Source organism: Papaver somniferum, unplaced genomic scaffold, assembly GCF_003573695.1.
Source record: "Papaver somniferum cultivar HN1 unplaced genomic scaffold, ASM357369v1 unplaced-scaffold_132, whole genome shotgun sequence".
NCBI lineage: Eukaryota > Viridiplantae > Streptophyta > Magnoliopsida > Ranunculales > Papaveraceae > Papaver > Papaver somniferum.
The window spans coordinates 13,393,616-13,465,704 of record NW_020622381.1 but is presented as its reverse complement, the minus strand read 5'-3'; the positions used below and the strand labels follow the sequence as shown (position 1 = coordinate 13,465,704).

Genomic DNA, 72,089 nt, shown 5'->3' with positions numbered 1-72,089 from the left:
AGATACTTAATAGTCGCAAAAGATTATTTCACGAAATGGACAGAAGTGAAGGCAGTACAGCATATCCGCGACAAAGATATCTTTACATTCATATTCGAAAATATCATTTGCAGATTCGGAATTCCTGCACAGTTGGTATCTGATAATGGGAAACAATTTGAAGGACAAAATATAGAAATGCTACTTAATGCATTCAAGATAAAATGTGGAAAGTCTACTCCTTTGTATCCACAAGCTAATGGGCAAGTAGAAGCAACAAACAAAACAATTGCAGATATATTAAAGAAGAAATTGGAAGGACATCACAGAGCATGGTGCGAACAAGTACATAATGCAGTATGGGATTCTAATACAACTAGAAGAGAAGCTACTGGAATGTCACCTTTTTGTTTAACATACGGAGTTGAAGCGGTGTTACCAACAGAAGTTGTTATTCCGACAACAAAAAGAGAAGCTTGGGAGAAAAATCTTAGTGCGGGCTTGATTTTAAATAAACTTGATGAATTAGAAGAAAGAAGAGAAAAATCTTTACAACATATGGAGAATTATCATCGAAGATTAGCCAGAGAATATAACAAACGTGTCAAAATACGCGAATTTCAACCAGGAGATTTAGTTCTGCGATAAATACCAATATATCAGCGAGAAAATGGTGGAAAATTAGCGAAAAAATGGGTTGGACCTTACATCATTAAGGAGATAGTTGGAATAGAAGCTTATAGATTAATGGATCCAGAAGGAAGAGATGTTGGTCATAGATTAGACAGACCATGGAACAGGTTGTACTTAAAAAGATATTATCCGTAAGAAGCTTTGAAAAGTTATGAATTCTGAAAGAATAATTGCATGATTACTCATATCAAAACAAGATCATGATGTGCGAAATTTTCGCAGAGATAATCACAGAACAATGACATAAAAGAAAGGGGCGAACCTTTATGGCGTACACCCTAGTTCGCGAATAAAATTTCGCAAGAGGCAAATGTAAGACCTAAAGTACGTCATATTAGGGGGTACCTGTTACATGGATCAGGGAAAGGCTACACCGCCACCGGAACCTGAGTCATGGAGATTTGGGGTCAATAAAGCCTATCCGGGAGAGGCACCTTGGATTCTCAGCTTAAGCATATGACTTGGGTTGGGCGACTAAGGTAATAAGGACTCTCCCAAGGAGTGCAGATCTGATCAAGGCGCCGAGGTACACGGTTGAGTCAAGAGTTCCAGGGAAGTTTGAAGCGTACCTTGCCATTCTTGACAAGTCTTGGCTTATACTTCACTCGGCCTGAAGAAAACCCCACTTAGGGTGCAGTCTCGTAACCATAATCCCTATAGGTAAAAGGGATAAGAGGCTGCGAAAACAACTGGTTGTCGTTAAGACTGGATGGGAGGAGCTAACCTTGTATGGTAGAAGTACGCCTCCTTGAAGGGGCAACCAGGGGGAGATAAGGGCGACACCCTCCATTAGGGAGCTGATAAGTGTCTTAAGACGCAAATGTCAGGAGGCTTTCTATTCACAAGGATATTAAGGCTTGTCATATTTTTGCAACAATCCTGAAGAGGCAATAATACAAAAGAAAAGGATAAGACGAGATCAATGGGTTTTCGCATGAAAGTGCGAAGACGTCTTGCGATTTCGTCGCAAGACGGCAATGTCATGGGACTTTATTTTCGCAAGAATATTTAGGCCTGTCATATTATCGCAACATTCCTGAAGAGGCCATAATACAAAAGAAAAAGTTAAGGCAAGATCAATGGGTTTTTGCATGAAAGTGCAAGGACGTCCTGCGATTTTGTCGCAATGACAAGAGGTGGCATAATAAGACCTTTAATTAGGAAGGAAAAATAAGACCATATGATCAAACAAAATATTTATAAGTATTCGTAACAGATTATTTTTTGCAAGAAAGATAATGAGAGGCAAGTATGGGAATCAGTACACAAGAAGCATTATCTTTCTCATCAACAAAATATTAAAAGAAAAAGTTGACTCCAAAGTTGGTTGAAAAATGTAACTCGCAAAAGTGATAAAAATAAGATAGTTCAAGAAGACAAAGCTAAATAAGAAGCTCAAGCTTCAGTATTAATTTCAGTAGCAGGAGATAACAGAAATTCTTCGCCAATATTCTCGCAAGCCTCTCCTTCATTTCGGTTTTGATCTTCGCCTTGACTAGCATCTTGATTATCTCCAGCAATTACTTCTTCAGGAGAAATTTCTTTCTCATTTTGATTAACACCAGCAGATGCTTCTTTAGAAGGAACCTCTTCTTCATCTTCTAAGAAATCATCCTATGCACCGCTTTCGTAATCATAATCACTATCAGCAGGACGAGGAACTTCATCATCATCTACTTCTAAAGGATCAATTGATGTAGGAGGAAGAGAGTTGGAAAATAAAATGTCATTTACAAGGACTTCAGCCCGGAGATGAACTTGGCGAAGAAGTGCTCTCTGATGATTCCTATCTTGAATATCCTTAAAATAAGCAAGATAATCAAGTCTTCTTTTTGCTCGGTCTCGAGAACCAGTAAGGGTAGAGACGAGCAATGCATTTTCTTTGCGAATTTTGGCATATTTAGCCTCCAAAACAGAAATGGAAGAATGAAGATTCTTCTCAGACTCTGCGAAAGATAGAATACAAAATTTTATTAAGATAAGGAATTCAGAGAGATATGACAAAGAAATATAATTAAGGCAGTCAAACTATTATGACTACCTTCCTTTTGCGAAATAAGGTGTTGAATCAAGGATAGACAACTATTCTCCCAACGGTCCATTGCGTCATCAAATTTATCTCCAACTAAACCTTTAAGTCGAGACTGAAGATTTTTCTCTTTAGAAATAAGAAAGGCATTTTTCTTCGCAAGAGAAGAATAAGATTCTTCTAATTTGGAATATTGTTCTTTAAGCTGATTCGCCTTTACACTTAAAGTTATTCTACCTTGAATGAGTGTATCTCTTTCAGCGATAGATGACTCTGTTACTTCTTTAAGTTCATTTATCAAAGAGCGAAGAGATTTCTCTTGGTCATCACATACTTTTTGAAGAATACTAAGTTGTTGCGAAGATATCGCTATCTTGTTTAAATAAGTTCTCTTCTCTTGGGACAAGGTTTTATTTTGATCTGATAAAGTTTCCATCCCTAAATTAGCTTTAGTTAAAGAATAAGAAAGACGAGATACTTCATTACTTAATAAATCTTGTCTTTGAATTAATTGGGTATTTTCATTGGTAAGATTATTTATATGATCAAGAGAATATGAATAGAGGTTATCTAATTGGTTATATTGATCCATCAAGATTTCTTTATCAACACGAGCTTCTTCAACAGCAGATTCAAATTGATATCTCTCCATTATTCGTTTCTGGTTTAAAGCTTAACATGCGAAAGAGGGGATTTCAAGGATAATTAAATATGGGAAGGATAAAACCATTAGGAAGGCAAATTAAAGACACATATAAGAAAATTATACCTTTCAATTCATCATTATTCTTGCGAAGATTATCACGATCCAGTAAAACATTCTGAAGCTTCTGATTTTCGAGACGAAGAGCATTACATTCTTTTTCCAAAGCTGTCTGCGAAGCAGCTCTGTCAGAACCCAAATGCTTGCTCAGAATTTTGCAAATATTAGACTTGATAGGATCAATAGAAGACTTCTTGACATCATCCAGAACTTCAGATAAAACTTGAAGGCAATATCTATCCCTTCCACTGTTTCTTTCGAAAGAGGAAGAGACTTAGGTAAAGAACTGGTAGAGATAGAAGGTTGAGAAACATTCTCAATGGGAAGAGAAGAGGTTTCATTCACAGCATGATCAACAAGAGGAGTTTCAATTATTGAGAGGTCAGCTGAAGAAATGAAGTCTGAGGAATCTTTTCCGCGAATTGGAGATAAAGGTTTATCTTGCGAAGATGTCGCAGAAGATTTAGAAGAGATGAGTAAATGGAAGGGAATAGAAGTTGGAACAGTTTTAAGGTGGAGAGATTTCTTGTTTGGTTTATTAACATCTTTATCACCCTGCTAACTACAATCCAGATAAGAAACAGAGGCAACAATATTGTTATTATAAAAGGATAGTGTTTCTTACTACCTTCTCATTCACAGACTTTCTTTTATGCGCAACAACCTTATGCTGCGACTTGGGAATGTTAGGGTTCTGAACTGTAAATCTAGTGTTGGAAGCGATTTTGCTCAAATAACAAGAGTATGGGAATCACATAAACAACATCAAATAAGGCAATAAACAAGATCAATTTCAGCAAAACTCATAAAGAAGAAAAAAGAAACTAACCTTGATGAATCCATGAAAGATAATAGCAGGGAGATTGTTTCGAAGAAAATTATGAACTATGAAGATTTGCAGAAGAAATAGTATGAAGATGAAGAAGAAATTAAAAAGATTGAAGAAGAAAGAAGAAAAGTTGCAATAATGGAATTTGCAGAAGAACGATGAAGTTGCAGAGAAGATAAAAATAAAGAAGAAGAGAGTGAAAAGGAATATATATAGAGGGAATTTATCCTCGAGAGAATAAACACGATTAATACGAAAAGATATAAGCGGTTAAAAAGTAACGGTTACAAAAGACGTGTCGAGAAATAAATGGAAGAAAGAATACGTGTGATAAATACAGAATATGAAAAGATAAGCAGTTGCGGCATTTCTCACATCATTCTCTACTTTGCAGAGAAGATATGAGAAGAGGCAAGATGTAGGATCAGAATCTCGCAACGACAATGTTTCAGCGAAATTATCAATGACACAGCACAACAGCGTCGCAGAACAATTTCAGAAATGATAAAATAAATGACGTCAGCAAAGATCACGAGAAAGATATGATAGTTTTGCGAAAATTAGAGAGTTTGCGAAATTAACATTTGTAAGGTTGCGAGAATGTCGCAAACCATACCCGAAAATAAAGGACAGATTAATTGTCATCCACTATGTATTTCTTTATAAATAGTCGTTCGAGTTGTAAAGAAAGGGAGAGATCTTTTTTGAGTAAGAAACAAGTAAATAGGAGAGAGAAATTTCAGAGCAGAGATTATTTTTGATTTCTTTATCTTTTCTTGTAAGAACATTCAAAGATTTGTCAGTAAAATTAAGAGTGTAAACCTAAAACTGAGTTGATTAACAATGAAATCATATGAGGGGTGTAGTGTAGGATTTCCTGCAACTACAGGAAGTTCACTCAAACAACCATCTACTGGTCCCACGACCACCAAGAGCTGGTCTCATGACCTCTTGGTCGGTCCCTCATATTTTCTACATCAGGTTTTATGATTTGTCGCTCACACGAGCATTATTTCAGTAAATGATTAAATCAACATTTAATCATTCTTTCACCAACCGGTCCTCAAGAGACTTTGGTATTTTTGCTCATTCGAGCATTTGAGCGTTATATGGTGAACCCGTCATCCCATGTAGCTGGTCCTATGTGATTTGTAGTAAATCATCATCTCGGTAAAATTAGGGTTTTGAATCCAGAACTCTGCAGAAACGTGATTCTGAGCAAATTCGAACACTCTGATAATTTTATGTTGATTCCATGTTTAAAATTCGTATTTATTTTGCTCGACTCAGCAGTCAGTAACTTAAATTAATATTTTATTTGGTCCAGCCACCAACAATTCATTAAAAGAACGATATTTTTTCAAACTAGCAATATTTGCTCGAACTAGCAATATTCGCTCGAACCGGCAATATTTACTCAGTTAACAATATTCGCTCGGACTAGCAATATTTTCTCAAACCAGAGAATGTTGGTTCAACTATCAATATTCAACAATTAGAAACACAGTTTTGCTCGTCTTAGGTTATGATGATACCTCGTCTCAGCAGACACGTTAAATTCATGAGTTTCGAAGCATTTACTCACACATGTTCCACTCAGCGCTACATGGACTCATCGTCCCATAAAGTCAGCAACTGACTCCAAAATCACGAGATTTCAATCGTGTCACATGGGGGGATATTAACTTGGGTTTTGGTCTGGCGGTCTACGACACGTGTGTTCACCCACGATGAGAATGTGAGCAAGTCGTGCAATCAGTTGGAAGAGTCAGCAAAGTAGTGGGTGGAAAGTTAACCAAGTCTTCGCACGATGAGTAATTGGTTTTAACATGATTTCCCCATTTCCCATTCTGTGATTCCAGCAACTGTCACACTTCATGGGATCATGGTGTTTTCAACTCCGGCATTATAAAATGTCCCTGAATCCTGATTGAGAAGATAGAAGTTTTCGAACACTCGAACAACATTCGCCGAAACGAGCAATTTCTCATCAAAAGTTCATACATACAATCTTTCGTCTACACGAACTCACAGAAATTACTCTCAATTGAGAAAAATTCAATCATTCGGAGCATTTTCACGCTGAATTCACAACACACCTACAATCTCAGATCACCATTGATCTCACGCATTTCTCAGCTTCCCTCCTACAGATCAACCAATCCTCTCTTGTGACCGAATTGACTCTGGAACGACCATTGTTCTTGGTGTAGGCCGGGGTCTTACAGATTGATCTCTTGAACTTAAAGCACTCCCTTCTTGCAGTGCATCTGTGTGAGGTTCAACATTTCGCTCGGTTCAAGGAGTCTCCACACGGTCGAATCTTCAATTCCGTAAAAACCAGCAAATCATTTTTCCCCACTCACAGATTGGCGACCACAGTGGGAGATTAATCTCTCGGTTGCAATCTCACGATTTCACAAGATGGCTGGTCTTAGGTCTGGGTTAGTTACAGGTTCCAACACAAACGACGCTAGTACTACCAACAACAACAATGACAATCAAAATATCCCGGAAACGATTCCGTCCACCAACACTGACGGTGGTGACATTACTCCTCCTCACGCTGAAGGTCATCCCCTGTTCGGTCGACACCCTGAAGAAGTAAAAGGAAATCCACCACCTACCATTGATGATCTTATCAAAGTGCATGAGACTCTCGCAAAGAATCAGACTGACATGGCTGCTACACAGAAGGAGCTGTGTAATTATCTCAAAACTCTTACTGATAAGATGACAGAGAAGACTCAAGAAAAGGGAAAATAGAAGGAGAAATCCTCAGATGTTGTTGATCCTAAAGTAATCCCAATCCATACAGTGGATGATGATGAAACTGGAAAAGCTGCAGATTCATCAGCAAAGGAGCCATCAAATTTCATTACCCGGGAAGACGTGGAGCGCCTTCTGGAGAACCGTGGAAAAGACAAGACATCACATGTCCATCGTCACCAACCTCCTTATCCTGCTTCTACGCAGAGGATTCCCCTTCCGAAAGGTTACATTTGTCCAACTTTCACTCTGTATGACGGATCTGGCAATGCTCAAGAACATGTCTCTCGTTTTCTCGAAGCCTTGGGAGAGCATGAACATAACCATGTTGTTCGTCTCAAAGAGTTTTCAAAATCCTTGAAAGGCAGAGCATACACCTGGTACAACAACATCGCACCGGGGACTATCAACAATTGGGGAGAAATGATCAACGCCTTCTACAGGAAGTACTTTTTCGTGTCAGAGCAAGTCACTCTCTCTGATCTTGGAAGAATGTTCCATAGGATCAGTGAGAATCCCAATGATTACGTGAAAAGATTCAGAGTCCAAGCCCTGGACTGTCATGACCCAAATGTCATAGAGCAACAGCTGGTAGATTTGTGTATCAACGACATGCTCCCGGTCTACAGAGCTCTACTGGAGAATCTTCGATTCCAGGCTTTCTCAGAACTTCACGAAGCCGCGAAGAGATCAGCAACCACTGCACCTTCTCTGTTAGAAAGAGCAAAGTCCACAAAGACTGAGGAATCACGTGACACTCGAGGAAGCAGACGCCTGATCAACAAGCAGTACAACCTGTAGTCCTCTACAAATGCTGTTGCAGAAGGGAGCAAGCGCAGGGCTGAATCCCCGAACAAGCATGTTGCAGCTCCTCCAAAGACGCAAAAGAAGGACAAACCAGAGACACATGCTCCTGGCCAACGCACAGATGCTCCTGAGGATGCACCTGATTTTCCTCTCCCCATTGGAGAAGTGCTTGAACTATTAGACGCCTGGATCCAAGATGGTGCAATCAAATTGCCATACGTCAGGAGAGACCCAACTGAGGAAGACATGGAAAATCCTCGTTACTGCCGATTCCACATGTTCGTCAATCACCCCACAAGTAGCTGCAAAGTTTTGAAACGCATATTCAGAGAAAAGGTTGATTCAGGAGAACTTAACCTTGGAGCCGAAGGAGTACACAGAGATCCTCTTCCTGTCAGGACTTTCTCTATTTCTGAAGCACCAGTCAAGGAAGCAGTTCAGTCATTAATAGAGCATGTTTGCGAATTTCTATATCTATCAAAAGCACAAAGAGGAGACATGTTCACAGCTTTGAACCACATAGTGTCTGGGAAACGCCTACTGATTCCAGAAGTACCTCCTGAACCATCAGCCACCGACAAAGAAATGTATGACTGGGGACTGCTCACCACCGTGCATATTAAAGGAAATGAATTCAAAAGAGCATTTATTGATGTCGGCACCGCCTTCAACATTATCCCTTTGAAAACTCTCAGAGCTGCTGGCATTACTCGACAAGAGGCTACTCATGCTCCCATAGCAATCAGAGACCACGAAGGAATCTCCAGAGATGCATACGGCTTCATCATTCTCAAAGTCACGGAGAATTTGGTCTGCACTGAGACCAAGTTTTACATAATTCGAGAAGATCCTGGATATGACATGATCCTTGGAAGAACTTGGATTCATGCTGGAAGGGTAACTTCAAAGCTTTCAACACACTCTGTCGCCGACAAAGACTTCAAGTCAGAAGAAGAATTAGAGGACGTCCCACCGTTTGAGCATCTGGAGGAAGTAAAAACCTTAATGGGACTTACGCAAGAACCTGGGGAAAATACACATACCTTTGTCAAAAGGTTTCAAGTTCAGGCAAGTATTATTCCTCTTCACGCTCCAATATTATGAATGATCAAATATGATACTTTGATTCAAGGACTTCTCCCTACAAACGATTTATCAGTTACCAAAACTTATGAATGGATAACTTCACCTCGCCAATATTATACCCAATGGTTGGGTTCAGAGCTTCTCCAAGTCGGTCATTCTATCAAGAGGTTTATTGCTGAGGACCTGGCTAAGCACGACAGACAGTATGTTGGGTACTCTCCTCTACATGAATGTCCATACGTGCCACAACCATAGAATCAGCAAAAAATATTCAAGGCGCGAACTACTAAACCAAACAAATTCAAGGAAGGGGATTTGGTTTTCAAGGCGGCTAAACGAGATCTCCATTCTGCAAGGAGCTCCAATTGGGAAGGATCATTTATGGTTGCTAAGTCCATAATTGGAGGATACTACAAATTGATCAACACAGATGGTAAAACCCTGCCAGTAATTCACGAGAATTGGCTTTAGGCGTTTATCTGAAATTATTAGGCATTTGAGGCACTGTGCGTTTGAGCACTCATGGTGTCTGGATTTGGCATTTAGGATTTTCTTTCATCGTATTTCAATCTATCCAAAACGTTTGCAATACTTGCAATCAGTATTTGAATTCGGCAATTTATCAGAAATTCAATTCACTTTACTTAAAGAAAATCTCTATCAAATCCAAAATCGAAGAAAATTCTCGGTCATAGACTCGACACCTATCAAAGAATCAAAACCCAAATAAAATCTCACATCTCTCACAGAGTTCAATGTTCTTGATATTATGGAAAGGAAACTAAAGAAAGCCATCAAAGAAAGATTTTTGCCTCCTCCAAGACTTTCAAGGCTGCCTTTTCCGCCTCCATCTTCCTGGTTAGTTCGGAAACTTCATTCATCTTCTTCAACACGGCATCACTGGTACGGAAGGGAACATCACCCTTTACTGCTTTCCTGATAACTTCAAGTCTTTGACGGAGCCACTTCAGATTGAAGCCAATATCTTCAGCATTCTTCAAGTTGTACTCCCAATCAAAGAGTACGTCTTGGGTAACAATATTTTTGGCTGTAATCCGGATATCATTTATAACACGCTAGATGACTTCTACTTGTCTCGTCAAGAAATAACTGCGTCATGGATCCGGAGTAACAACAATGTGTCCATACATTTCCCACAGTTCCTTGTACATAGCAGCATATCCGATGGGAACGCTAAATCCTCCAACAAGCTGGTGATATGGGAGTAACTCACCAAATTGAGGATCAAAGGAAATCCCTGCAGTAGGATACTCGTGTACTATCATCTGGTTCTCAGCTACTGGAGCAACATCGATAATCATAGAGACGATTTCAGAGGAAGTAGCTTCTGCTATTTCGGGTTCGGGTTCCACCGTCTGAGGCACAATTGGAGTTTCTTCTACCTCCACGGCATCAACGACCAGCACTTCATCATCTTGAGGCACAGATATGGAAGTATTGTCATAAACAACTCCTGGATTTCCCAAACCATCATTACTAGATTCATGATTCCCATTTCCACTTCTTGGTTGACATCTTTTGTTGAAAAGGTTAATGGTGTAGCCATCCAGTCCTCCCAAGTGCTAGAAGGTGGTCCGCTTAGCTTGAATACTTCGTGGGTTTCGACCTTCTTTCTGTTTCGAGCTAATTCGAGGATATCTTCGGGCATCTCTTCTTGACCTCCGTTGGAGAAGGTGATCATTTTGATGTATTCCCATCCTGGGGTAGTTCAACCCTTTTCTTTGGGATGTCCTCCGTCTCTGTTGGCTGCAGTTGTACGTACTCCATGAATTTACCTTTATCAATGAATCTTTGAATCACATTGCGGAGGTGGTAGCATGAATCGATGGTGCCCATAGTATTGGTGGTATGCGCAGTACTCCTTAGATTCCTTCGTTCTGTCAGGCTGCTTCCCCTTAGTATTAGGGTAAGGAAAGCCCGGCTTTGCTCCCTCCTTGATGAGGATGTGAGAAAAAGTTGTGTTCAGCTTCGTATGCACTTTATCTGCAAATTCTTCTCTTCCTTTGCCTCTTTTTCCATCTCCGTGTTTGGATCGCTTGTCTCGAGAGCTGGCTCTGCCCCCTGCTTCGTTGTGTTGCTTAGGTATCTCCGGAATTGGTTCCAAAGAGTTGGTCCTTTGCGGAGCTGCTACTATCTTTGTTTGTGCCCTGGGGTTGTCCTTCTGTATTTCTTCGAGTCTGATGTATCGGTCTTGGACAACTCTGAGCTCGCCTTCAGAATCTAAGGATTTGTTGTGGAGCTCCACGAAGATGGCTGAGGTTCTGTCAAGTCCGTACTTATAGCAGTTTATGTTAATTTCTGGATTGACTTTCCCAATTGCTTGGCATGTCTTTTGCCATCTGTCTGTGTACTGCATCAGTGTTTCGCTGGGTCCGATGGCTAAATCAAATAGCATATCTAACCTAGACTTTGTTGATTTGTTATACATGTACGTCTCCAAGAACACCGTGGACAATTGCTCGAAGGAGTCAATTGAGTTTGCTGGTAAGTTGTCATACCATGCTAGTGCTGATCTTGTTAAGCTTGCTGGGAAGTATCTGCAAAGTACTACCTCGTTTTTCTCCCAATGGGAAAGAACACGAGTGTAATACCGTAGGTGTGCTGCGGGATCGGAGGTACCATTGTATGCTTGGAACGTAGGTACCGGGAATTTCAGAGGGATGGACTCCCTCAAAATGCGAAAGGATGGCGGAGACGTAGTTGCTTCCTGTAGTACCTCTTCCAATCACGCGCCTGCGTGACCAGTTTTTAGACCTTGGATCTCCTTCCGCATTTTCTCCATTTGTCCCATGACCATGTTCACATTGTGAGCATCTTTAGAAAATGCTTCGTCGTAGTAGCTTTGGGAGGGATTGTATGTTGAATCCGTCTCGTCTGGATCGTGATGTGCTATATTTGCTCCTCTAGGTTGAGTCGCCTTTGATGGGTTGGTATCCACCCTTCATCTTCCTGAGATAGCTCCGTTTTCACGCCTCCGTTGAGGGGGGTGAGTTTGGGAACCTTCGATCTGTGTGTTTAACATACCTTTGAGGTTCTGATTCTCTTGAGCCATGTTGTGCATGGCATCTTCGTTTTCCTTGTTACATAGTAACAAAGCTGCTATTTGTGCCGCCGTTTGATCTTCATTGTGGGCTCCACCTCCCTGAGGAGTGTTGTCGTCTGGATTTTCGGAGTTTTCCACTCCTTCTTCTATAGTTGGCGCGTCTGGATCTATCTGAATTGGAGTTAGGTTTCCCAACCCTCGTCCCCTAGGGCTAAGGTTCTGGACAACCCTGCGCTGGCCGTAGGTGGCTTTGTCGTAGTTGCATGCTCCGGTAACGGCATGTCGTAGATTGGTTGAGCTCCTGATGTTTGCCCCATCCCTTCAGCAGGAATAGGTGATTTGTTAGCAACTGTTCTTCTTGCTATTTCACTTTGGTCGTCCTCCGTTCATTTCTTTGGTTTGCTTGAGATGGCTTTTGGGATCTCCCTCTTGTGATAGTTGGTCGTGAGTTTGTTGGTGCATCAGTTGGTTTCTGCATTCCTTTGGTTCCTGGTAACCTGCGGTGACAGAAAAGACGAAAAATTTCTGCTACTTGGATGCCTTCGTTAAAAGTACCAATTAATGCTCTGACACAGAAGACTGTTAAGCAGCTTTTTCAGAAAAAGACTGAAATAAAGCTTTTGAAAGACGGGTTTTAAATGCTTATGACACCCTTGGGAAAAACAGCCTTAAAACGTCGAAAACCAATGAAAAAGGGGTGTCAGATCTTGCGAAAAACAGGGCTATTAAATGCATTAGAAGATCTTTTATCCTTAAAATCTTACTGAGATTCCTCTGTCAGTCAAAGGTTCTCAGATCTGAAACGTGGTGTGCTGTTTTAGTAAAAAACAAACATTTTGGCGTTTTGTGAGTGTGTTTTTTGAAAGTTTTTTGTTGATCTGTAGTGTGGCACGGTTTTAGAGGTTATGAACTCCAAAATCATGCAAAAGAAATGGATGAATGAATCACTAGAGAGTGAAATTCACCACTGAAACACATACCCCTTCGTTTCAGAAGATATATAAGAAAAATATAAACTGTGTCTAAACTCCGGTGCGTGAGCAAAACACGGTGGGCGCCAAACTGTGACTAATCGTTTTCCCGTAGCCTACGTGATGTGTACAGCTCAAAGGATCTGATACTAAGGAGTATCGATACCTCTGTTGAACTGATTAAGCTACGCAATAAATGGTATCTAAGATCACAATAATAACAAAGAACATAAGAGTAATGTAAAAGCCTCTAAGTTATCATGAGACACAAGATGTAACGTGGTTCGACATTTGTCTACGTCCACTGGGTAATGAGTGATAGAATCGTATTAAGTATAAGGTGGTTACAAAGATCTTAAATGCTTCCCAAAGTAATAGAGAGAACTCAAGTTGAAGTAACTACTTAAGTTCTAAATATTAAAGAGGTATAAGCTTAAGACTAAATCTTCCCTCCTAAATATTGAATGCCCTTAATTTGTTGGTGAAGCTTGGTATTTATAGCCTCTTCTGCTCCTGGTATATCTTTGCTGCCTCTGGGTCCATCGTCTGCTGATATACCTTACGTACCAGTGGTACCTTCGTCCACCGCATGCTTCTCCAGTTGTATCTCGCCACCTCAGCTGACCCACGTTCCTTTGGGAACTACCCATCCTCAGTGCGCGTTGTACCTTCGTTCACCGCTTGCTTCCTCTAATCGGGTTCTGACACGCTTCCTCTCTCCACGTGCTTTGACTCATGCGTGTAGATAAGAATCATAGCATTTAATGCTGATTGGATGCGTCATCTACCTCTGTCCCTTTGCCAGCTGACCCTATGTAGACTAGCCTTTTTCTTCCTTTATCTTGACCGTTCACGTCCTTTCTCTTAGGATGATATAAAGCAGATCTGCGGAGGTATCCCTTGCTACTCAGGCTCCTCTGTCTAGCGAAGGCTATACAGTTTTAGACACGTATGCGACCACTAAGATCGTGACACGTGCTCTGCAAAATATTAGTATTCACATGTACGGTGGAATGAAGAGATTCTATTACAAGCCTAATAGGGAGTACTACAACTAGAGCTCCCAGATATCGTGAATAAAAAAAAACATCATTCAATGAAAACTAGGCTCATCCACAAAACTATTGAGTATAAGAAGAAAGTGTCTACAAACTATGGAAAGTGCTCAACTATGAATGAAAGAAACAAAGGAAAGTCTAGTCATTAGAGGGATCAGCAGTGTCTTCACTGGAGTCGTCATTGGAAGCTGCTTCAACACCTTCATCACAAGCCACTACTGCATCCTCTCTGGAATCCGCCTCGACTTCCCTTTCTGATGTCGTTTCAATGCCTCTCTCAACAGATGCTTCAATATTCCCTCCAGGAGACGCGCCAACATCTTCCTTGGAAGTTGTTTCAACATCTTCTCCAGATGTCGTTCCCATGTTCTCCTCAGAAGCCACTTCAGTGTTCCCTCCAACAGTCGCTTCAGTACCCTCCACGGAAGCTACTTCGACCTTTACCTCAGGAACTGCCCCAACATCCTTCTGAAGATGCTCCAGTTCGTCCACGTCAGAATCGAGAATTATGATTCCGTTGCGGATAGGGTAATCATGCTTGTTTTCACTGGGAAGCCGCTCATGCTCGATCCTTCGCATCTTTAGTCGGGCTGCAAACCTTTCAGCTCTCGCGCTCGTCGGCTGAGGCGCTTCGTCGTGCCTCCATTTCTCCTTCATGCTGACCGACGCCAAAAAGGCCTGGGTACGCTCTCGAATGATGCGTAAGTGCAGAAGATACATACCCTGTATGACACGACCAACTTTGCGAAACGGGGAATCTATTTTGGCCATCACCTCCTCGAACGCATCATCCTTGGGTTTGTCGACTTCAAAGCTCTTTTATGGAGAAGTAAAGGAGTAATCATCACCAACAGTTCCCGTCATATACTGCAAAAAGGCGTTATGATTATATCAACAGCTGGTATAAAAATAAAATAATCATCATTAATCAAAAATCAAACCGCATGATGAACATGGTGCAATACCCGGAACGAAGAAGAAAATCAATTATGCGATGGGAGAAAGGCTCCGGCGTCTTCTTTATATTCCACAAATCAGCAAGATCCTGGGAAGAAAAGGAGTCTCTACTTGCCGTATATAAAGGCTCCAGATGCGGGATAACAATCAAATAGTTACTTATCTATCTATCTGAAGACGGCTGACGTGCGCTGAAAGGAAACGTATCTTTCTCAAGGGACGAGCCAGGCTCTATCCTAGTAATGTGCGCTAAAACTCTTCTTGTGAATTTCTTTTACTGTCACCATCTAATGCTTACCCCGAAATAGCGTCACTATTACGTGCTAAGCAGGGGACATAATGTTGATGGTGGTTTTTAGTTCAGGGTCAAAATTGTAAAAAATCATGTATTTAATGCGCTGACATCTTGTAAAGGAATAAAGGCCATTTAAAAGTAATGAGTGTCCAGACCTCTTTACTTACATATGTATTGAGCATTTCAACATATTTATGAAGTTTATTTAGAATGGTGCGTGAAGCAATAACCCCTAATATTATGTAAACTTTAACCTATTGCATTATTCGCTAATGCACGGTGAAAAGTGGGGGTACAACAACCACACCCAATATTTCGCTTAGCAATCTGTATGGACAAACTCCAATATACTTTCTAGAGAATCAACTAGACAGTAAGACTCAATCTAGATAAAAAGTATATCAAAGAGTTTATATCTCAATCTCTCGATTTGATATATACTCAAGCAAATAGAAATCTGCGAGTCTTTATCAAATACTAGAGAGATAACTTGGATGGTACCAAAGACCAATATCCAAGTGTCAATCAATTTAAATCAACAACCAAAAGATCGGATATTATAATTGATTGAACAACGCACAACCTGTGATATTTCAATTATATAACAAAATATAATGCAGAAAAGAAATAACACAGACACCAGAATTTTGTTAACGAGGAAACCAAAAATGCAGAAAAACCCCGGGACCTAGTCCAGATTGAATACACACACTGTATTAAGCCGCTACAGACACTAGCCTACTCCAAATTAACTTCGGTCTGGACTGTAGTTGAACCTTAATCAATCTCACACTGATCCAAGGTACAGTTATGCTCCTACGTCTCTGATCCCAGCAGGATACTACGTACTTGATTCCCTTAGCTGATCTCACCCACAACTAAGAGTTGCGACGACCCAAAGTCGAAGACTTTAATAAACAAATATGTATCACACAGAAAAGTCTACGGTAATAGATAAATCCGTCTCCCACGAATATACCTACGATTTTTGTTCCGTCTTTTGATAAATCAAGGTGAACATGAACCAATTGATAAACCGGACTTATATTCCCGAAGAACAACCTAGTATTATCAATCACCTCACAATAATCCTAACCGACGCAGCGAAAAAAAGATATCGTGGAATCACAAACGATGAGACGAAGTGTTTGTGATTACTTTTATATCTTGCCTATCAGAGATATCAATCTCAAGCTAATTATTACAATTTTACTCATACGATAGAAACAACAAGATCAGATCACACAACTACGAGAAAGTAGTATCGGTCTGGCTTCACAATCCCAATGAAGTCTTTAAGTCGTTAACCTGGTTTAGAAGAAGAAACCAAAGGTTAAAGGAAAATTGACTCTAGCTTAGCACAACTAGTATCACACAGAAGGTGCGGGGATTAGGTTTCCCAGTTGCTAGAGTTCTCCCTTATATATTCTTCAAATCAGGGTTTGCAATCAATGTTAGCTTGGTAACAAAGCATTCAATATTCACCGTTAGATGAAAACCTGATTTAGATTCAAGCTAATATCTTTCAACCGTTAGATCGAAAACTAGCTTGTTACACACAAATGAAATGCACGTTTCTTGACTTGTGTAACCGTACCCAAACTTGTACATTTGTTGGTTCAACAATAGTCAACCAAATGGTTAGCCATATTATCACTTTCATATCAACCATATTCTTCTTCACCATAACTAGTTCAAGTGACTCAAATGAACTAGTTAGAGAGTTGTTCAATTGCAAGGAATCTTACGTAACTACACAAGACACAATCGAAGCAAAAACGATTTGATTCACTCGAATCGGTTCATGAACTATATATCCACAGTTTGCAATTTTCATTCCTTAGTATATATAAGAATAAGTTTACAAACATCGTTTTTAGATATAACCTACTCAAGTTCGCGGACTGGGTTCGCGGACTTAAGTTCCCAGACGGAGTTAAAAACTCCAGCAGAAATTCCCGGGACAAGAACTTCCTCCAGTTCGCGGACTGAGTTCGCGGACTTGGCTCACGCCACCATGCCGGTTCTCTTGATCAACAAAGTTCGCAAACTTCGGTTCAGGGAATAAGGACTTATACATATATGTGTTTCCATAACAATGCTTATATCCTCCAATGGTTATATAATCTAAACTCTCATTTCAATCATTGGAACATTCTTAGAGGACGTTGATATTCTATCGTTGTTATTCACAAACTATTTTTCGTCAAAGTAATCAATTTCCAAAGTGATTGAAACTTGTCATGACTTTCGTCACTAGGTAAAGATGAACTTGGTTAAAGCGAAAGCTTATCAACACATATTTCGAGAAATAGATAAGCGAGATAAACTCGGCTCGAAATAGCAAATGTGTATAATCTAAGTCTATATAGCAAAACGACTTTTGTTTCAAGATGGGAGATAAATAGACTTTTGAGTGATAGATAAGTTCAAGTCTCCACAGACCTTTTAGTCGATGAAGATCCACCGGTTCCTTGAGTAGTCCTTCGTCTTGTATGATGATTTCCATGGAGTTCTTGAGCTCAACTACACTTTCTATCCTAGTCCGAGACCTTAGCTATAGTAGACTAGAAATCAAGACTTATAATTTTGATCACTAACATTGACAAACATGCTTGAGATAGCAACGCATGCGAGTTCGACCGAGCAATGCTCTAACACATGGCCTGCCTAGTATTTTCCTATGCTATGTTCCCATCTGAATTCTCAATGTTGGCATGACATGACGATTAATGTTCACTCGTAGCGGAGTAACATAAATCCCCTGAAGTGTCAGTATTGAGACCTGCATGAAAACACTCACATGGCCTATGAAAAAGAGGGGGTCTAACAACACCACCCAATATATCGCTTAACAATATGTATGGACTAACTCCGAAATACTTTCTAGAGAATCAACTAGACAGTCAGACTCAATCTAGGTAAAAGTATCTCAAGGAGTTAATATCTCTCTCTTGTTTTGATTTACTCAAGCTAATAGAAATCAGCGAGTCCTAATCAAACACAAGGAATAACTTGGACGGTACCAAAGACCAATGTCCAAGGATCAATCAATGACAATCAAACAACCAAAGGTTGGATTATACCAATTGATGATCTAGACGCACAACCTGTATTATTTCAATTATAAAGATAAACAATATAATGCGGAAACTGAAATAACACAGACACCAGAAATTTTGTTAACGAGGAAACCGCAAATGCAGAAAAACCCCGGGAACTAGTCCAGATTGAATACACACTGTATTAAGCCGCTACAGACACTAGCCTACTCCAAGCTAACTTCGGACTGGACTATAATTGAACCCCAATCAGTCTCCCACTGATCCAAGGTACAGTTGTACTCTCTACGCCTCTGATCTCAGCAGGATACTGCGCACTTGATTCCCTTAGCTGATCTCACCCATAATTAAGAGTTGCTACGACCCAAAATCGCAGGCTTTAACAATAAACAAATATGTCTCACACAGACAAGTCTATCAAATGATCAATCTGTCTCCCACAGAAAAACCCTAAAGTTTTTCAAACTTGTCATTAAATTTTTCATGACTTTCCTCACTAGGTAAAGATGAACTTGGTTAAAGCGAAAGCTTACCAACACATATTTCGAGAAATAGATAGGCGAGATAAACTCGGCTCGAAATAGAAAATGTGTCTAATCTAAGTCTATATAGAAAAACTACTTTTGTCTCAAGATGGGAGATAAATAGACTTTTGAGTGATAGATAAGTTCAAGTCTCCACATACCTTTTATTCGATAAAGATCCACTGGTTCCTTGAGTAGTCCTTCTTCTTGTATGATGATTGCCATGGAGTTCTTGAGCTCAACTACACTTTCTATCCTAGTCCGAGACCTTATCTATAGTAGATTAGAAATCAAGATTTATAGTTTTGATCACTAACATTGACAAACATGCTTGAGATAGCAACGCATGCGAGTTTGACCGTGCAATGCTCTAACAATCTCCCCCTTTGTCAATTTTAGGGACAAAACTTTCAATACATATGGAATACAAAAAAGATAATGAAACTTTAGTAGCTCCTATTCCACATGTCTAATCTTCAACATTCCTCTAAATCTTCGTCACTTCCAAGTACTCCAATGATCCCAAAGGTTGTAAGTTTAGCACCATCAGTGGTGAAGATCCGTAGCTATAACAATGAGAAAGCATCGGTCTCGATCATTGTTATACAGTGTCATAGTATTATTACACAGTGTCAAAGTTCAATTGTATCACAACTTCAACAATAATACTATGGTGATATATATCACTACCCCTTAGTCAATACTCCATCTCACATGAAAACCACTCCCCCTTACACAATGATTCGAAAACCATATGTATTTGTTGTGTGAACTACATATTAATTCTCCCCCTTTTTGTCACTGAAATTGGCAAAGGTACAAGAACGGGTTCATAATGAAATTTCCGTAAGAGACATTTCATGACTAAGAGAAAGAAACACACATCATCTTATTTAGATGCAATCATATAGCCGAAGCTAACAACATTCATCAAGGAGTTTAAAGATACAAGATAACCCCTCTAAAATTCCACAGCCGCACACCCCTCAAGATATGACCATAAAGCACAAGTTCAAAAGAACTCTCCCCCATTTTGATGTCATTCCCGAAAGAACAACAACGAGCGACCTTAATTTCAAGAGAAAAGAAGGATTTTTATTGGACACCAAAACCATGAGAATGATTTTTATATCCAAAACTCAATCAAATTAATCATAAGTAAACCCATGATTAATTTAATTGGAATACATAATCAAATTAAACACAAAAGTGATCAATTTAATTCATTATGCTCAACATAAGTAAACGACTAAGTTAACCATACAAGAGAGTGATTGGATTAATCGTTCATATACTCAACACAAGATAAACTTGTGGAGTAATAACTAAATAACCAACAAGATGATTAATTTAGTTCTAATATGCTCAACATAAAGTATCTTACGGAACAACCAACAAGGCTAATAAAAAATAATCAACTTTGTTGTATCGTGCTCAATATAAGACACATTACGGAGCCTCACGGTAATACAAAAAGGATGGATCAATGAAGATCAATACCGCGGAATACACAAGGATTCATTCTTTTGCATACGCATATACAATAGCAATAATCCTTGGATACAAAAGATTTTAACCTATCTTCCGTCAAAGATTGACAATATAGGATTAACTTTTTGTAAATGTCAAAAGTCTATTCATTCTTAAACCAATAAACGAATACCGATCATGAACGACTTTACTTTTGACAAAATATGGGACAACATAGTTCACGGACGTAAACACCAATAGCCCATAGCAAATTGCAATATAACAAATCATAAAGATTAAATACTGCAAAACATCATCCTCCAAAGAGTTTTAGAATTTAAACCAAAAACTAAAAACAAGAAGATGAAAATAATAGCCATGTGTAGTCATAATAATCGCTATTCAAAGCACTAGTTATTCTTCCAACTAAGCCAAAAAGAAGACATACTAGGCGATAAGAAACACTTAGTTTTCATTGATGATTTCATACCTCTGAAATGGTCCATCGAAATAGGAATCACTGATATCCTTGATCCTGTTGACTGTAGAGACACCATGTTCATAAGTTAGAACGTTAGTTTTTCGATCAACAATGCGAGCATAATGACGAGCCTTTGCGCAGTCAAGGATAACTTTCTTCTGATTCCTGATCAAGATATTCTGAGTACCAAGGATTTTTGCATGTCCATCAATGAGCTGGTTTATCTGCAGTTGAAGGTTAGCAAGTTCGCTCTTAACTTCGTTCTGAAAACGAATTAGATCCTTGACGGACTTTCCAATCCAAGAGTTATACTCTTTCCTTTCCATCATCTTCTTCATGATGAACTCTTGAGCAAAATCACATCCTTTAACATCATCTTCCAAGTTAGGGTTAACTTCTTCTTTTCGAACAGTTTCTATCGAGTTCCTTTCTGAAGATTAATGAACGCATATAATATATATATGTGTTCAAGTATACACCCTAGATAGAAACCCTAGAGTTCCTTGAGGAGATATGGACGTTCTTGGGCAGACCGAAATACCATAGTAAATAGACCCAATTAGGAACACTGCATACTGTGTTGTTTTCAAAGAACCTTCATCTCTAAAAAGTCACAGAGATGAAAGAAAGAACTACCAAAAAAAAATCAAACATACAAACCGAAAGAAAATCAGCAAAACATACTTGAGCATCTCTCAGACATCATCCTTGTATCTCTCAAGTTAGATACAAGAATGGAGTTTTTCTACTAGGTAGTAGAGGGAGACATAGTCTCACCAAAGGATCTGAGAGAATAGTTGTGATTTCCTCCAGGATATCTGATCTCAGCATTTCTTATCTTTTCCTGGCAGTCTCCAAATTTAGAGAAATGTCTCACAACCCTTCCTGGAAGCACAAGAGAGGAATTTTTCTGATCACAAATTTTAGGACCTCTAGAGATTGGTTCTAGGGGATTTTCAGAAACGGGTCTCCATACTCTAGACTGAGATTTACCAGAGTTATTCTTATAAACACAGGACATGCTTTCATAGGTAGCACAAGAATTTTTACCACTAGATTACAACCCAGTCTTGTAATGATTTCTAGGAAAGAGATCATTTTTATAAGAAGTCTGATTCCTTGTGAAGAGGTTCACTGCAGTAGTCGTGTGACTATTTACTCCATTGACAGTGGAAATAATCAAATTGCGAAGATTAGAAATTTGTTTCTTCCTGGCAAAACAATGGACATCATAGTGATTTCCTTTTCCACAGAAGGTACAGTTTCGTGAGAAGGACGCAAGAATCGGCATCTGTTTTAACTTTACATCCCTGTGAGAAGATTGTAAGTTGTATAGCCTTTTCTCGACACAATTTTTCTGAAGGAGATTTCTTCATGTGCTCCACATTAAGAGGAACAGTTGGAATAAAAGAGTTTTTCCTTAAGACAGAGTTTTCCTTTTTCAAGGTCAAACATTGTTCATGGGCCAGGGAAAGTGCTGCTTCTAAATTTCTTTTTCTTCACGAAGTCTGTCAAGATCAGATGAATGCGTCTTGATCAAACATTATTCTCTAATTGATCCTTCTTTGATCAGCATTTCAAGATTAGAAATCTTTTCATGCGGTAGATTATTTTCTTGAAGAAGTTTCTCAATATCCTTAGAGAATGACTCTATGATGTTATAGAGTACATGTTCACGATCAACAGACTTTTCAAATTCATCAATGAGCTGTTCATGATACTGAAGATCAAAAAAATCAGTAGAATATTTTGCAATTCTGGTGAGCTCCATTTCAGCTTTTGCCATTGTGTCCAATGTCTCAGTTGAGGAAGAGTGGTCAACACAAGATGGGACAGTCTTCCTACCTCGGAATTCAGAAGAACCAACTAAGGAGTAATTTTTTGAGGTATTTCCGAGACACTTGACAAGGAGTAATCCTTTGAAAGCTTTAGGAGGCATTTTGGTGTGCGTAAGAGATTTCGTCTGCAGACTCAGATTGCTACAAACACAGACTTGTAAGGTCTTAAACGTGTTTGCCTGCTCTGATACCAATTGAAAAAGCGGGGGTCTAACAAAACCACCCAATATTTCGCTTAGAAATCTGTATGGACTAACTCCGAAATACTTTCTAGAGAATAAACTAGACAGTCAGACTCAATCTAGGTAAAAGTATCTCAAGGAGTTAATATCCCTCTCTTGTTTTGATTTACTCAAGCTAATAGAAATCAGCGAGTCCTAATCAAACACAAGGAATAACTTGGACGGTACCAAATACCAATGTCCAAGGATCAATCAATGACAATCAAACAACCAAAGGTTGGATTATACCAATTGATGATCTACACGCACAACCTGTATTATTTCAATTATAAAGATAAACAATATAATGCGGAAACTGAAATAACACAGACACCAGAAATTTTGTTAACGAGGGAACCGCAAATGCAGAAAAACCCTGGGACCTAGTCCAGATTGAATACACACTGTATTAAGCCGCTACAGACACTATCCTACTCCAATATAACTTCGGACTGGACTATAGTTGAACCCCAATCAGTCTCGCACTGATCCAAGGTACAGTTGTACTCCCTACACCTCTGATCCCAGCAGGATACTGCGCACTTGATTCCCATAGCTGATCTCACCCACAACTAAGAGTTGTTACCACCCAAAATAGCAGGCTTTAACAATAAACAAATCTGTCTCACACAGACAAGTCGATCAAAGGATCAATCTGTCTCCCACAGAAAAACCCTAAAGTTTTTGTTCCGTCTTTTGATAATAATCAACGCGAACAGGAACCAATTGATAATCCGGTCTTATATTCCCGAACAAAAGCCTAGATTAATCAATCACCTCACAACAATCTTAATCGTATGGTAGCGAAACAAGATGTCATGGAATCACAAACAATGAGACGAAGATGTTTGTGGTTACTTTTTATATCTTGCCTATCAGAGAAATCAAACAATCTCTAGCCAATCAATAAGATTGTACGCGTACGATAAAAGATGCAAGATCAGATCACACAACTACGATAAAAGTAGTATCGGTCTGGCTTCACAATCCCAATGAAGTCTTCAAGTCGTTAACCTGGTTTTAGAAGAAGAAAACCAAAGGTTAAAGGAGAACCGACTCTAGCACGCAAACTAGTAGCACACGTAAGGTGTGGGGATTAGTTTTGCAGAGTTGCTAGATGTCCCCTTATATAGTCTTTCAAATCAAGTTTTTTCCTTAGTTACAAAGCAATCAATATCCACCGTTAGATAAGAACCTGATTTAGAATCAAGCTAATATTTCTCAACTGTTAGATCAAAAACTTAGCTTGTCATACACAAATGACTGTACGATTCTAGGTTTGTTAACCGCACCGAAACGTGTACACTGTTGGTTCAACAATAGTCTAACCAAAAAGGTTAACCATATGAGCATTTCATACCAACCATGTTCTTCTTCACCATAAATAGTTCAAATGACTCAAATGAACTAGTTAAGAGATTTGTTCAATTGCAAGGAAATCTTGTGTAACTACACAAGACACAGTTGAAGCAAAGATGATTTGATTCACAAGAATCGGTTCATGAACTTTAATAACCATGGTTTGCAAAAGCATTCCTTAGTCTTTTAAGATTAAGTTCAGAGATCATCTTTAGATATATAACCTTCTCAAGTTCGCAGACTAGGTTCGCGGACTTAAGACACCGGACAAAGTTTACAAACTCCAGCAGAAATTCTCGGGTTTGAGAACTTCGTCGGTTCGCGGACTGGGTTCGCGGACTTGGCTCATGCAAGTAGTTTGTCAACTCCAGCAGAAATTCCCGGGTTTGAGAACTTCGGCAGTTCGCGGACTTGGCACTTGCCATACTTCCGGTTCTCTTGATCAACAAAGTTCGAGAACTTCGGTTCAAGGAATACATTGGTTATATAATCTAAACTCTCATTCCAATCATTGAAACATTCTTAGAGGACGTTATATAGTTGTTACACTATTTCTCGTCAAAGCAATTTTCAAAGTGATTGAAACATTCATGACTTTCATCACTAGGTAAAGATAAACTTGGTCGAAGCGAAAAGCTTACCGACACATATTTCGAGATATAGATAGGCAAGGTATACTCGGCTCGAAATACCAAATATGTATAATCTAGTCTATATATATAGCATACGACTTTTGTCTCAAAGAGTAGGAGATAGAATAGATAGACTTTTGAGTGACAGATAAGTTCAAGTCTCCACATACCTTTTTGTCGAGAAGTTCCACCGGTTCCTTGAGTAGTCCTTCTACTTGTATGATGAATCGCCATGAAGTCCTTGAGCTCAACTACACTTACTATCCTAGTCCGAGACTTAGCTATAAGAGACTAGAAATCAAGACTTATAGTTTTGATCACTAACATTGACAAACATGCTTGAGATAGCAACACATGCGAGTTTGACCGAGTAATGCTCTAACAGGCTACACCACCCTCTGACAAAGAGATCAGTGTGTTCACGCACCTTTTAGTTAAAATCTAGCGCGATCGAACGCGTTTAAATTCCTTAAGGGAAATCTAGACTGTCCATATTAGTCATAAGAAACGATCACGGCCACATGATTTGGCCAAGCAATTCAATAGGCCTAGCCTAATCTTGGCGGAATTAGGCAATCATCATGATGACCACCGGCGGGCCCACTAACGCCCTAGCCGGACGGATTTCATCTAGTACATCTGCAGCGCTTCGAACGATTAACCCTAATGTGGGTGATCGCGCTATTGACAAAACAAGCTCAAACGAGTTAAGACCGGCAAAAACGGTCTCAAAACCCATCACATTCGTCCAACTTAGCCGGCCTAGTTGGAAGGCGTAGATCGCATCTCGAACGATCAAAGAAGTGATGGCATGTTCGTCGGCATCCCAGCTTCTCCCTTGGTCGATCGACCATGCCCACGACAAGTCTAGAGAATGTCAAAACGTTTTCCCAAACTAGAGCGAACGCGCCATTCTAAAACCCTAATATGGGTTGCGGCATGATACAACTATCGCAAATCAATCCTGACCACCCATCTTCGCTAGCCGAATTGAGTGGCTTAGATCTAATTTTAGATGGCCCAGAAGATGTCAGCGTTCTCACAAGTGGCTCGTCTTTGCACATGGCCGGTCGGCCTGTTCAAATCAGCGCCCAACGCTTTGATTCGATTAGCCAAAATAGGGTTGGCCGCATGGTTTCTAAACCCTAAATTGCGTCAACGACAATATATAACTGCCGCAAATCTTCTCGTCCATCCAACTTCGCTAGCCTAGTTGGATGGTGTAGATTTATTTCCAGAAAACTAATAGGGTAGCATTGTGATCACCGGACACCCCTCCTTCACAAGGAGCGATCGACCAAGCAATAGATCGTCCCTAGAGCTACCAAACGATCACCCAAAGGTGGTCGGTCATGCTACCTTTTTAAGACGCTCAATCCGCGACTGATTCAATCAAGCTCGAAAACAATGATGTTTCTTGCACATCGATTATTTTCAGTTGCTTGTTTAAAACCGATGCTTCATACACATCGATTATAAGCGATGTTTTATAAATACTGGTTTCACAAATAATTTATTATTTGACCTAAAAGCATTGTGCGCTGCTTTCAGCGACGAGTCTCACGACTCGAGACATCAAACATGTCACAAACTGGGGGATGCTCACTGGGGTATTGGTCTGGCGGTTTACAGCGTGCGGCGCGCAACGCACCCATTGCGAGAACGTCTCAGGGAAGAACGGACAGTCAATAGTAATGAGATAGTGGGTGAAGGCGTAACCAGTTTCCCCTCATAGTGGAAGCGTGGTGATCACCACTTTTTACACAACTCCACTTCTCCACTGCCTAATCACCTCCACTTCATACGAGATCAGGGTGTGCTCGAACATGACTTGTATAAATAGGATTTCAACCTATTTCGACAGAACAATACATGTGTTATCAACACAAGTATCCAGAAACCATTTTTCTGATACAACTCATAAAACTGCCACACCTTGATAATTCAACATTCTGATCTCAAACACCTTTTTCGCTTCCCTCCTTAAGATCAACCCTTCTCCTTCACTTTGTGACCGAATTGAATCTAAAACGACCATTTCTTGGTTTAGGCCAGAGTCTTACAGATTGATCTCTTGAATCTAAAAGTACTCCCGTGTAGTGCATTTGTTTAGGGTTTGAATTCGTTTCTCATTAACACACCCAAATTTACCAAAAATAGCAGAATCAGTTTTTACCCCAAAACACCCGTACACGTAGCTGAGTAGCTATATATCGACTTTCAGATTTGTATGATACACACATCATGGGAAAATCTGTTTGACTCGTGATCCGGATCGGTATGTATATTCGTATACGAACCATTTTGGAATTGTGGTAAGGTAACCGGGTTTAAGTATTCAAACTGGTATGTGAACCAATACAGTTCTATGTTCTTGAACCAGTTTAGTACCCAAACCGGTACGCAACCTGAAAAGGTTCTGTGAACTCCGGAACCGATAAAGTCTTAAGGTTTACAAACCGGCCCGCAAACTTGAAAATTTCTGACAACTTCGGAACTCAGATTTGCACCAAAGTTTGCAAACCGGTACGTGAACTGAAAAAAATTATGTCAATTCCGGAACTCGTTTATGCTAATAAGTTTGCAAACCGGTACGCGTACCATGACTCAACAGATTCACGAACGACTCAAGTATTTGTACTGTGTGCATTTACAAACTATGTCGATTGTGTTCAAATGCGATTAAATTATTTTACGAGATGATTTGCATTTTATCAGTTCTCTAAAAACACTAGACTTAGTTGATCACATGATTGTGACTCAAGATTAGTGTCTTTGTGTTCATAAAAAATGAGTGTTAAGCTTTTAAGTTCAAACCGGCTAGTTTCGGCTAACCATTTTGGACATAGTCTTTGTACACGGCTCGGTTACAGTTTACCTAACCAGAGTGTATATCTTGTTTATGTGAATAAGATTCAAAGTTTTCATCTAGCGGTAAAGATTGTTTGCTTGGTTCCAAAGCTATCTTATTAGATTAAACCTTAAGCAACCTATGTTTTGAAGTCTATATAAGGGGAACTCTTGGAAACTAGGATCTTTGAATCCCGACACTACTTTTTGTTGTGTCATAGTTATATCTAGAGTCGTCCACTTCAGTGATAGTTGTTGGAAATATATTGTAAAGACCCTCTTCAAGAATAGGATTAGATGTTGAACTGATCTGTTTGAAATGTTGAGTGAGATGTATTGATAACTTATACATCTCTTGTTTGGAGCCAGTTGCCATCATGATCTTGAATGAAATCAATATTATTCCTTGTTCTTCTTTTATTTGCTTTCGTATGAAAATATTTGTTGTTGTAGTCCATCTCCTTCATGAAATTATCTCTTGATTTTTGTTGGTAGAAATCACTTTGTACTTTGCGCTATTTGTTCAGTTCATTGTTGATGTTGATGATGCTATTTTGGACATTAGAATCTTGAGGACCTTCTAGCAGTAAGTTTAGTTCCTTTTGAAGATTATCCACATTTTGGTTGATATCTCCAAAGTGTTCCTTATTCCAAAGAGATAGTTTTTTCCTTGTAATATGAAGTCTTTGAATTAACTGAAATGCTTGAGAACCATGGACACTATATTTCCAGGCATTAGCAATGACAATATCACAATTTTCATCATTTAACCAGATTAAGAAGAACTTAAAAGGTTTCCAGTAGTTTGGGACTGTGGTATCAGTAACTAGCATTATAGGGCTACGGTCACTTTCTACTTGTGTCAAATGCATGAGTTTAGAATTAGAAAAATAGATAGACCAATTGCCATTACCTAGAACCATGTCAATTCTAGATATTTGATCTTGTGCCTAAATAATTGTGGGATATGGAATACTATTCCCATCCTTAGAGACATGCTAAGGGTGTTTTTTAGCGACGAAAATACTAAACTATCCTTTACAACAAATAAAAACTAAATCTAAATATCTAAGGACTTGTTTGGTAAGATTTTTAAAACCAGTTTTCAAAAATAATTTTACACTGTTTTTAAAACACCATTTTTTCTTGTTTTCATTTTTTTTTCAATCTTAAAAATGTGCTTGGTATGAAAGTAGAAAACTATTTAAAAAAAAAAAAGAATTCAAGAATTAGGTATATGTTTCAATCAATAATTCAAAAATCAATATAAACTTACAAAATTCAGTTATAACTTGTAAGCTTAAACAAGTGTTTCTACACTTGTACACGTCATAATGAATTTATACTCTTACAAGTTTCAACGATAATGAATTCCAACTCAATTACGGCAATCAGGAACCATTCTATTTCCTCGCATTCGAATTCAAAAGGTTACATGAAATATCAGAAGGCAAGTGAGAACAGAGAAGCACCCTTGTAAATTGATTTTATGTTGTTGCACTTTTGGGATAGCAAAATGGCGGGGCTGCGTTATTGTCAGTGATCTGAAAAACAATAATCCCGAAGCAAGAAAATAGTACTACTAAGGATTAATATTGGATAAACCACAGGAAAATGAACGCATGGAACAAAGTGTTGGAATCTTCACTTTGTCAACCAATTATACTAGATTTTGAGTAGAACTCTTCGATTGCCTCGTACCCATGCCTAAACTGTATAGCAATACCGGAATAATCGCTATCAGCAGCTATAAATAACATACATAAATGAAATTTTCATGAGTTCCTATAGAGGACAAGACAAAGTGTTTAAATAAAATCCAATACAATGAAACACGTGAAACATTAGCTAGCTTAAATGGATCCCCAAAACTGTGAATATCGCCATCTCAACCGGAGCACCCCATACAATATCCAACTCTCCCTTATAAATTATCATCATATTCCATTACATTAAGATGACACTTCTTTTGTACTTGTAACTGAGCAATCAATATCTGTTGGATTTTGTAAACACTTATATCAAAATAGTTCGTATCTATTTCATTCATTCAACCTGCCTCTTATACAAGACATACAACCCTAGTTTAGAGTTCGACCTTACAATGGACTGTCCATAACAGTTTAGACATTGGACTGTCCATAACAGTTTAGACAGTAGACTGTGAAGATGGGTCTCAATCTGTAGACTGTGAAGATGGGTCTCAATCCTGGGTCTCAAACCAACAGTCTCGAGCCCATATATAACTCTCCTAATACCCTCCCTCAAGACGGAGCATGGAGATCACACATGCCCATCTTGGAAATAAGAAACCGAAACTGAGCTTTTCCTAAAGATTTAGTAAAAATATCCGCCAATTGCACTGTTGTAGGAGTGTAAGAAGGCGTAATAAGCTTATGCATGATAGCATCTCTAACCAGATGACAATCAACTTCAATATGCTTTGTTCGTTCATGAAAAAACGGATTCTGAGCAATATACAAAGCCGATTGACTATCACATAGAAGACGCATTCCATGTGGATGATGAACTCCCAAATCACCCAGTAATTTTTTCAACCATTTTAATTCACACGTCGCCGCCGCCATAGATCTATATTCTGCTTCAGCTGACGAACGAGAAACAATATGTTGCTTCTTAGTTTTCCAGGATATTGGAGAATACCCAAGAAGAACAAACCATCATGTCAACGAGCGTCTAGTTAAGGGACAACCAGCCCAATCTGAGTCACACCATCCTTTCAAATTAAGACCACTATCAAAGCGCAACAGAATTCCCTGCCCAGGATTCTTCTTCAAATATCGAACCACACGAAGAGCCGCTTCCCAATGTGCTATTCTCGGCAGTTGCATGAATTGAGACAAAATATGAACAGAATATGCTAGGTCTGGCCTAGTCACGGACAAATAGATTAAACGCCCAAATCTTCGATATTTTTCCACATCCGTGAACAAATCTCCTTTGTCCAAAGAAAGACGATGATTAGTTTCCATTGGAAATTCTGCAGGTTTTGCACCTAATAAACCTGCTTCCATGATGATATCCAACGCATATTTGCGTTGACACATATAAAAACCTTGTGCACTCCGTGCCACCTCCAAACCCAGAAAATACTTCAACTTTCCCAAATCTTTCATCTTGAACATTGTCCCAAGTAAGTTTGAATTGATCAAGCGCAACAAATCATTACCCGCAACAATCAAATCATCCACATAGACCAAAACATTAAGTTGGGTTTTTCCCTTAGTCATGTAAAAAGAGAATAATCAATATGATTGCCGAAACCCATAATTCTTCAAAGCTGCAGACAATTTTGCAAACCAACACCGAGGAGCCTGCTTTAAACCATATAAAGATTTTTTCATCCTACACACCATATTAGACTTACCTTGAGAAAATCCAGGTGGTATTTTCATATACACTTCTTCTTCCAAGTCTCCATGAAGAAATGCATTATGTACATCCATCTGATGCACTTCCCAATTCTTAATTGCTGCCACAGCTAGGAAAGTCCGCACTGTCGTCATTTTCGCCACTGGTGCAAATGTCTCATTGTAATCCAACCCTTCTACTTGATGATTCCCAAAGATCACCAGTCTAGCTTTGAGCCGCACCAACTGTCCATTCTCATCATACTTCTCTGTGTAAATCCATTTACTACCAAGAGCTTTCTTTCCCGGCGGTAATTCTTCTAATTCCCATGTTCCTTGTTCTTCCAAAGCTCGTATTTCTTCTGCCATTGCCTTACGCCATCCTGGATACTTCATGGCTTCTTTGAAATTTTTAGGCGCAGACCCAGCAGTAATTGCTGCAAGAAACTTTTTATGAACTGTAGAGAATTTATCACAACTAACATAATACGTCAAAGGATACGGCGTACCTGAGGATGATGATTGTGGAGAGTGAGCATGAGATGGACTATTTTGTCGTACAGTGTGCGTTACAAAACCTTTGAGACTAGACGGAATCTTCTGTCTCCTTCCTTTACCCATACTAGTCCGTCACTTCCTTCGAGACCACAGGGTTCTCAGTAATATATTCTGGGTTCTCAGTATATCTTCCAGGGTTCTCAGTAATGTCTTCCGGGTTCTCAGTAATGTTTTCTGGGTTCGCAGTAATACCTTCCTGGTTCCCAGTAATATATTCTGGGTTCGCAGTATTGTCTTCGGGTTCTCAGTAATGTATTTGGGTTCTCAGTAATATCTTCTGGGTTCTCTTGCTGCACTATTTCTTCATCATCACTCCAACACACGTCATTATTAGCCTGAACTATCTCAGTTGGCTGATCAGGTACCCTAGATATGTAAGGAAACTGATGTTCATGAAACTCTACATCCCTTGAAACTAAAAATTGTCTTTGTCTAAGTCATATAATTGCCATGCCTTCTTCCCAAAAGGATAACCCAGAAAGACGCACCTTCTTCCTCGACTTGCAAACTTATCCCCTTTACTACTTTGATCATGTGCATAACACAAGCAACCAAATACTTTCAACTGACTATATGGTGCCGGTTTCCCAAATAGAACTTCATATGGAGTTTTGTTATTTAGAACCGGTGTAGGCGTACGATTAATCAAATACGCTGCTGTCAAAGCACATTCTCCCCAAAATCTGATCGGTAAATTTGCTTGAAACCTCAAAGCTCTTGCCACATTCATTATGTGCTGATGTTTTCTCTCAACTCTTCCATTTTGTTGAGGTGTTCCTACACAGGATGTCTCAAAAACTATTCCATTAGTCTTAAATAGCCACGCAATGCATTAAATTCAGTTCCATTATCACTTCTAACAATTTTGATTTCTTTACCAAATTGACGTTTCACAAGCGCAATAAAGTTAAGAAATATCGTTTGCAACCTCAGTTTTGCTTTGAATTAAATAAATCCACACACCTCTTGAAAAATCATCTACTATTGTCAAAAATATTGTGCTCCAGAAGACGAGCACGTCTTATAAGGACCCACAAATCTATATGAACCAAATCAAAACTACAACTGGATTTGCTCAAACTACTAGCAAAACTACTTCTACGATGTTTTGCACGTGGACAAATATCACACGCATCATTATTTTTCTTCAATAATCTACCCAGACCTGGTAACCGTTGTAACACTTTCTCTGATGGATGTCCCAATCGCTGATGCCACAGCTCATACGTATCTCACTCACCGTAAGCACTTTAACTGGAGGCACACCACAGAACATATATAGTCCACCTCGTCGCTCACCCACTCCAATCACCTTCCTCGTCAACCGGTCCTGTATAAGACATAAAGTGTTAGTACATTGAACATTACATACTACCTCATCAATGAGTTGTGTAAGAAATCAAGTTACAAGTTATCTGTGGCACATAAAGCACATTGTCCAATCTCAAACCACCAGGAAGAATAACTGTTCCTATTTTCTCAGAGTGAGCATATTTTCCGTCCGGCAGTCCCACCGAACATGCTCTAATATCTTTCACATTTATCATATCATCTCTTTTACACGTGACATGATTTGTAGCTCATGTGTCTATAATCCAGGATGTTTGATTTGTCTTACCTTGGAGCTGAGAACTGATTTTTCTTGAATTTAAATATTCAAGATTCTGCTGAACTTGACTTGCAGTCACGCCTGTCAGTCCTGATGCATCTCCTGAAGACCCAGTGGAAGGATGAGATGTTGTTGCTGCCGAGATGCTCAAATTATGCGCACGTATATTGTCTTGTCCTCTACCTCCTCTGCTGTTCACAAACCCGGCACCAGCACGTCCTCGACCACCATCTCTACCACCAGTTCGGCCTCCTCGACCATATCCTCTTCCACCTCTTTTTCTGTCACCTCACCATTCCGGGTATCCAATCAGCTGAAAACACCCTTCCTGTGAGTGCCCTTCTCGGCTACAATGCTTGCAAAATTTGTTAGGATCATACATATTATTGTATGGACGCTGATCTGGATGAACCTTGAACGCCATAACATTTTCCTGTGTCTGAGACGTCACAACTCCGTCCCCCAATTTTAGACGTTCCGAATTAGCCACAGCTTGATAAGCCACATCTATAGATGGCAGTGGTTCTCTTTCCAGTAATTGTTCACGCAGGGATCTATACATGGTATCCAAACCAATCAAAAAATAGTGTAAGAAATCTTCTTCTCTCAACGTACTAACCTGTGTTGCAATGTTACACGTGCACTGGCCACAACTACACTTCGGTGTCTCATATACGTCACCATCTCATCCCATATCTTGTTCAATATCCCATAGTACACTGCAACCTCCTCAGTTTTCTTCTGTTTGCATTCTCTTAAGGCAGCTTTCAACTGGCAGATCCGAGTTCCACTTACAACACAAAATCTCCTCTTCAAGTGCGTCCATAACATGCTCGCATCATCATAATCCCCCAACGTTGATCTAATAGTTGTCTCCAATGTATTGCTGATCCAAGAAACCAGCATTGAATGCACTGCAATCCACTCCTCTAACTCCTCAGGTTCTTTTGGTTCTTTGACGGTTCCATCAACAAAACCAAATTTTCTTTTGGCTATCAATGATCTTCTCACTGCTCTAGCCCATTCATCATATTTTGCTCCCTTTAACACAATCGGTGTGATGACAATCCCTGGTCCATCACTTGATGCCAGATGATATTCTGGTTTCTTCTTTTGCATATTGTTTTCTACCTCTTTTCCTCTTTTAGATGATTCTGTATCATCCGCCATGTTTACTGTTCTAGGGTTTTCTTATTCGTGTTAATCAACTCTGTCTCTTGATGCCATGTTGGATTTTGTAAACACATAAATCAAAATAGTTCGTATTTATTTCATTCATTCAACCTGCCTCTTATAAAGAAATACAACCCTAGTTTAGAGTTCGACCTTACAATGGACTGTCCATAACAGTTTAGACATTGGACTGTCCATAACAGTTTAGACAGTAGACTGTGAAGATGGGTCTCAATCTGTAGACTGTGAAGATGGGTCTCAATCCTGGGTCTCAAACCAACAGTCTCGAGCCCATATATAACTCTCCTAATAATATCTAAACCGCAGATAACCAATAGTTAGTAACTTAGTGTGTGTAGCCTACTTCTAGTAGCAAGTTAGAAACTAACCATGATATGCACACTATTCACAAAATGATTATGAATGAGAACAAACAGGGACGGACTCAAGATGTAACTTAGGGTAGGGATAATTTTATATATGGGACATGGCGGCTGAAGGCCGCGAGTTTTTTTTAGATAGATAGAGGGTTAAATCGATAAGATAATCAGTGTCAGCAGCATCAACCTGATGGGCTAACAACAAAAGTTTACTAAATGTACCTACTAAATTTTCTTATTACCAAACTAATTAAGGGACGGGCTATAGCCTACTTTAGCCCCTTGCTAGGCCCGTCCCTGAGAACAAATTGATCACCTATTGTTTACGACAAGCATGTAAAAACCGGAATGAATACGAACTTTCACCTTAGGATAGTAAGTGGAGGACCAACCAACCTCTATGATTCATAACAATCTAAAACTGAATACGAATTTTCAGCCAACCTCTATGAATACGTCAAATCGATTTTTATATAAAGCTAGGGTTTCTCTTTTATTGATTAAGAAATAAACGCTAATGCATGTGATTCTTCAGATTCTAAGGATCGAGAATAGTTAAGGTTACTAAGGGTAGGATAGGTTAGGTATTTTGTAAAAAAATTATTTTTATCCATTGTATTTGACTTTGACTATACGTTGACTGTAATTTGGGTCAATTCCTTCTCGTATCCATTACTTCCCTCCTGATAACAGGACTTTTAATTTAACATCTTTCTCCGATATGTACAAACATTCTGAACCCATAAGCTTTGAACTTTCGGTTTCTATTTGGTTTTTCGGGTACTTATGGGATGTCGGATGCCGAGTGCCCTTATAATTTATATGTCTTTAGATATGATTTAGCTAATGCTTAAGTGATTAGTCCTATGGGATATTCTGGCTCTAAACTGATTCATGTTTTCATTTTAATAAAAACCATGATTGTAAAAGACTGAATGTAACTGTGAAAATCATTTCTAGATGGGTGTGCCTGTCGAGCGAAATCAATAACGTCGTCGTCTTTAAAAACAAATATAGAGTAATAAAAAAGATTGTGAAATTGGGTAACCAGACAATGATGTTGGTTGAAATTCGCGGGTTGGGATGAAAAATTAAGTATTATCTGACTAAATATATTTATATTGATCATTATCAATCCCTAATAGTTAATTCGGCACACCAATGTCTAAATGACCCTTGGAAAAATTTCGAACACATAAATTTGGCAGGATTCGTTTTAATACCTAATCGATGATATTTTTTGGATATCTTTTTGTTCTTTCTGATTTTTGTGAAACATTGTTCCTTCAAGAACTTATGCAACAAAATAAAAATATGAAATGTTTTTAATATTATAAATATTTATGTTGAAATAAGAGCAAGACTACAAAGTCTTTTTTCTTTCTCTATCAAAGTTAACCAAAGAAAAATAAAAACTCATATAAGAATAAACATGCCTTCAATAAGGATGAGATCCCTACTGGATTGCTTCCTCAATCCAAAGAACAATTTAGGAAATGAGAATTTTGTGAATTTTTGTTTTTAGTCTCAAAGGATATTTAACAATAATAACCCTTTTTAACTTATTAAAGTGACCTAATATCCAACTCAACAGCTTGGATCATTAGAATTGTGTGTCGGTTAATTTAAGAGAAAAGTAAGGATGGAAGGTAGAAAAAGAAAGTAGCAGGAGAAAGATATTTCCGTTCATTAAGTAGTATTTAGACTTTGGAAAATGGGACATATCATGAAAGAAAAATCATGGCTAGATGATGAAAATTCAAAAAAAAATTCAAAGATTGAACCTTATTTATCAATCCTCGCCAAAAATCAGTCTAGTTCAAGAAATTTAGGGTCATATATTGAATCAAAATTTTAGGGTATCTTTTGCATCCTTAGTAAAAGAAAAAACAGTAAAAGGGTGTTAAGGAAATAGTAAATAAGAGACCCATGAGATGCACTCGGAACACTACTCTGTCGAACTCACAAGTTTTTCATCTCAAGCTTGTTGTCAATGTTAGTTGCACAAAACTATATCTTGATTTCTAGTATATTAAACTCAAGTCTCAGACTAGGATTAAAGTATGGTAGTTGAGTATCATAAATCATTGAATAACCCTCGAAGATTGAAGACTGAAGATCAAACTGAGAAAAATTTAAAGAAATTCATTGATAAAGAGGTATGTGAATACTAAACCATATCATATTTACTCACAACATTTACCGTTCTATCTTTATGAAACTTGTCATATGATTTTAGTAGATTTCATATTGCTTAAAAAAAAATTCTAGTCAAGCCCGTCTTGTTAAAATTCTTGAAATGTGATTCAAGTAGTGGATGTTCATAGATCCTTAATAATATTAGTCAAGAATAATTTATTGTTCAAAAGTTATTTTTGTTTCAAGTTGATCATTAGAAAATTGCCCAACCAATGATATTTCATATATATGGGGAATGATTCAAATTGTTTAAAGATATTTTTTCAGAACTTATGAGATTCCGTACACGGAGGTATGCATCCTAGTACGCGTACCCTAGACATCTGAGTTCCGGAATAAAGGATGTATGCATACCCGGTACGTGTACCCTAAGGTTCTGAATTCATGAAGCGGGGGAGGGGAGGGGGGGAGGTACGCATACCCAGTACGCGTACCCCAGGTGCATGAATTAGTTAACGAATAAGGGTACACATACCCATTACGCGTACCATAGAAACCTGAATTCACGAAATGGTCCATAGGTATGCGTACCCCTACACATACCACCCAGTACGAATTAAGAAGATGCTCATAAACTGTTTTCACAAATAGGTTTGGCATTGCTACAACTCTCATAAAAAATTCTAAGACAACTTTGATCACTTTGTGTTTGTGTATCATGGTTTAAATCTCGAGTGTTAATATACACGATTATGCTTATAAGTTCATAAGGGATATTTCCCAAAAATCATAATTGTACACGGTTCCAGAACCCTATACCAGAGTGTATATTCTTTTATGTAAGTTTAGCCTTAATGTGTCTAACCGGTCGCACAATCAAGTCATCACTAGGTGCTAAGGTACATTTAACCTTTAGTGGAACATTCAACGTCCTACCAGGATATCCTTTGGCCAGAAGGTACCATGGTGACGAGGGTCCCTACGTGGGCAATAATTTTCCTGTAACCCTACGCGTTCAGCGCGAAGGCTGCTTTACTTCGACATGGTATCTCTATAGAGGATATGTTATCTTTTCTTATGCCTCATGGAAGGATCCATTGCCCCGAGGATCCGCGATTGACATATGCGCAGTTATGCCTTACCTTGCCTCATCATCGCTCCTGACGGTGGTTGTCGATTCTAACCCAATATATATCAATTAAAGTTGTCTTAGTAATTAAAGCTTCTTTCATTGATTAGTAAGGTTTATAATACCTTTTTTTCAGGGACAGAACATGGTGGGATACCGCCCATACCTTTCTTCTCCTGATTAATCACCATTCACATACGGGTAATACATTTTATAGGTACATCGCGTTCCAAGGGTGTTGTAGCACTTCTCCCTTTATGGTTCTTAGGTAGTATTATCCTTTCCCGACGATGTCGTGTATGATGTAGAGCCCATCCCATGTTGGAGCTAGTTTTCTGAATTCCTTCTTCCTTTGGTATGGTGGTATCTGGCATAGTACGTACTCCTCGACCACAAAGTTCCGAGGAATGACCTTCTTGTTGTATTCCTGAGCTAGCATTCGCTGATAATTCACCATCTTTTGCAGGGTACCTCCCTTCTTTCTTCAAGGTCATCCAGTTTTTCTAACATTAAGTCTGATGTTAGATTTTTCTCCCAAGCCTCCGTCTTAGTTGTTGGGAGTATGATCTCCATTGGGATGACTGCTTCGGCTCCGTAAGTTAGCAAAAACAGAGTTTCTCCCGTAGCTGACCTTCTTGTTATTCGATAGGCCCATAGAATGTTGTGTAACTGTTCACACCACCTCTTTTTATGCACTCCAAGCTTTTTCTTTAAGTCCAGCTATGGTCTTGTTAGTTTCCTCCGCTTGCCCATTGCTTTTAGGATAGATCAAAGTCGACTTGTTCTTTTGAATGTTGACAGTGTCGAACAACATGTCAATGTTCTTCCCTTGTAGTTGTTTGCCATTGTCGGAGACTATGGCTGTTGGTATTCCAAAAACTTCTCACATGCTTACATGAACTCCTGACAAAAGTTTCCTTTAAAATGAGAAAGTGTTTGCTTGAATCTCGGATTATCTTAACTTGAATTAGAAGCTACATATAGTCTTGAAATTCTATAAATAGAGAGATTTAAAAAACTGGGAACTTCAATCCCTGACATTTACGTGTCCTAGTTGCTTGCTAGAGTCGTCCTTTATTAACCTAGGTTTCCTATGAGAAACATAATTAAGTTTGAGGACGGATCCGCTCACATTCTTAATCTTACGCTATCACACATGATGTTCTCCACCGTCAGATTTTAAAAAGTAAATGGTCCGGATTTTTTAGATTTTCACATTTTATTCCGGGTTTGATGGGTCACCACGTGACTTTCTCTATTCATTTTCTTCTCCATCAGACATATCCTCTCTCACCGACCTTCTTTTTGACAGGCATAAAACTTTCATTTTATAGCTAAGATCTTGAGTTAGTGATAGTAGCTTTGGAAAAATTTAGATTAATGTTGGTTGTTTGGAAAAATTCACCAGTACACTAGTGAATAGTCCTTGGCACTATTGATATATAAACAACCAAACTCTTTTTCATCTGATCTCATAAACTAGCCGCCATCGGCACTTCAAGCAAATTCATTTTTTTTATTTCTGGTCTTGTTTTTTCCCTTCAAACCGAGTTTTAATTTTTAAACTGGGATTCTTGAATCTTGATTGATTATGGCAAATGAGGAGCAATATCTCAAATGGGTAATTTGACAACTTAATAGTTCAGTGATGTTAACACTTAACACCTTGGAGATTGCCTAATTATTCTTTTACAATTCTGATTATATTTCTTATCACTTGATGTAGAAGAGAATGATATAATGATTAGATTAATTTCCCTATTGGTTTGATTGCTGATATGATGGTAAATTTATGTATTAGCTCTATCTGATCATTCTCTCTATGTGCTGTATTAGGTTTGATTGTATCATTGTTTGATTTTCTGGTTTAGATTTTATGACTGATTTAGATTATGTGATTGGTTTGAAGATCATGATTGATTTAGTTGCGCATAGATTCTATATGTAAAGATCCAGAAATCTCGTTAATTAATGGTATATTCTAAGATTAGTGTGTTTACGGATCCAAATATCTTTAATCTTTGATTTTCCATGATGGTTGTAGCTAAACTAACTTCAAAAGAAGTTTACAGGACGGTTTTTTGCTGAGATATTATGTATCTCTTTTTAAGGAAGTGATTTCGAGATTCTAATTACAGTAAATCAGTTTTAATGCAGTGAAGGTGGGTGGGACATGATATGTCGGAGGGAGAAGAAAATAAAAATTTAATAGAGAAAGTCACGGGCGACCATCAAACCCGGAGTAAAAATATGACAATCTGAAAAATCAGGACCATTTACTTTTTAAAATCTTACGGTGGAGAACATCATGTGCGATAGCGTGAGATAAAGCATGTGACCGAATCCGTCCTCATTAAGTTTACGACTTAAAGACTATGTTTAGGGATTCGTAAATCCATATCCGACTATCTTTTCCTTGACAGTTCGTGTACCCTGATTATTCTTATTGATTGCCTATGTTTTTCGTTAATCTCCAATCAGGAACGAGGTAGATAGAAATCCTAAAGTTCTCTCCGTCTCAGACTTTATGATTCCTCAAGATAGATATCTAAAACTCTTGTTTGTTTATCAGTTTAAGATTGTTCTTGAGAGGTGTTAGTAATCCAGGTTCCTTATCTAACTGAGTGTAAGTCCCGAATTCGTGAGGTTGCTAGCTTTGTTTATTGCAAAAAGATTTTCAAGCCTTGATCTAAACGATCTAAAGGGCAATCTAATAAGCTTATTTGTTAGAGGAACATTTTTATCAAAAGTATTCACTTAGGTTAATCAACTCTTAGGTTGTAAAGGATGTCAGTGAAGGAAATTAATTGTGCAGAGCTTTGCGAGGTTCAAGAGACGTAAGGAGCACGACTACAACTGAATTGCTTGGAGGGTTAATTCGGTCTTAACTACAATCCAATCCTAAGTCAGTTAGTAGGCTAGTATAGATCGCGGCTTAATACAGTTTGGTGTTCAAAGATGGACGAGGTCCTGAGGTTTTTATGCAGGTGCAGTTTTCCTTATCAACAAAACTTCTAGTGTATTGTGTTTTTCCTTTTCTGTATTATATTTTTTTATCTTTATAATAGGAATAACACAAGTAGTGCACATTCGTTCTAGGTAGTTTAATTCCTTATTAATTGTGATCAATAACGAGACATGTTCTTGTTGAGATTATATCTTGAATGATAGATAACAAGTTTCGTATTTGGCAGAATTCGGATCCTCGTGATTTGAATACGACTAGATTGATCTTGGATATTGATTTATGAGATCGTCCAAGAACTCTTCTACACATTCAAGTTCACAACCTTTATTGTCTAGACATATTAGTTATGGAAGATATAATAGAAAACTCTATATACATATTGTTCAAGAAACTTTAGTTTGAATCTACTTACACTTGTATTAGGTTTTTTCCATACAGGTTGTCAAACAAAAAAAGCAAGGCTTTAAAATACACTGGCAACACTGTTCTTGATGCTACATTTGATGAAACTTCTGATCAATATGACTCATAAAGGGAATAAGTTTCAAGTGTTGCCCTCATGGGAGAATTTGTCGATTTTGATGAATATCACAATATTGACATTGATCTTGTTGACAACTTATTTGATGATTTTTAATTAAACACTTTAGAGGATATAATGGATCATTCGCCCACTAATGAATTTTTTTTGTCTATATTTCAGGGCTATCACAAATGTGTCTGTCATTTGAAACAAATGGTGCTCCCAAATCCTCGGGACGAACCATTTCAAAAGACTATTCATTTAAAATTTTGTATAATTAACGTTTTGCATCTCCTTGTTTGTTTTATATTGTTTTACTGTGTATCTGCAGAAATACCTCGGAATGAATTTCAAAGGATTATTCATTTAAAGGTTGGAAGAACTGTATATCTGGATACACTGTAAGTCTAAAGAGCTTGAATTATTATCTCCCCTGTAAAGTATCTCTAAGCTACCATAAGATTATGGTTAGCAAGGATCTTTCAAGCAATAATTATGAATCAAAGGGAGCTACGCAAATGGAGCATTAAGTGCAGAGGCTGGAGAGTGTATGGCAATGCGGGAGGCTTTATCTTGGGCAAAGGAAAATCAGTTGGACAATATACATGTTGAAGCTGACTCAAAGCTTGTCATACAATCCGATAACTGGAAGCACTTTGCCAGTTCAATGGGAGAATAGAAATTACATAAAAGAGATAAAACACTTAATCTCAAGTTTCAATCATTATGTCTTTACTTTATTGGTAGAATTGACAATCAAATAGCTGATTCTATAGCAAAAACAGTAAGAGAGACAAATTCAAGTCTTGAAGCATATGAGTCTTTCAATACTGAGCTTAGTAGTCTTCTAGCTAAAGACATGCAATCTATGTTGCACGGACACTCCAAGAAAGATGCGGTAACCGTGTCGGACATGCGAACGGACACGACACGGTTACGACACTTTCCGACACACGATGGACACGCCACATCATGTGTCGCGTAAAAATTGATATTTGACACTTTGCGGATACCAATTGGACACTTCTGGACATGTCATAAATGATTTGTTTTGGTTTGGAAAATTAAAATAAACTAAATGTGACGCTAATTTATTCTTGTTTTAGTCAAATCCAAGCATTATTCATGAAAGTTGTTATCATTATTACATTATTATTAGCATTATATAAATAGTAATCAAATATTTTAAAAATGAGATTAATTATTTTGTTGTGTAGATTGTAATAATATTTGATTTTAGTGATGTGAGTAATATATATATAACGTGTCCCCGCAACCCGTTTTTTTGAGATTTGACGTGTCCCCGTAATCGTATCGTGTCGTATTGTGCCCCGTGTCCGTGTCCGTGCAACATAGATGCAAAACAATCCCAGCTAATTTGCGCAATAAAATTCTTCTCTTATAAAAAACAAACAAAAAAACTCCGAACCGAACAAGACCAAAGCAACCGGTTCGATTAACCAGCTCCGCCCTGTATTAGGGGTTTGTACTGAATACACCAATTAACGAGGGAGAAAGGTCACAAAAAATAACAGAAATACCTCTCTCTCTCTCTCTGGTTTATGATCTCCACGTCTCCACGAAATTAAGGAACCAACGAGCCGGAAACATCACTCATTCTCAAAACAGGGCAACGAAATCCTTCTCTTATTCATAGATTTTAATTTTAAATGCTATTCTATATTAGGGTTTTCCATTTAGATTTTCAATTTTAGGGTTTAAGTCTAAACAAAATTTCTTAATGGAACAGAAAACAGGATTTTCAATTTTAGGGTTACATTAACATAATGAGATAATCAAACAAATAAATATACTTATCACTCATGGAAGAAGAAGATGAGGATAGATTTCTGCTAAATACTTTGGGTGTAACATCAGCTAATCCTGAGGATATTGAACGCACTATACTTAATGAGGTAAAATTTCTGACTGCACATGTTACATGAACTAGTATGTAAATTGCTTTCTACGGTGTATTTTGATATAGTGTGATCATGCTCTTATTGTAGGCTAAAAATGATAGTGGAGATAGGGATGAAGCTGGAGGCAGCATTGTAGAGCATCTTGTTGATGATCAAAAAGGCAATGATACATCATCTGTTAGTAGAGCACAAATTTATAATAAATTGAGGGCAGTGGAAGTTGAAATAGATGCTGTTGCTGCTACTGTTGAACAGTCAAAGAGTGTTGTGAGGGAGGAAGACAATGTCTCGGATGGTGTTGTTGGTAAAGGAAAGAATGTATACATAGAGGAGGATATACATGTCAGTGAAGATGGCCCCAGTGGTTTAACCCTTCAACATGCTTTAGCTACTGATCGACTGCAAAGCCTTAAAAGAACAAAGGCTAGGCTGAGGAAAGAACTTTCCGAGTTCGATAAACTTAACAATGAAGGAGTTACTGATCATGATGAGTTGATTAAATCTATTGTCAAGGAAGATGTACACCCCAAAGGGCCCAAACGAAAGCTGAAAGGCAGTCAAAAGTCAAGCAAAGGCACAAACAAACGGCATAAAACAGTTTCCTTCGATGAAGATGTTGATTTTGATGCAGTGCTGGATGCGGCATCCGCAGGATTCGTTGAAACAGTAAGTTGCATATCATTTTCTCTTGCTAAATCTACAATGCTGAAATGAAACAGTTAATGAAATGGTGGTGGAATTAAGGTTTATAAAAGAGATTGCACCATTTGTGTAACAGAACACTGATGAATGGATAGAACTTGCTTGAATGCTAACCCTTTGTTTTTTTCCTAGGAAAGGGATGAATTGGTCAGGAAAGGAGTCTTAACTCCTTTTCATAAACTTAAGGGTTTTGAGCGCCGAGTTCAACACCCAGGTCCATCATCTAGGTTAAGTACAGCTGAAGAAGAAGAAGCGAAAAATGAGAGTATTGCTTCAGAAACCGTCTCTAAGGTGGTTAGATCAATCTCTGAGGCTGCAAAAGCTCGCCCAACAACCAAGCTTCTTGATGCAAAAGAATTACCCAAACTTGAGGCACCCACTCATCCATTTAACAGACTGAAAGCGCCTCTGAAACAAAAGTCCACCGAAAATGGGCAAGAGGGGAAGAAAGATAAGAGAAGGAAGAACAAGAGACCTTTGCCAGGGAGGAAATGGAGAAAAGCCATTTCTCGCGAGGAGATACTTGCAGAAGGAAGTGGTATGTTGTACATCCTTAAATTACATTAAAATGTTACATTGCAGAGTAGTTTATTGGTTTAATTTTATTTTTGAAGCATATCATACTCAGCTTGACCCGTGCATCTGACTTTAGCAAATAGAAGTATTCCTAGCTAGATGTTTCAAGTTCTGATTCACATCTTTTTCAGAAGGTTAGAGTGTGATGCCATCCTTTACTTCATACAGAAATCCATGAGAATTATGTGTTTTTGGAGCAAATGGTTTGAAATACAGATCGAAAAATCTCATAGGGCTGTTGGCATTTAAGGATCTTGTTTAGACAACTCGTGCTTCTCACTGATTCCTGGGAATGTGTTGGTTATAGTTTTCACTTTTCACAGTTGGGGTTTTACATATTTGTACTACTGGGTGAAACCAGTACAAGAAGAGCGCACAACATCTTCCTTAGCATTAATTAGAATCTTAAATCAATCTTTAAAAAGACATAAGAACTATTATGTACTTGTGATAATGTTATGTTAATTTATTACATATTTCAAGTTGTGATTTATCATGTCAGTTTTCTTTCAGATGAAGCAAAAGATAACTCGATTACCTCCGAAGAAAATCAAGATTCTGAAGAATTAACCAGTATTGAAGATTCACATGTGACACTCGAAGGAGGATTAAGAATCCCAGAGGTGATTTTTGACAAACTCTTTGACTATCAGAAAGTTGGAGTGCAGTGGCTTTGGGAACTGCACTGCCAGAGAGCAGGTGGAATTATTGGGGATGAAATGGGTCTGGGTAAGACTATCCAGGTCATATCTTTTCTTGCTGCTTTGCATTTCAGTGAAATGTATAAACCAAGTATTGTTATTTGTCCTGTAACTCTCTTGCGTCAGTGGAGACGAGAAGCAAAAAAGTGGTACCCTAGCTTTCATGTTGAGATTCTTCGTGATTCTGCTCAGGATCCTTTTAGTAAAAAGAAAAAGTCAAACTCTGATGAAAGCGATTATGACAGTGAAGGATCATTCGACAGTGATAATGAAAGAAAACTTTCCAAAAAAAAGCACCTCAAGAAACAAGTGGGATTCTTTGATAGCTCGTATTTTAAGATCAGAAATCGGGTTGCTCATAACCACCTATGAACAACTCCGATTACTCGGTGAAAAACTTCTTGACATCGAGTGGGGTTATGCAGTTCTGGATGAAGGACATCGGATCCGAAACCCCAATGCAGAGGTTACTTTAGTTTGTAAGCAATTGCAAACTGTGCATCGGATAATAATGACGGGAGCACCCATTCAGAACAAGCTGTCTGAGTTGTGGTCTTTATTCGACTTTGTTTTTCCCGGAAAGCTTGGAGTTCTACCTGTTTTTGAGGCAGCATTTGCTGTCCCCATTTCTGTTGGTGGTTATGCAAATGCAACTCCATTGCAAGTATCTACAGCTTACAGATGTGCAGTTGTTCTACGCGACCTCATTATGCCTTACCTTCTTCGGCGAATGAAGGCTGATGTGAACGCTCATCTTACAAAGAAGACGGAGCATGTTCTGTTTTGCAGCCTGACTCCTGAGCAACGATCTATATACCGAGCATTTCTTGCTAGTTCTGAGGTGGAGCAGATTTTTGAAGGAAATAGGAACTCGCTCTATGGGATTGATGTCATGCGTAAAATTTGCAACCACCCTGATTTGCTAGAGAGAGAACATTCCTCTAGCAATCCAGATTACGGAAACCTACAGCGCAGTGGGAAAATGAAAGTTGTTGAACAGGTACTTAAGGTTTGGAAGGATCAGGGTCATCGAGTTCTTTTGTTTACGCAGACCCAACAAATGCTTGACATTCTTGAGAGTTTCCTGATAGCTGCTGATTATAGCTATCGACGGATGGATGGGCAGACTGTTGTAAGACAGCGGATGCCTTTAATCGACGAATTCAATGATTCAAAGGACATATTTATCTTCATCCTAACTACTAAAGTTGGGGGCTTGGGAACAAATCTTACTGGTGCGAATAGGGTGATCATCTTTGATCCTGATTGGAACCCTTCTACAGACATGCAGGTATATTTCTATGAGGAGTCGTCTTATTCCATTTGGAGGTTTTGATATAAAAATCTGATTATTGAACCCATTAAATACATCTAACTTCAAAAGTTTAGTTCGGCAAATAATATTCTTAACCCTGTTAATTGATTTATCTTTAGTTCGAGTTTCTCGTATCTTTAAGGTTTCATTCTACTCTATAAGAAGGCATATAAAAAGCATACATTTGAGCTGAGTAATTGTTTCAGGCAAGAGAACGTGCTTGGCGTATTGGACAGACTCGAGATGTTACAGTATACAGATTGATTACTCGTGGAACAATAGAGGAAAAGGTTTATCATAGACAGATTTATAAACATTTCCTGACAAATAAGATTTTGAAGAACCCACAGCAGCGAAGGTTCTTCAAGGCTAGAGATATGAAGGATCTCTTCGTTTTACAAGACGAGGGGGAAGGCGCTTCAACCGAAACATCTAATATCTTTAGTCAACTGTCCGAAGATATAAACGCCATCCAACCGCTTAAAGATAATTCAGCTAAAGACAAAACTGTTGTCCCACTATTAACATCTTCCAGTGATGCCGAAGTTAGTGGTTCGAACAACTCTTTAGCTCTTGATGTGAAAGGAAAGGAAAAAGCTTTTCAGAATGATGGTGAAGTAGATGCAGAAACTAATGTTTTGAGTCTTCTTTTTGATGCCCAAGGGATACATGTAAGTTTGTTAACATCTGTTCCGCCTTTCATTTATGTCTTCATTGCATATCAGCAATAGGGACTACAACTACTTAACATTCCCGTAAATTACTGTAGCTGGGAAATAGTGTTTGCTAACATATATGCAGAGAATTGTCTTTCATTGAACTTCTAAAACAACGTATATAAATAGATAGCAATTTTTACCTATTTTTATGACTGGCACCTTTAGGCATAAACTCATAGTTTGATTTAATATTGTAGAATTGAAGTAGAAATAGGATGTTCGTTGCTTTTAGTTTTTGCACTCTAATTAAACTGCTTTTAATCCGCTGATGGATGCCTTTAACTGTCATGTTCTTTAGAGTGCGGTGAACCATGATACGATTATGAATGCCCATGAGGAGGAGAAAGTGAGGCTGGAGGAGCAAGCTTCACAAGTTGCACAACGTGCTGCTGAAGCATTACGCCAATCACGCATGCTCCGGAGCAGAGATAGTGTATCTGTTCCCACATGGACTGGCAGGTCTGGTGCTGCTGGTGGTCCATCCTCTGTCCGCAAGAAGTTCGGCGCAACTGTAAACTCTCAATTAGTTAGTAACTCAAAAGCTTCAACAGATGTTTCTTTGAACACCGGGATTAGCAGATCAAATGGTTTTTCAGCTGGAGTGTCTACAGGAAAAGCTTTATCTTCGACGGAGTTACTAGCTAGAATACGGGGAACACAAGAAAGAGCAGTTGTTGATGGACTTGAACAGCAGTTTGATTTGGTTTCCTCAGGTTCTATTAAAAGATCAGAAGCAACAGCAAGCTCAGGAGCTTCTAGTTCTAGGGCATTTCATAAGATATCCAGTGTTCAGCCTGAGGTTTTGATTCGTCAAATTTGTAGTTTCATACAGCAAAAAGGTGGAAGTACCAGTTCAGCCACTATTGTGCAGTATTTTAAGGATAGAATACCACCGAAAGATCTGCCGCTTTTTAAAAACCTATTGAAGGAAATCGCAACCTTAGAGAAAGACGAGAATGGATCCTCGTGGATTCTTAAGCCAGAGTACCAACAATGATTCATTGGAAATCCGTTGCGAAATTTTGTTCAGTACTTAGGCATGGGCATCCTCTTCCTGTATACAATTTGGTATCCACTGTACAGATTACTTTTGTTTTCCAGGGTAAGATGAATCAGACAGAAGTTGAGATAGATAGGGATTTTGCTGTAATTTTTTGGAGCCGAGTGTTTCAGCTAATCTTTAGCCGCTACGCTGTACACTTTTCATCCCTGGTAGTAGAGCCTTTTGTGTATAAATATGAAACATTTTTTTGTTGTAGATAAGATAGGTAGATACTAGTTTATTCCTTGGATCCATGAGATTTTGTACCTTGTTACTAGAAAACTGCTAGTGATCAACCTACACAGTTCTTTTTTATCTTGATAGTCAAATTGCAGAAATTTGAAATTGGCCCTTGCTTATCTTTATCTATTAGCCATTTAGAGACTTCAGTGATTCAACATTAAAGTAAAGGTCCTGATTGGTGCTCTCTCACCCCAGCTTCGTCATGTAAGTTAACATTTCGCTTCAAGTTATTTTTAGACTTTATATCGATCTTCTTGTATTTTGTGCTTATTTTGATTTTGCACTTGTAACTTCGAAATATAAACTGGTGCTTATAGGGTTTTATGTGAAAAATTGGGAAGGACATAAAAAGTAGCACAAGGGATATCAAATAGGCTGATACAATCATGCTCCCTTTTGTCTGATGTTAAAAAGTTCCATTTTTGCTTATTGTTTAGGGTTGAGCAGGTGGTTTCTTGGGTACGGTTATGGGTATGCAATGTCCTCGTCAACAGGTGCAAGATTCTGATTGTGAAGTTAATTTGGATGGATTGCATTAGTTTCAACCAGATTTGGTAATTTTTCTATGCCAGTAGTAGTTAGCTTTCAATTCAAAACCATATTTTGAATCCCATTATTTTTTAGATGTTTGCTATTAATGGAGATAGGCTTAGTTGGGCCATGTCCAAGTCAATTATGGACTACTGCAGTTGTCTTTTCTCTCATATTGTCTCCTTTGTTTTCTTTTCTAAACCAGCTTCATGATTGGCTTGGTGGTGCCTTTCTTGAACCCTCTATAACAATGATAATATTTGTTTTTGCATCTCTGCTGTTTATATGTTTGTTTTGGACATTCCCGACTATGAAATCAAATACTGGACATCCATGATCAGGTTAGGTGACTTGGTGGTTTTGGTCATGACTGGTTTCTTTCTTTCATGTGTTGTGTTCAGTGGGCTAGAGCAAACCTAAGCTAAGGCTTCAATTCTACATTAGACCAAGTTGTGGACTAACGACACCTCAGAGAATATATTAATCTTCTTGAAACATGCTTCTTGAGATTTTATATTTTTTGTCAGTTGTTCCATCATGCAACTTACTGTCTTTTGTTGTTGTTGTGATGTTCATTGAAAGGTAAGTTACTTATTTGAAACCAATTATATTTCAGGTACATGTAGTCTAACTGACATCGCGCGGTTCAAGTGTTTGCAAGCTACAAAACCAAATGCAGGCCTTGATAAACAATTCCATGTTGCGAGTAAATAATTCCAAGCATGGAGGTCTATAAGAGCAGTATAAAAGCTTATTAATCCCTGCCTTTTGTTTTTCTTTTCTGCTTAGATTTCAAATTTGTAGCTCAGAAAAAATTTGATGATGAGCTTCCACATTTACTTACCAGCAAGTAACAAATGAAATTTCTATGCTTGCTGATTCCAAATCTGATAGTTAATGTTGAAGCATGGCATACTTTAGTCTAATGATAGACAGTTTCAGAGGTCTCACAGATGAACATTGAAAGAACTGAAACCTCAGGTGTTTGGTTCCAGCAACGAACTTTAAATTCCTGATTTTTGTTAGTATGTAGTGATTCTGAGTACATACAACTGGCACCTTGGATATCTGGTTCCAAGGATCTGCCGTTCGGGAATCTGGCTCCAAGTATCAACCACCATATCCAGAGAGATGAGCAGCGGAAGTGTTTCCAGAAAAAATACACGCTATTCCTCATTTGGGTCTTGAAAGTTGCCAGTTTCCTTTAATGGATGTTTTCATCAAGTTTGACAGGGTTTGTTATCTTATTGGTTTTGCAGTTTTCTAGTAACAATTGAACCTTAAGCTAGAATGCTTTTAGGACGTATATATTTGCCAAAAACTGGAGCACCCTTGTGTGGGCAAAAATGAAAGTTTCAACTCATTCGAGGGTTTTCTTGCTTTCAGAAACCGTAAGTGGTAAAAGAAGACGAACAAAAGATGGTATTAAAATGACGTATATGTATATGAATCGAAAATTGCGAATAGGATCTGTTAAGCCAGTTAAAAGTTAAAAACTGTGGTTTTCACTTTTCAGTTTCTAAACAGTTCAAATTTGTTACCAAGTCTACGTGAGCAAATTTAGTGGTTGCCTCTTGCCAAAGAAAAAAAAATCAAAGCTTTTAAACAAGATGGCCTTGTTTTGAACAAACACAGTTTTCAAATAAGTTTGCCCATGCTACGCCCAGGAGCTTCTCAAACTTGGTTCACCAATTCAATCTACAACTACAAATACAATGCATCAATGCCTCTTTCTTTGAACCATATTTTGTATTTGGTAAAGCTCGGCTTTGCCTCGCCCCAGTCCCCATTTGATTTGGTAAAGTTCGGATCGCTTCGGTCCAGTCCCGATATGATTTGGTAAAGCTCGGTTTCACCTCGCCCCAGTTCCGATATGATTTGGTAAAGCTCGGCTTCGCCTCGCCCCAGTCCCGATATGATTTGGTAAAGCTCGACTTCGCCCAAGTCCCCATTTCTTGTAATCTTATTAAAGTTGCTAGAACTCTGAAATTCACGTTGTCTTGATTGGAGTATAATCATTTTTAAGAAATTATGTGTTTTGATTAGTTAGGAGTCAACTATTCTTCATATGCACTTTCCCATTTGACAACAAAATGAACACTGGCTCGCTAAACTACTTCTGAGATATCCTACTCATCATGTTGTTGAACTGCCATTAAAAATATAAACAATTATAATACGAAGAAGCATATAAAAATGAAATTTAAGAAAACATTGAGACGATGAAAAGCACCACCACAATGTACTTATACTCTGTCTCTTCAACTGAGAAAGGAAGTGGTTCAATAGAGAACGTGAAATTATTCGGTAGCTTGATTGAGTGGTTTTACACTGCAAAGTTCTCTAAATGATAGTGCCATTGCAAGATCGAATGCTTTGGCAACTGGTACTGCCACCTGAATCCCCCACTTATGTATACTGAAAATTAACAGAAAAGAATTGTAAAAGCAAATATGTTGTGGTCACTACATGAGATAAGATTATGAAGGTCCGACTCTGCTTCTCATTAGGAACAAAAGGGCACCACAATCTAGTATACTTGGAAACTACAATGTGCTTTCTAAGTTGAACAGAGATACATTCAGTACCTACGTATGATACATAACATGCACCGCAACAAATATGAAGGAAATGGTACGACAAAACCAAGGTGTGCTTTGTCACAAACTCTGTATACAAAAAAATAGATATAACTAAATGCAATTTAACTGAAAAATAAGAAAAATAAGCTCACATTTAGAGCATGAACTAAAACATAATGTGTATACAAAAAATAAAAAGAATAGATATATATTTGAGTTAGATAAAACCTATTCTCCGCTTGTGTTAACCTCTTTCAACAATTATGTTTTTTAGGATTCATGATTGTTGGGTCATGAACATGTAACAGCTACACCGAGAAGGCTAGCGCCATATGTTGGTGCTGATTTATACATAGTTTCTCATCGTTCCCATTCTTGATGCTGCGTAATGCTTAAGCTTTATTATAGACCTCATCGTTCCTTTGTATCGCCCTTTACTGTTGTGGATAGGCGTCCTGAAAAATTGAATATACCTACAACTTTCTAGTTCACCAAATATATATGGACAATGAAACGAATGACTGCCACATAAATTACTTTTGGAAGCTAGCCGAGCAGCAATATCAACTGGAAAGGCATTAGTTTTCCCAGCTAGAATTGGGTTAGAATTAACACGTCTAACTGGGTATAAGGATTTGTGCAAGGAACCGTAGACGTACAAATGCTCACCAAGTTCATATATGAGCAGAAATTTCTCAATTTATAGCATGAAAAGAGTTCAACAACTATTCCTTTTTCTGTCCTATAAAACAGTTAATAGTGATTCACAGTTTGCATAAGTAACAGGACATCATCAACCTTACCAATGTAAAATACGCATACCTTAGTTCTACCCTTAACTTGAAGGTATTGCGCAATTCGTTGGCTTCCACATCATGAGACTTAAAATTTGGAGGGCCTGATCTTGAGCTTTTGTTGATTTCAGCTAGCTTGAGAACTTTCTTAAAACATTTACACAAAAATATCTTTAAACAAATTTCCAGATTTAATATACTACCAAGTTTATTAGCTGAACGACAGAAGCTAAACATACACACAATCAATGAAGGAAAAAATTGGTAACAATTTACTATAAAGATTTGATAGCACATCTACAATATCTGGTACAGAGAGAAAATTGGGAGGCACAAGTAATTTTTGTAGAATGTACCACTCCTAAGGAAATTATCCTTTTGCATCAAGCTTTTGTTTTACTTTTATCCCCGCGGGAATTCCTTTTAGGATTTCCAGAACCTTGCAGTAAAGAATGCCACATTAACTGTTTAGGGTTCTATTAAAAGTTGCAAACAAAAGAAAGACTATTCAAACAAATTCATTATGTACAAATTGAATGTAGTCTAAGCAAATAAGATAGAGTAAAGAAGAAAAACTATTGAAGAGATGCTTTAGACAGTATATAAGCACAAAACCTATATTTTCTGCCTTGTAGACTTGTTGTCCATGTTTTCAGTGATTTTGTGTAGTGGAATATGCCCAGGTCCTTCGTTCATCACCTATGAGCACATAAACAATAATACTTGGCTTAACCAAACATTTTCCATAGACATGCTATGGTACATAAGGGTGCTTTTGAACAAAAAGGAAAATAGGAAGAAACCGTGAAGCATATGATCACTTGACTTGCAAAATCAGAATGTAGTTTACCTGTACGTCCTTCTCCCACGCTCGACGTGTTAGCTCTTCTTGTGTCAAAAGCTCAGCAAATTGAGCGGTGTCATTAGCATCATAAATTGATCCAGGCCTCAGTCCATCACCTATTGATAAAGCCACCTCAATATTGATTACGTATGTCGAGGATATCATCCCAGTGCTCATAAGCGAAATTCTCCGTATAATAAGCCAAGCACCATTTTGGTGTGACGAAAAATCGTACCTGATGAAAACAAAGCTGCTTAATCTATGCGCCTCACTTCTTTGTACTGTTTATAGACTCAGAGAATCAAAGAGACACAAACAAAAGGGTTAGGGTTCGTTTCGCAAACAGAAAAATCCAAAATAAAACGAAATAAAAACAATTATAACAAAACAAGTAACAAAAAACTAAATCTTCTTCATCCATCATCTTACCTTGAATACCTGTAATCCCTAAGAATGCATCTAGACTTTAAGTTTGATAGCGCCACAGAGTTCATCCTTCAAACTTGATCAAGTCTAACTAATTTCTACTTGATCCAATTTTGTTCATCTCAACTGCACATGGAACATAAATTAGGGTTTACGTAAAGGGTTGCTGTGATTGTAGAACATAAATTAGGGTTTACGTAATTACTGTTCCAAAATCTGTAAAAGAACCCACTACCAACAATCAAAAAAAAATTTAAAAAATAAAGGATAACGACGATGAATTAAACATAGAAAAGTAGAACAGGGAGAGGTACATAATGGAAAGCCTTAAGCTTCTGGCAAGTTTATGGTTTCTGGATTGTAGAATTGTTCTCTGGATTGGAAGCATATCATTAGTTGTTTGAAGTCTGGACGATCTCTGGATTTAGCTTTTGTTGATAAGGTAACCGAGGATCATTCCAACAGGAATTCTGACCAAGTAATAGCAGGCTAGGTTCACATAAGCTATGACACTTTGCCATCCAGCACCAACAGCAACCCCTGCAAGTGAGTTTTAACGTATCGAATCAATAAAAAGTGAGTTTCAAAGTATTGGATCATAGTATCTGGACAGAGCCGGGGCCTATGCCACACACCAGAATCCATTGCCCCATTGTTGTAGCTTCTCTGGTAGCAACACCAACAACAGCTCTGCAACTACCCATTGCCCCATTGAATGTATAAGTAATTCTGAAATCGAAATTCAATTGAAACTGATAGGGGAAAAAATAGAGAAATATTTGAACCTGGAATATTTTTTCTCGATTGATTTCTTCATCTGGTTGCAAATCGATCTCAACCCAACTCTTATCATCATCCAAGAACTCTCAAACCCCCATCTCCGATTAACCCATTCTCATTCTTACCGATTTAGACTCATTCTCAGTTGTTCTTCCCAAAACCAAACGCTAGATTACCCCAAAACCAAACCCTAGATTACAATAGAAATCCTGAGATTAAACCCTAATAAAATCATCAAAATCTTGAGCTACAGCATCAAGATCAAAGCAAAGAGGATAGGAAAAAATCAAATTCATACCTGGTTAAGAGTTATCGTTTGTGTACCTGTTGAGATCGAAAGAGATCAGGGCTGAATTCAATTTATCTGTTGATTCGAAATAGAACCCAATCCTCCTCGAAACAACTACTTGAGATTGACGCAAGGTTAGAGATTAGGGCTAGGTTGTTGAAATCAAAAGATTACGCAAGGTTAAAGATTCAGTGAAGGAGACGAAAATTTTGTTCGAAATCAAAAGACAGAGTTGAGGAAACGAAGAGTTATGTTTTTTTTTTCTTAGGGTTTGGTACGTGTTTTTTTAGTTTTATGTTTTTTGGACGAAATTTATGGGGGAATTTCTCTTTTTTCTCTTCTTAAAGTCAAACGAAGTAATTATGTAAGTGGGTTCAACGTGGAGCCTAATGATCTTATGATTTTAAAGAAGTTAGATGGCCTTGTTTTGAACAAACATTACGAAATCAAATCTTACTTATCGCTGCTTCCACAAATATCTTTTCTTGACTGGGTTCCTATCGCCTCCCCTTTAGGGATGGTTGAGAGTGGTCGCGGATTTGACCCACCCCAGCCTCTTTATAGGTCTAAAGGTTTAGTTATCGATAGATCTAGGCATCGAGGTAATTTGATCTACAAAACAAAAAACATTTGATAACTTGGAGCGAAAGATCATTATGGTAGTGGGATTTTCGCGCGGGAGGTATCAAACCTCCAGTATTATATGAGCATAATGCATGCATGCAGAATGGAGTTAATTAGTTTGATAATACGATACAACAGAAACAATTTGGAATTTCACCGTCAGAAGTGGGTCATTTTTATTTCTCTTAAAGCTTCATTAAAAAGATAATTAAAATGATAAAAACCAACATAATCACGATTGGGTACATATGATTGATCCAAATACATAAAAAATAAAAATAAAAAGATAGTTAGAATAGTTAGACAGAGATAAATAAATCTAAGTAATAATCAAAGATGGATGCAACTCTCACCATGTAGATTGAATGAGAGGAAAGATCCAGCAAGGGCGAAATTCATTAAATGAGCTGTTCTTGGTCATGAATTGCCAATTCTTCAATCATACTAGAGCGGTCAGTAGGATTAAAACCTTGAATTTCAGAACATTTGGTTGGTAATACCATGGCTGGTGCAACTCCTTGATGATTAATAACCGTATTAACTAGAACTGGCTCGTTCTTATACTTACGTGCAATGATCACTGAATTTATTACCTCATCCATTGGATGAAATACCGAGAGAACCTCGAAACCGCTCAAATCACTAGGCTCAATAATCGGATAGAGAAAGCCACGAGCACCATGAGCACTCCTCAGCATGAGTATGGACCCTGGTGCCATGTACTCAGCCAAATGATCAATAATTGTACTTTTCTCTTCTTTGTTCATGCCGACTAAAGCAGCTAGAAAAACAACATCAAAGTCGTTTAACCCACTAGAAACATTCATAACATCAGTAGTATGAAAGAACATACGCTTTGATAAGTCAGCATCCGCAGAGACCAAATTAAGAGCCAATGCATTGGCTAACGGGTCGATATCATAATTGTGAAAGGTAGTGGTCCTCAGGTATGAAGCCAACACGATTGATGTGAGCGGCAAGGGACCGGAACCAATGAAAGCAATACGATTAGGATTCGGGTTTGCGATATGTTTGTTAAGGATAGTGAACTCAAGATGGCCAAGCTTAAGGTAATTTGTATAGTACGGAAAGATATTGATATGATCAAGTGGGTTTTCAAAGGAACCTAATAGAGTTGAGAAATGAGATTCCAAGAGACCTTCAGCTTGCCCGCAGAGACAAATGAGCTTGGAACGGATTTCTTGGACCGTGACTGATAACTTGGTGACATCAATTGGAGATGGTGGCATGCAAGTTAGGACTAATTGAGTGAAAAGAGTGTTGACATCTTTTGAAGGTTTGAGGCTTTTTAGGGTGGATATGTTGTCATAGATCTCACAAACCTTTTGAATTAACAATTCTTCTTCATCAAAACCCATGTTGACACTATGTTGTTATGAATATGAAGCAGTAAGTTCAAGTTTCTTGAGAGGGAAGAAGTATAAAATCCCCCACAAGATATTGAATGATAGAAAATTCACTCTTTATCTGTAACTCTTGGATCACTTGTAAGACCAAGCCAGGTTAAACCTACACTCATCTTCCAACCTTCAAGTTCTGTGGTTATTTATAAGAAAACATTTGTGGGGCCAGGAATATGATGGTTAATTAGTTCACTTAAGTGGCTAGTTTCTTTAAGCTAATTCTAATACTATTTTTTTTTTGAAGCAATTTTAATACTATTGAATAATGGGACTGTTTATCAGCGGTTCTTCACAGACAAGTTTATGTGTCACAATATAAAATTATAATATTTAGTTAGCAATATCTATTATTCTAATATTTTATGTGATGAACAACGATGACTATTTTCTTTTCTTTTTTTAATAAAAAAACAGGAAAGTTCCTCGAAGTTACAACAAGTATCCAAAAATAAATAAGAGTTAAAACAAAGTATTTCCTAACCCGAATTTCGTGACCAAAATCTCTATCAGACCATCAAATCGGAACAGTATACAACAACATCCACCTTTACGGGAGAACTTGAATCGATGAAGCTTGATTCACAGTTCAGGAGACGAACTTTCTTTAATAATAAACATCTGGAAAAAAAAACTTCCGAAAAAAGAGATACCATAAGTCTCATCTTGATCCTCATCTTCATTAGCTGGTACAAAGAAAGTTCGTCAAACACGACACAACTTAATTTCCCACAGGAAAAGATAATGATCAACACTACTCTTGTGGATAACAAGTGACAAACCTAGAGATCCAACCTAGATAATGGATAAGAAGATCTAAGATTACAGGGACTAACCAAAAAAATTAAAATTTACATAAGCCTAGACAAAACATAAAAAGATCTAAGTGTAACTAGGTAAGTAACACAACCAATTAGGTAACAAAAAATAAAAACATAACAAAATAAAAACCGATCAGCACCATCAGAAAATAAAAATGACAAACTGAAAAACTTAGGTAAAGCTGATGCCAAATAGAGAACAGGTCTTGCTTTGTACTTGTAGAAATCGCTGAAATAGGTGATAAAGATTATATTTCTTTGAAGCCAAAAAACACAACTCATCACTGCAAAGAGATAATTATCATCTACAATAGACCCCGCTTTTCTAGTTGATAAAATCAGATCTTGTGAATCTTCAACATCACTTACCTGCCGAAGAAACTTGTCGTGAAGAGCAAATCAAAAATATTTCAACCCCCTTAATATAATACACTGATAGAACCCCATACAAAAAATCCATAAAATCCAAAGAAAGAACTAGAACCAGACATGAATTGCAGGTACAGAATACTAAAAAGCCACAAACCGAATAAAAATAATAGCAGAGGGAATATTACAAACTAATAAAGCATAAAAAAAGGGTCAACCCAGATCTGCTCCAAAAGAACAAGGATGCGACTATGACTATCAAGTTATTTACATTCATTTGGGATAGGTTTAACAATACTTAATATTGAAAATTGTAATAAATTATAATAATATATGATGTAAAATTAAGGGTCATGAGCAAGGTAGTCAATATCGGTTGTACATGCCGATATTAACAGGTTTTTATCGGATACCGGAAAATACCTATACTATATCGAAAATATCGGCGATACAAAGATGAAATGATATTATCGGTTGTACAGGCCGGTACAGACCCATATATATCGGTTTTACTTATACATCGATAATATCGGTTTCGTGAATAAATTTTTCATCAACATGCATCTAGTCTTTACACAGACACGTACAATGTCAATTGGAGAAGGTAAAAAGCCCTAGTATATTTATAATATAAAATCAATGACTATATGGTAGGATATAAGATGAAAACCATATTTCGATTGCAAGGCAGAGAAATATAAAAGATAAATATGAGGATAACAAAAAAGATTTACTAGCATATTGGGACAACAATCACAACGTTGGCTAAGAGCTTCTCCAATGGCATGTGTGTGGAGATAAATGTCAAAATCCACCTAAGATACACATCCATTTTTTCTAAAATTATTCTCCAACCTTGATGTCTAGACATTCCCCTTGACATTGTCTATCATCCTAGTCAGCTTTTACTTAATTGAATTGACTTTAATATATTAACTAACTATTTTTATCTCTAATAAAATCTTAATTATGAAAAATAAAATTTATACTAATTAAAAGAAGATGTTACATGCAATACTGTTGGAGATGGATTTTTTTCTCTCCCTAATTTTAAGGAAAAATAGATTGAGGATGTCTTATTTATGTTGCCACATAGGAAACAAACACAATGACCATTGGAGAAGCTATACTAAATGATGGGTTTTCAAATGATGTTGTAGTTGTGGTAAAAACTGGGTTCTTTTCAGACTTGTGAAGAAAACAATTTTTCTAGATTTAAATTAAACATGCAAATAAATAAAATAGTTCAAACCTTTAGAGAAAAAACACCAAGACTTGGATTCCACCATTGATCCATTATTTGATAAATTCTAATAATTAATATTCATGCAATTTTTCTTTTAGAGTGATTCTAATATTATGCCTTTTGTAGATTTTTGAAGTAATAAATGTAAACACCAAGCATAAAACATCAAGAGTCTTAAACTAAGCATGCTCCATCAAAATGAATCACAATTATTCAATAAAAATCAATTTTCCAATAAAAATTCCATGCAAATAATCATGTAATAATATTGCAAATAAATAATAAAGTTAGAATTATACCATCAATAAGGACCAATGGCTTCCTCCGTCGCCTTGGCTAAGGGGTTTAGCTCCTCATCCCAAAAACACACTCACAAGATAAATTCATGGCTAAAATAGGTGTTTTTATTGATTATTATATGATGAAATAGGAATTAGCAACGCTGTAAAAGTGTTACAGCGTCACTGTTACAAAGGGGTAAGTGTTTTTGAGATTGCTATAAACGATAAGCCTTAACTGCTGGATAAGAACGACACTCGTTTCTGGTTTTAAGACTGATGAAGAACGACTACCTTAGCAGGTCTGTTCTTCCTCTTCTTCTTCCTCCTCGAACAGCAGCAGCAACAACAACAATAACTCTCTGTAATCGCTTCTCCTCGGCTCTCCTGGACTCTAAACTCTCTCCTCAGGGTTTCTAAACTTTTCTTTGATGTAAACCAACACTTATATAGCCCAACAGATCCATAAATCTCGACTAAATATGCGATTATTCTTTTTCTTCTTCTCATGCAGTTGAAACGATAATCGCTTCTGTTGAGCTTTTTCACGTGCTGTTGGCTATAAAATAGCTACCAAACTCTTCCATAATCTTGAATAGGACCATGTACATGTTAATCCAGCGTCAAAGTCCTCCAGAAATCTCTCAAAAATATTCTAAAAACCCAACAGAGAACACGTACTCTGTTTTCCCTTTCTTTGCTTCTCACGGGTATTCCAGCTCAATTGGTTGGTTCCAATCGATTGTACTAGGCCTGTTTAGTCCATCCAAGTCCAGCCCAACTGATTTCGGCGATTAAATCTCGTTAAAACTCCATCAAAATTCGATTATCAATCTGCCAGTGAACTTCCCTCCAATTTTCTAATACAAAACGTGAAGAAGGTGGGTGCCCTTATTCTGTGCTGTTCTCCCTTTAGCAGCTGCCTGGAAATAGGTCACCCCTTAGTAATTAGGTTACCCCTTATCCAAAATCGAGGGTCCGTATAGTGATTTCTCTGGGACATTTTCCGCACTTTTTTCGGGGTTCCTCCGGGGTATTCCTGGGGTACTTCCGGTACAATTCTGGGGCGCTTCCGGCACGTTATCAACGGAGGTCCAAATGCCGCATTTTTAGCCAATTTCGCCACAAAGCCTTATTCTTCCAAAAACACCTACAAATAAATAAAATAACCAAATAAGTACGATATCGAGCACTAACAATATATACAAATGAGCTATATTAGACACATAAATGCGTCTATCACTACCCCGTCTTTTGGAAATTTGAGATATGTGTATGATTTTTATTATTTTTTACTATGGTTTTATAATTATTTGAAATTCTATATTAAATGATGTATCGTCTGTAAAAACAGATATTATCATTTTGTATAGGCGTATAGGATCCGACCGATACGATACCGATACGCGATATTAACTACCTTGGTCATGAGGAGTTGAACACTACTTCGAAGTGAAATAATGTTGCAAATTTAACCAAATTAACTCCCATTACGTGGAGTAGAACACTACTTCAAAATGAAATAGTGTTGCAAATTGAACTCCCAGTAAAGGCACGCTCGTTCTCCCAGACTTATTTGGAAATTTTTCCAAATGAAATGGTGTCCAAACATCTTCACTAGAGAAAAAAGAATCATTTCCAAGAAAAGAAAATTTCGCTCAAAATCTTTGAACTAGCAATATAACTATTTTAAGATAATACTGTATGAGAACCAAAAACTAGAACCTAAAAATTTAAATGACGACCCTTACGAGTATTTGTGAAGAATCCTCAAAATAAGGAGTATCTCTTTAATTCTCAGTTCTTAGAAAGACTGCGACATCGTGTATTGGTTTTCATATGAAACATATATCATCCTAGACATTACGAGGCCGAAACTATTCTCTCGCGTATGTTGAATCAATCTATAGTCACCGATGAATGCATTCGAATAATTCTAACAGGACATCCCAACATCTCCAAAATACTAAAATTCAATTTAGGCATATTACTTTTAATAATAGTGGGTTCCACACAAAAATCATGTGCTCATCAACAATGGGAGTATCCGTTCTTGCAACTTTGGAAATCTTGATTCTCAACCTCTTTCTTGATTTGGCAATGTAAATAAGGACGATTAACAACAAGAAAAAATTTATAAAATAAAAAATAAAATCTTTTTTAATAAAGTCTCCTCTTATCAAATAAATATTGGCTCTAAATTACGAATATTTAGTTATATAAAGTGTTGAGTCGTAAAACGTCTTAAGGCTAAAGCTTATTCTTATAGTAATCCAATTTCAAGATTTAAGCTGGAAAATTGTTGCATAAACCCAATAATCGATCTATTAAGCAAATGTTTGAATTGAAAGTCAAATCAAGTATTTCGCTCCCATCCATTTGGCGCAGAAAAGTCTGAACAATAATACGGAAAGATCCATAGATGATCTAACGACTCTACTGTGTTCACCAAGTAATTCGGTACAAAAAAAATGTTAAATTGTTGAGCGAAATTTACTTGAGTTCGAATCAAATAAAGCCATACGTAAGAGCTAGCCCCCCAACTCAAATCGACGTGGATGGAAAGTTAAATTTGGATTTAACGTCCATATATACAAGTTAGCCTAAATAGTAAAATATTATTTATTTAACAACGAAATCAACCCGTGGAGGTCCAAATATATATCTCATGTTCATTGACTTTTTTGTAGGGTTTTCTTCGGCTCAAAAATTCTTTGTTTTTGATTAAATTAGGCTTCTTTTAAATATAGGGTAAGATCTGTTGACATGGTTAGAATGACATAATCTTCACATTTTAACGCTATTTTTTCAACTGAACCCAACCGGTAATGAATTTGAAGCTAAGATTTGGTGACATATTCCTCGTATAAAACTATACATTCTTACCAAAAATGAGAGTGTTCCGAAATACGAAACTTCACAATTCACAAATTTTAATTTCAACCGTTAATCTTCAACGGCTGATATTCAAAATAGTAGATGGTAGTCTTATACATCTCGGAATGCTCTCATTTTCGGTTGGAGCATAGAGACTTATAAGAAGAACATGTCTCTACAAAATTAGCTTCAAATTCGTTGTCGGTTGGGTTCAGTTGAAAAATGCCGTTAAAATGTCAAGATTATGTCATTATAACCATGTCAACGGATCTCACCCCAAATTTGGATTATTTGCAGAAGTAGGCCTGGTCTGGACCCTCACTTTCATTTCTAGACCACTTTTTTTATTTCTTGCAAAACTAGGCAAGTTAAACGGATTCCATCCACTTTAACCATCTCGGTCAAATTATCGCGTTGACTTGTCAATATCTCGCCAAAATATCATATAGGGAGATCTCCGGAGCTGGGTAAGATTACTAAAACGCCCTCTTTGTAGTGTGTCAGTATCATAATTGTTATCCCCCACATGCTTCTATCTGGACCCCTAATCTAAGAGCAGGATATCTCGAAGATTTTTGAATGGCGATGATATCCAATTTACATCATTACCCTAAAATCCCTTCATTCCTCTCTTCCATCTCCGCTCTTCTTCCCCATCTATGTTCTTCACCATCCGAAACAAAACAGATTAGAACCAGTGAACAAACTATGGTGGTTCCTGCTACCCAATAGCGCAAAAACAAGATCGATTCTGATTTTGGGTTCTAATTTATGATATAAAAGATGGGTTTGGTTCAGTGGAGATGAAGAAGAACAAAGGACTGGAGATGGATAAATTTATGGAAACAATGGATTGAAGAATGGGTTCGACTCAGATTTGAGTTTCGATCGATTTTAGTGAGATAGATTGGAGAAATTAATTCAAGAAGAACACTTGCTGTTATTGTCGTTGATGCTTGATAATGGAAAAAAAAGAAATGGAGACAACTAGGGTTTGTGAGAAGAACAAGGAAAAGAATGGGTTCGAATCAAATTGATTTAGTTCAAAATCGAGAGAAGGAAGAGAAATTGGTGATGATGTTGTTGAATTCAGAGAAGATTGAATCAGATTGAGTTGAGCTAGATTTCGAATATAGCAAAAATTCTTATTTCTCAACAATCAAATCCTTTCGATCTCTCTTCTAATTATCTCTTAAGATATGCATGGAGTACTTTCACAACAGCAGACCTAATTACCCTCGGTGGAGTCAATTTTTTTGTTGTTATTCCTCATCACTGTTATTGGATTCCCGTGGTGTTATCATTTACGTATCTCATGTAAGTGGTGCTTGTCTTTCTTGTCGGTGGTACAGTATGGATGCACTAGAGGAGTGTTTGGGACACCATTCTTTTTTGTGAATGGGTTCTCTCTGCCTGATAGTGGCTCAGCTATAGACTACAATGGGTGGAGAAACATCATTGATCCAATGCTTGTTGCACAAGGCCAGAAAAATGAGGGAGCTCGCCGTTCCTTCCTATGAAGGAATTCAGAAGATCCAGGCTCCATTATCGTCATGTATGGTGTCCATCTGGTAATCTTATATACTAGTATTTACTCAATAAAATCTTTGATTTATAGCAAATCAAGAAAAGAAGTTAAAGGGTGGTATGCATTTACATAAAGAATTTGTATTTTAAGAATTCTGGATTCTGGATATGGTTATTGAACACCACTTAGACTAGATGTTACTTGTAAATAGTATGAACATTAGCTAGATTTTTTATCTGTGATGGTGCAGCTGGTGGTCGGAGAAAAGAAGCTAGATTTTTTATCTGTAAGCCGATTTTTTATTTTGGGTTGAGCTAGATTTCGAATTTAGCAAAAATTCTGGTAGTGCTGCAGTTGAGAAATAGGAACATGGAGCTAATGATTTCTGGGATGGTGGTATTGAAATTACAGATGATGTATCTGTGATGGTGCAGCTGGTGGTCGGAGAAGTATGAACTGAGAATGGTTGGTGTATATGATTGTAAGAAGGAGCTGGGGGTTCGATTCATATTCATGAGGCAACTGATTCTGTTTAATATTGATGCTAGAATGGGTACCGAAAATTGATGTGTTAACAGGCTCTAGGGGATGTGTTCAAAAATTTTCATTTGATTTTTGGGGTAAGAATTTTGGGGTGGTGTTGTTAGTGAATTGAGAGAAATGGGTAATTGATGTTGTTGATTATGGTGGCTGACGGGGAAGGAAAGAATAGGATTTTCTGTACCTCCTTATTACTGCAATTTTTGGTGGTTGTGTTGAATTTTTGAGTTCTGTAGAAGGTCTTTACAAATTGGGGTTAATTAGAATCAGTAGTGGTTGTGATGGTTAGAGAAGGAGAAGCTGAGAAGAAGGGAAACATAGAGTTTGATGGTTGGGACTTCAGATGCAGTGAAGCCATTCTGCTGCAGTGGTTGGTACCGAATTGATATATGCATTTTTGAAATGGTTGAAATGGTTTGGTTAGATTGCAGCTGTGGGCTGAGTTTTTGCCATGATTAGATGTATGTCTAGGATACAGGGCTGGTACAGCAGGTGTTTTTGTTGAAGCTGGTTTGCAGTGGAGATTATGCTATTGTTGAAGCTGGCCATGATAAACCACTCGAGCCTAATTATCTGAGAACCAGACGACATCACGTGTTGCTATCGAGGATTAATTCATTCTTCTTCTTCTTATCTTCTTCTTCTTATCTTCTTCTTCTTTGTTTTCTTCTCCTTCTATTTTCTTTCTTCTGCTCATTAGTGAAGAAAAAGGGTTTGATAGAAATTGAGAAGCAAAGTAGATTAAGGTTCAGTTTGTGAAGAAAGTATTGATGGTGTTTGGCAGTGATGGTTTCGATAATCGAAGACTACATCTTTGTCGTTCTCTTTATTATGCAATCTGTGTCGTTGATGAAGATTTGAAGGACTAAAACGTCTTTTTAGCTAAGAAGATATGGACAGCTGGAAGATAACTGTAGCTAACTTTCCATCCATCACTTTTGGTCAAAACTTGCCTAGTCTACCAATAAATAAAAAAAGTGGCCTAGAAATGAAAAGCACCAAAAAAACGGGCCTATTTTTGTGAAAAGCCCATTTAAATATAACCCGCGCTTTCATTATCTTTAACCCAAAAAGTTATAGTTAAATTAAAAACCAAACAAGTTTTAATTTGTTATTAAAAATTAAACTTAAATTCTCCTTCTCACTCAAAATAAAAATAAACCCTTACTCTTTTTTTAATCATTCTTCAAATTTATTGTAATTGTTCATTTAGTATTTTCACAAATTAACCAATGATAAACCCTTTTTCCAAAACAAAATAAACCTTAATTCTTAATTTAAAAAAAATGATATATATCTTTTTTTCTCAATCATAATTACATTAAAATTGATAGGAGTGTATATTCTAATTATTTCCTTGTAAAACTTCCACAACAAGATCAATTAAAATGGAATTAACTAATGTTTTGACTCTTTTCCTATAACCACCACTCTCTTAAACTGCATAAATATAATGGTTATTTAACGTTTGGTATCCAGCAAATGTTCAATATCTAGCTTTGGTACTCAATATTTAGAGAATTAATGGTTGGTACCTAGACCAACCCTTGACTGTCGAAGTTAAAATTTGACCATCCTTTATTTTGTTTGTTATAATTTTTATTAAAGTTTTACCTTATCTTACGATTTTGCCCTTGAATAAAGTTGTCTTCTTCCACCATCTCTTACCGACCTGTTTGTTTTCTTTTTAGGCTCAATTTCAATCTACTACCGACCCGTTGGTACTTGAATTAGCCCATAACATGTCGTGTCCATCCCAGTATCGAAAGCCAATCTTAATCTTCTTAAAGCTTTGTCGATGATCATTACCATCGATGGCAGACACCACTAGTCTTCTACAGTTCAAATCACCTCACACGGTAGCGGCTCCTTGCTCTTCAATTCCTTAAATCCAAATTCCTATCGTTTTTATCTCCCCTCCTTGAACGAGGAACATCTAATATAAATTCGGAGAATATTGAGTTTCGTTAAAACTCAAACAATACCGAGAAAATGCGAATGAAAATATTGTTGATGTCGTCGGTTTGGAGGATAAAAAATCTAGGATTGAATGACCATGTGTTGGATTTTTTATTTGAACGATGGGAAATAATAGATATTTGATCAGGATTGTTGGGTTTGCGCTGAAATCGGATTCTGCAGGTTGAAGAGTTATAATAAGTTACACAAGATCAACAATCTCCACTAACACCTCTTTCCCACAGCCTGCTTGTTAACAGTTTCAGCTGAATTTTCGTAACTTGTTATATCTCATAAATATCCACAAACATCGGACACCCTTCAAAACAATTAATTAAACACGAGGAAGTTTATTTCTGATCATCATAATTTAAATCAAATACCCTTCAACTCACAAACCAATTAATTAAACACTAGCAACTTCATTTCTTTTCATCATAATCCAGATAAACCCTTGAATCAATAGTTGCTAACATCATATGAACATAAAGTCAGAAGATAACTATAAATGAGATTTTGATCTCACGCAAATCTCTGATACGGTATGCAAAACATGGTATGCGGTGGTGGTTTCGAAGTGACCGAGAGATGGAGAATTTTCTTCTAGGGTCTCTTATTATTGGGGATAAATTGGTAACTTCAAGCATTTTTAAAATAAAAATTTGATAAAACGAAAGTAAAATTGGTCAAACGTTGACTATAACGGTCAACATCGAGTCTAGGTACCAACCCTTAATTATTTAAATGTTGGGTACCAAAGCTAGGTACTGGACATTTGTTGGGTACCAAACGTTAAATAACCCTAAATATAATCAATAAATATTAGTATTTTTTTTTGGGTCTAGGAGGACTCTTTTTTTAATCATCATTACACTAAAAGTGATTTAGGGTATTGATCATTCCTCAAAAACATTAATCATGTCAATTATCTTATTCAAATTTAATTATAAAATTTAGATTATTAACTTCTTCTTTTTTGTTGTTGATTTAGGAATCCGCTAATGATTATTATTTGGGTTATATATTTCGTGGGCTATTCAGAGTGATCAAAAAGATTTGTTTGGTTAACTAAAGTACTTATTTTAAATGTTACGGTTAATAAAAGTGTGGGTACATTTAAGAGAAGCCTTAAATTAAATTAATACATCAACAGTTCTTAGTGACAATAATTTTTAATATTTTTTTCAACTTAAAAAAATAAAAAGAGAATTTTGTTATTAAAAAGGAAAAATACAATGACATCACGGGCTTAGCAACCGAGCAATGTATATGAGTTGAATTTACATAATTTGAAAACAAAATTGGTGGACACATTAAGATAACATAACAAATTTTTTGTCCCTCTAAAAGCTCTCGGTTAAAGCCTAAAGATCACATTAAAGTTTAAACCTTAAAGAGGTCTACCTACAAGCTTAGGTAGCTAGGAAAAGAAAGAAATCAAATTTCCCTCATCCCGATGCTGACGAGTTTCGAACTCAGGTCGCTGGTATCATCACCCAACGACTTTATCACCGTACCATAGTGATATCTACTCAATAACTCTTTTGAAACCATGATTGCCATCACCTTGCTCAGATTTGGTCTGTTTAGACCAAGATTTGAAAATCAGGTCACGACTCAGGTCATGGTCACTGGGCGTGACTGTTATAACGCATTTTGACGGTTGTGAGCACGTTTCGGACAAAAAAACGCGGTATTTAAGAAAGAAAGCATTTTTATACGTTATTTCTAATATAATGAGCATTATAACGATTAAATGAAAATAAAAAAGAGTTATGGTTTGAAATTCCTATCTAACGGTTAGAACGTGCGTAAAAACAGTTATAACGGGTCTAATAACGTTGTTATAGCATTTTCTATACATTATTATTTTATTCTTTTATTTTTAAAATATTAATTGTAATTTGTTAATCTTTAATTTAAAATATAAAGAATTGTAAGAAAATATTTTTATATTCTTTTTTCTTAAGAAACGGTTATAACTGATGTGGAAACGGGAAAATTTGTCTTAAAAACTTGTTTTAACATGTTATTTAGAAGGAAAAACATAAAATTCAATTTTAGAAAAACAGTTATAACATGCGTGAAAACGATTATAACGGGTCTAAATAACGTTGTTATTTCCTATTTATCGGTAATATATAGACATGGGTGTCAGTGACCCTCACGGACACGCTACATAGGCATGACCGTTTTAACGGCCATTTTTTTCAGAAATAACGGTCGTTTTTCAAACCTTGATTTAGACCACATCTGAGTAAAGGTTTTTGTTTTTCTTGTGTTAGTGGTAAATTTTTAATTCAAGAGATTGTTGTTTTGTTATTTTTGGCGCATTTGGACATTCACTATTTTGGTGATTTTGTCTTTGGTATTTGAGTGATTCTTTTCTCGCTTAAAGATCCATTATTTTTTCACTTTATGGTTATTAGTTCAATATTTGTTGGTTATGGCATGACTTGTTATTCTGGATTCATGAACATCGACGATTAAACAACACATCGTTTTGAGGCTATCTTCTACAGAGAGGACTTAAGGCATCAAGGTTTTTCATTCATAAGTTAAGGGCTAAGTTCTCCTATCTTTCTGTAGGGCCTCTTATTAAAGAAGATATAAATTCAAAAGGGTCGGAACAAGGTAGTCAATATCGGTTGTACATGCCGATATCACAGGTTTTTATCGGACATCGGAAAATACCTATATATATCGAAAAGATCGGTGATACAAAGACGAAATGATATTATCGGTTGTACAGGCCGGTACAGACCGATATATCGGTTTTACTTACACACCGATAATATCGGTTTCGTGAATAAATTTTTCATCAACATGCATCTAGTCTTTACACAGACATGTACAATGTCAATTGGAGAAGGTAAAAAGCCCTAATATATTTATAATATAAAATCAATGACTATATGGTAGGATATAAGATGGAAACCATATTTCGATTGCAAGGCAGAGAAATATAAAAGATAAATATGAAGGATAACAAAAAAGATTTACTGGCATAATGGGACAACAATCACAATGTTGGCTAAGAGCTTCTCCAATGGCATGTGTGTGGAGATAAATGTCAAAATCCATCTAGGATACACATCCATTTTTTCTAAAATCATTCTCCAACCCTGATGTCTTAAACCAATGTATAGATGACATTGTCTACCATCCTAGTCAGCTTATACTTGATTGAATTGACTTTAATATATTAACTAATTATTTTTAGCTCTAATAAAATCTTAATTATGGAAAATAAAATTTATACTAATTAAAAGAAGATGTTACATGCAATACTATTGGAGATGTATTTTTTTCTCTCCCTAATTTTAAGGAAAAATAGATTGAGGATGTCTTATTTATGTTGCCACATAGGAAACAAACACAATGATCATTGGAGAAGCTCTAATAAACCACCTCGTCTTTTGGAAATTTGAGAAATGTGTATGATTTTTATTATTTTTTACTATGGTTTTATAATTATTTGAAATTCTATATTAAATGATGTATCGCATGTAGAAACAATTATTAACATTTGTATAGGTGTATAGGACCCGACCATACGATACCGATACCGATACGCGATATTAACTACCTTGGGTCGGAATTGATTCTGTATTATACCATCTTTTCTCTCTACTCTGATTCTTATATAAAAACTGGGTACCTTTGTGGTATTTCACCCTTTCTTTTCGTTACTTACAAGTAATTGGTATCTTTATTTGTATTTGAGTTTTCATGTTCTTGTATTTTGATGTTCTTTTTCTTGTAAACAATCATGTAACCACTGATTTTGATTGAATGGATTGTGGTTTGATTGTTCATCCTCAAAAAAAAAAAATTGTACATGAATTTGGCTGAACAAGATGATTGTCGACTGGAGAAAAATAAAAAAAACCTTGGTTGAAAGTGACGCCTCTCTTACTTTAATTTTGGGGAAAAATATGTGTAGCCCATTTATGTATTTCTATATATATATATAGAGAGCCCACAATTATGTTAGATTACATGTATAACCTTTAGCAGTTATAAATTATAGATATCAAAACAAATTAAAAAGTCAAAATATCCAAGAATTAATGTTAAATCCTTAAATAACGTTTTGTGCGGTTAAAATTCCTAAAAAAGCTCTCTAAAATAACTCACTCCATTATTTTTAAATGAAAATGGATTTTGAAAAGTCAAATATCCAAGAAAAGAATTAGTGTTAATCCCTACAAAAACTCAATTCTACTTTTTTGTTTACCATAATATTTGACTGTGAAAATTCATGTTTTGCAAAAATCATTATAACCTACCCTCTGAAAATTCCAGTTTTCACAATTAAGTGACAACACCGATTTTCCCAATTCAGCAATATTACGAATACGAATTCTGTCGAGTACTTTTTTGAAAAAACATAATTATCACGAGTTGCGATTTGAAAATTTTCAATTATCACCGAAAATTCTAATTTTCACACTGGGTGATAATCGCAAATTCTAATTATCACCGAAAATTCTAATTTTCACACTGGGTGATAATCGCAAATTTCATCTTTTATAATCAGCTACACCGAAAATTCTAATTTTCACATTGGATGATAATCACAGATTTGACTTTTTATAATCATCTACACTGAAAATTCTAATTTTCACACTAAGTGATAATTACAAAAATCACTTTTTATAAATGATAACAGTAATTTTTACAACCAAATGAAAACCGGCAATATCACATTCGAGGATAATTGCAATTATCAGTTTGAATGATAATTGCACTTATCACAGAAACGATAACAATAATTTTGACAATGCAACAACGACGACTTTAATTATCACACAAACCGACAATGCAATTTACGATCAAAGTTAACCGCAATAAATACATACACTATAATACAATTTGTATTCACTGATTATCACAATCAGCAAGTACACATCACATCACCATGGAGATTAATCGTGAATAAGAATGAAGTACCAGAGTCACTATAAAGTTTATGAAGAGTGGATATTTGAGGCAAAGAAAGAAGATTTCTACCAAAGCATAATAAGAAAAGTAAAGAAAATTAAACAGTTGAAATTTTTGATAATTCAAGATGGAGATTAAGAGCAGAGACGAACAAAAAAATGGAGACGTGTAGCTAAAGAAAGAAACGCGGACCTAAAATTATGTAACAAATCTATTGACCGAGAAAAAGGTAATAAATTATTTGACCAATGACTAATCAACTGATTAGTTGTCTATTTTTTCCTTTTTTTTGAATCTTTATTTGTAAATAGTACGATTTGGATAAAGGTTAATTTAATCATCCTAAAAATGTGAAAATATATATTCAATTTAAAATTACTAATCTCAACAGTAGATCTTATCTTTTGGGTTACATATATATATCAT

At 37.2% G+C, this 72,089-nt stretch overlaps 1 protein-coding gene, 1 long non-coding RNA gene, 1 other non-coding gene and 1 pseudogene across 20 annotated transcripts; 2 read left to right on the top strand and 2 right to left on the bottom strand.

Moving 5' to 3' along the window:
• The first annotated feature begins 39,826 nt into the window (after window positions 1-39,826).
• LOC113333398 lies at window positions 39,827-39,913 on the top strand. Its single transcript, XR_003351972.1, has one exon. It is a non-coding gene; the product is annotated as a small nucleolar RNA Z102/R77 (small nucleolar RNA).
• A 3,205-nt stretch (window positions 39,914-43,118) lies between these two features.
• On the top strand, window positions 43,119-50,286 carry LOC113333067 (annotated as a pseudogene).
• A 548-nt stretch (window positions 50,287-50,834) lies between these two features.
• LOC113333073 lies at window positions 50,835-55,417 on the bottom strand. Of its 18 annotated transcripts, none has more exons than XR_003351788.1 (9): window positions 55,063-55,416; window positions 54,770-54,954; window positions 54,620-54,680; window positions 53,988-54,524; window positions 53,794-53,839; window positions 53,565-53,674; window positions 51,927-53,413; window positions 51,669-51,756; window positions 50,836-51,487 (listed from the first exon to the last, which is right to left on the bottom strand). It is a non-coding gene; the product is annotated as an uncharacterized LOC113333073 (long non-coding RNA). The 18 variants fall into 18 exon arrangements; XR_003351784.1 differs by having other exon boundaries at window positions 51,480-51,756; window positions 51,927-52,007; window positions 52,149-53,413; window positions 55,063-55,415; XR_003351780.1 differs by having other exon boundaries at window positions 50,835-51,487; window positions 51,572-53,413; window positions 55,063-55,417.
• Window positions 55,418-55,981: 564 nt separating this feature from the next.
• LOC113332641 (nicotianamine synthase-like) lies at window positions 55,982-57,180 on the bottom strand. The gene has a single exon (XM_026579159.1). The coding sequence runs from the start codon at window positions 57,054-57,056 to the stop codon at window positions 56,076-56,078; it is 981 nt and encodes a 326-aa protein (XP_026434944.1). The 5' UTR covers window positions 57,057-57,180; the 3' UTR covers window positions 55,982-56,075.
• Window positions 57,181-72,089: the final 14,909 nt, after the last annotated feature.

Excerpts from the sequence above, each read along its gene's own strand:
- LOC113332641 (XM_026579159.1), bottom strand. The coding sequence starts at position 57,056 with ATGGGTTTTGATGAAGAAGAATTGTTAATTCAAAAGGTTTGTGAGATC.